The sequence below is a fragment of the Amblyomma americanum genome, chromosome 1, assembly GCF_052857255.1.
Source record: "Amblyomma americanum isolate KBUSLIRL-KWMA chromosome 1, ASM5285725v1, whole genome shotgun sequence".
Classification (NCBI taxonomy): domain Eukaryota; kingdom Metazoa; phylum Arthropoda; class Arachnida; order Ixodida; family Ixodidae; genus Amblyomma; species Amblyomma americanum.
In genome coordinates, this window is record NC_135497.1 from 79,815,212 (window position 1) to 79,887,099 (window position 71,888).

The 71,888-nt window shown below is 49.8% G+C and overlaps 1 protein-coding gene across 1 annotated transcript; it reads left to right on the top strand.

The window, feature by feature from the left end:
* Nucleotides 1-27,393: 27,393 nt before the first annotated feature.
* LOC144113113 (uncharacterized) lies at nt 27,394-36,402 on the top strand. The gene is made up of 4 exons (XM_077646024.1): nt 27,394-27,701; nt 27,787-27,946; nt 29,422-29,487; nt 33,447-36,402. The coding sequence occupies exons 1-4, from the start codon at nt 27,462-27,464 to the stop codon at nt 33,824-33,826; spliced, it is 846 nt and encodes a 281-aa protein (XP_077502150.1). The 5' UTR covers nt 27,394-27,461; the 3' UTR covers nt 33,827-36,402.
* Nucleotides 36,403-71,888: the final 35,486 nt, after the last annotated feature.

A 71,888-nucleotide genomic window follows, 5' to 3' on the forward strand; every position in this document is an offset into this window, starting at 1 on the left:
CTCCGAACTTCCAGTGGCTTCACTTGCGCCCACTTTGGAAAGCGGGAATGTGGAATCCAGCCACCTAGAGGAGATCAGTGGTTTAGCAGCAGGGATCCAATGAAGCTCCTCGTGGCTCTCAATGGCTCCGAAGAAGCTGTCGGTCAACGGCGAAACTCTGGGTGAGCCGTTGTTGCGTGAATCTCCTTTTAACCAGCCTGCGGAGCACATTGCACAGTGCGCGCTCGAGCCAACCATATTCTCATTTGGTTTTCTTTCCTGCCGCCTGTTTCTACAGATGCGCATCTCCTGGGTGAATACGTTTACCTAAAGTTCCGTGCGGCCAACGTGAGTTCATCTCCCGGGTGGTTTAGTTTCTTCCGTAGAAAGTCTCTCGTTATTTCTTTTTCTTTTTTTCAGGCCTTATGCTCATAGCAATGCAACCTGACGTTTCAGAGCATCTGCCACATCTTTTTCCCCTTTTCACATTCTCTTGTGGTGCCCTCGCTGAACTATCTGGAGATCTGCAGCTACCAGTACAAGTAGCTGTTCAACTCGACCTTCGAAGAGCTGGCCATCATGTCCGTGCGAGTGCTGGGCATCCGCCGGAGGCCCGCCCGCGTCCAACTGGACGGCTACTACCACCTCTCACGCAGGCAGTACCGCTGGCACCAAAACAACAGGGTACAGAGTTTACTTCCGTGAACGAGGAGGGAGCCTATAAAAAAAGAGAGACCACCATTGTCCGAACAAACACTGATTAAAAGAACCAACCCCGTGACTTGTGAAGACGATCGCCGAGCTGATACGCTGTGCTTATATTTTTTCCCCACCACCTTTTCCTACTCGCAGGTCATGGACTTGAAGCACATCCTAATGCCTTTCAGAAAAAACACTACAGTACGATGGTTTATGTCCTGACCCGAAGCTTCGTCGCGGCGTCCGAGTTCGTTGCGAGATGGCGAGGCAGGAGCAGTGCTGCGACATGTGCGTGGTGCGCTGACGACTCCTCTGGCAGCACCAGGAAGTAAGGGCACGCCATGATTGTTCTGTCAAACTTGCCAACTTCAAGTGCTGTGAAAAGACTGCCCGTGCAGGTGGTTAATGTTAACCACTGCTACGAGACAGTGCGGCTGTTGTGTACGATGTATAGAACTAAAGCTGGCTGAACTTGCCCTCCTGGATTCATGACCGCTCACAGGAATGCCAATGCGACTCTAACAGCTGAGCTTTCGAGCACGGATACCGCATGTGAGGAGGATATTGTTCCCGGAACGCTGGCGGCCCGGTTATGTCGTAACGAAGGATATATTTTTTGTTACGCAGCGATGCTGCAGGAGCACCTTCTTATATATGTTTAAGCTTACGTGGAGTAGCGTGATGCATCTATAGTTTACTGTACAGAAGAGCGAGGAATGCAGACAGTGAATAGCTGAAAGCTAAGACAAGCCAGGCAAGCTAACATTTTTTGTTCCTTGTTAGTGACCCTGTAGTATACCAGAAGAAAAGGGGCAGCTCTTGCAGTGTTTTTTTTTCTCTTTATGAGGACTTCATTGGCGCATGACAAGTTGCCAGGGTTGCTGCGCAATTTGTCGCGCGAATCAGGCCTTACTGAAGATGCGTCAAGGCGCCGACGAGAGCGTCACCCATCACGCGGTGGCTGCCGACGAGCGGCTTAACGGACCTCTGGTGTGCTGCTCCTTCGCGGGTGACCTGTTATGAAACGTTGTTTCAGAGCACCTGAGTGCGAAGAATCGGAGTGTAGGCAAACAAAAAGAAGCCCGTCACACTAAAGAGTGACATTCATTTTTTTTTTCATTTATTTCCCAGAAAAATTCCGGCAGGTTTAGAGACAAAAAGCAGTTCCAGGCAGCTTGACAAAGCCCATAAAACCAAAAAGAAGAAATTGTCCGACAAGTCAATGTCATCAGCTGTCATTACTCTGTATGATTCGTCTAGCCGGTCCTGTTTAGAAAAGCAACGATACGTGCAGACGCATGGCAAAAATGAAGTCTAGTGCTGAGAAATGGCTACGTCACAGCTATTGCCGTGGTGCACTTGTGCTTGTGCCGTGGTGCTGTGGTGCTTGCACATTTGCTTCCTCGTTTGGCTGATTAGTGTTGAGTTATTGAAGAATGTTTTAAGGGTAGAATTATCTGAAAAAAGCGAAAGGGGATCACTGTACTGCTATGTGATGGATAACATACGTCCTGTCATTCCCTGAAATTCTTAATAAGAGCAGTTTTTCAAAGTCGCATATGAACGAAGTTTTTTCGCATATCGTAAAAATGCACCATAAAAATAAATGTATTAACATATACCTCCTCGGAATGGTTATAGTTTTATGTTATTTATTGTCAAAAACGCACCCCATTGTTTTCAATGGAGTCATAAATATTGGGTGCTAGTGAAGGACAAACTTTAAAAGCAAAGTTTTGTCGGAAGATTAAAATCTAGTCCGGACACTACGTTGATAAATAATATCCGAGAGTTTCCTCATGGTTATTACCCAAAACGCGCCCATTGGTTTTATATCGTATTCTAAACTACTCGGTGCGAACAAAGGACAAAGTTGAAAAGCCAGTCTTTGCTATGCACCGGAAGGTTAGACCGTTCCCATCGATGTGTACATATATTACAATATCCCGCAGCAGCCTCACAGTTAAAACTTTTGACCGCGAGAGTTGGACTCGGTTGCCTCTGATGAATGTACAACGCATTATCAGCTGTAAGGGGAGGCCATAAGTCTCAGCTTCCAAGAAGTGACAGAATAAACATAGAGTAAAAAATTCACCCATGGAAAGTAAGACGCGACAACATTTGCTCCGCAGAATTTCAATGCTCCGCAGAAATCACAAGTGCGCTATATACGAGCACGACGTCTAAAAGAGGATTTCTGCAATGCCTATTGCTGAAGCGTACAATTTTTCGATGTGGAAGCCTCTGAATCGCGGAACGCAGCTTCCGATAATTGGCCCGAAATGGTATTGATGTAAAGATAATTATCGACTCGCCCTTCCGCCGTATTAATCACTCATTTAAGATACATAATTGGGGCTTTTGAACTTTTCAGTGCTATCCTGGAAGCACGTTATGCACATATTATGGGCATTATAGTTCTTTCTGTCTTGCGCAGAATGTCATGTAACAAAACTAAAACAGCGCTAATTTTTACACAAACCACACAGAAAGACCAGACAGGACGGGCGCTGACTCTATGTTTATTGAAAGCCACATGTTGCATATTTATAGCCCTAAGAAGGTGGACGCATGCGCATTTCTTACACGGTGAAAAAGGAAAAAAAAGAGAAGAAAAGACGAAAAGGATAAAGGGAAAAAACAGGAGAAAAACCAACACTGAAAAAGAACACACACACTCAGACCAAAGATACTCATTATCGCGTATTCTTTAGCAATCTATGCCCACTTTCTCGTAGTGAGATAGAAGTGGTGCTGATGCACATGTCACCTCTCTCTTTGATAAAAAAGGTTTCTGCCAGTTGACGAGCTAATCTATCTTTGCTTCTAGCTAGAATTTTAACCTCGCCAAGTCGTGGTTCACAGTTGTTTTTTTAGTTTTTATCAATGCAGGAACGGCAATGAGCGGGTAGGTTTTCGGGGAAATCTGATGGGTTCCGTAACAACCTTTTATGTTCCCCAGCATGCTCGTTTACTCAGCGGCCAGTCTGGCCAACGTACACCTTGCCACATGCAAGGGGGATCTCGTAGACCATTCCCGTGGCACACCTTACGTAGGGCTTCGAGTACTTCTTTCCACACCCAGGTGTAGCTTTGGCACCGCTGCTAACCTTGGGGCACATCTGGGCCTATTTGCAGGGAGCGGAAAAGACAATGGGGACTCCGTACTTGTTGCCAACTCGTTTTAAATTGTGGGACATTTTGTAAATGTACGGTATCACCACCGGTTTGGCTTCGCCAAAAGTTTCTTTCCGGCGTCGCCCAAAATTTCGGCGAAGCCACTTGTTTTACTTGTACTTGTTTGTTGTAGTTGTTTTATATTAGCTCCTTCTTATTTAAAGGTGCGGAATAGTGTTATAGCTCGGAGAAAGCTTGGAACAGTAGGAAATTAGCAGGTGAAACGTTTGTGGTCTTGTCTGTGATCGAACAAGCCAGTCATCATTCCTCCAGCGAAACGCAGCCTACGTGCGACATAGACAGAATACGAAGCGCGAAGTCCCCAGAGAATAGGGCGGCAATAAAGAATTCACGGTACGTTATGTCTTTCTACAATCTAGTTGCTGTTTATCCCTTACTTCCCAACGCATATTTTTAAGGACCTCCAGCAGAAAAAGAAGACAAAAACAAAGTTCCAGGCTAGCTAATTTACTCCTAGTCACGCCTATTAAGATTGAAAAACTACAGAGGCTGGCTAGCAAAAGTGGGAGTTATTCGACAAAAAAAAATGAGATATACGAAAAAAGAAAATGTTACCTTCAGGTTTCAACTCGAGTTTTGCGCGGCTTGCATTCAAAGTTCGTATGAAAGCCACGCGAAACTCGCGTCGAGGGCTCTGCGGAAAACAGGGATGCTGACGAAATAAGCACCGGGAACATACAGAATGTTTAAGCAGGAAATCGAAAAAGAAAATATCGAAGATAATTGCGGGGGAAGCTCTGTGTTGTTGGAGGCCAGGACGGGAGTATTGCGGCCTAAGGCATATCGAGTCCGGTACCACGTCACATGTTATGCGCTGCATGTGAAGAGGAGGAGGGAACGGTTGAGCACTTGATTCTTTTCTGTAAATGGCTTCACTATGCAGTTGAAACAGCGGGGCTGATTTATTCAAAGCTTTGACGTTTAAGCACAGTGAAAAAAAGCAGGTTTTAAGCGGGTAGAAATAACCAAGTGAAGGTTATCTGATTCGTGGCTAAAATCAAGACGAGTGAAATTTCAAGACTCATGGCTAGGTGGCATCAGCCACCACCCGATTTAAAGGATTCAGCTTTATCCATCAATACATATACTACATAAAGTTATTGATATATGCCGGTGACATCGCTCTTCTAGCAGACGGCGCGAGAGGCCTTCAAGGCTTGACAGGCATTTGTGGAAAAGAGGCGGAGTGTCTACGACAGACATTTAGAACTGAAAAATCGGGAGACGTGGCTTACAATGATGAGCCTGGTACATCGACGCTACGAAACTTGTCTGTAGTTAAGGCTTACACGTTCCTTACTCTATGGATAAATGATGGCAGAATGGGAGAAAATTATAAAGCAAGGAAACACAACTGTAATGAAGAATGTGGATTTCTCAGTAGGCAGAGGCCACTACCCACCACGGGTTCGAGCTTCGCGCGAGCCAAGGGCCCCGATCAGCCGTCACCACACGCACCCTAGGGCACCGCTGCGGCGGCGTTCAACCTCTGCAGAGAGGAGAGCGGCTCGCCGCAAGAAACAGGCCTCCAAGTTCACAAAGGAGACGTTTATTGACGCCGTCCTCCAGCGGTAAACACACACACTCAACAGTCACCCCGTGCCGGGGCGCTTTTGTGATCCTTGGGCTGGGACGACCTAATCAACGGCAGATGTGGCCGTGACGGACCCACAGGCGGAGACTGGGGGGCGCCGTCGTTCGCGGACGTCCATATGCCGGACCCTCTCTTTGTTGTCCTGATTGCCTCGTTCGGCCTTCCCGCGGGCCTGTGGTGCGGGATCACTTTGGGGACGCTTCCGGGCCAAACCCGCCTTCCCAGAATGGCTGCTAGCTGGGCGCGCTCCACAGGCTGTTACCGAGCAGCGGACGTGGAGCGGCGGACCTGGGTGTCCCGGCTGCGAAGAGAATACCCGGCTCGCCGACAGAAACTCCGAGCAGAAGGGAGTGGAGTAGTGTGTGTTCTGACTCTCGAGTAGAGTGGCCTCTCCGCCGGTCGGTCTCCGACCAAGTTTTTACGCTACCATGACAATGTACAAAGTGTACATAAAGTTCTCCCTTTTGGTCACCTTAAATCCGTCTCCGGACCGCTTCGTTCCTGTTCTGCCCGACAACACCTGCTGAGCGACGGCATGCTACCCGATCCACGACAACTGGTGGCAGCGGTGGGATGGCCTGCGTGATGTCCTAGCTCCGGTTTGGTGAGTGCATCGCCTTCTTTCCTTGGAGTCCTGCCAGGCTTAACGTTAAGTGCTGTTCTTCTTGGTAGGCAAAATTTGGTTGCAGAAGCCTGTTTGAATTTGAACCTTGCTTTGCACCAACTCTCTTGAGAGAATAGCGATCACACAAAAAAGGGCAGTCATGGACTGGAGAAAGCTGCGGAAGACGGAGATGGTCTTGATATGTGGTGAATTGGAAATTGATTGTGGTAAATCTATGACAAAACGGCAAGTTGTCTACGCGATCCAAGAAGGCGGCTTCGAGGATGAGGAGATCGTAGAGTGTTGGGAGGACATAAAGAATAAGGCTGAGGAGGAGGAAAGAAAAAGGCAATATGAGCTTGAGCTAGAGAGCAAGCGACTGGAAGTGAGGCTAATTGAAGCTGAGGCGGAAAAGGCAAAAGCGGCCACGCCCAATGTTGAGAATAACCTGCCATCTAAGCCGGCAAAAATGAAAGATCTTTTGTCTCCTTTCAAAATGGGCGAGAACATAGGGTTATTCCTTGTAAAATTCGAGCGCACATGCGAAAAAAATGCAATCCTTCGCACCACCTGGCCTCAACACCTCTTGACGGTTCTTGTGAGGCTGTCGACGTGCTGGCTGGGCTTACTAAAGCGGAAGCGGACGACTATGACAAAGTGAAGGTGACATTGCTTAAGAAGTACCGATTGTCGGCCGACGCTTTCCGTAGGCGGCTCAGAAACTCCGCGAAACAGACCAGAGAGTCCTACCCAGATTTTGCGTACAATTTAAAGGCAAACTTAGTCGAATGGCTCAGGGCCGCAGAAGTTTATGAGGACCGCGACAAAGTTGTAGAACATATTTGCCTAGAACAATTCTACAACAGTTTGAATGAGGAAACGCGGCTCTGGGCAGCTCGGAGCGGCGCGCCCTTCAGTGGGCTCGGCAGCACGCCAGCGATGGCCCGTGCTAACGTTCTACGCTTCTTGGTGCAGTTCCTCGGACTCTCGAGCTCGCAGCTGCTGGAGTGTTCGAGCCCCCGGGTCCCGTACCTAGCATCCGTCGTCAACTCCAGTCCAGACGCAACACTCCTGCTTTCCGGACTTCACACGGTTGAGCCTTTCTCGGCTACGAATGGCCAGCCCATCGACAACGCATCCCGGTCCGCGCAATTTCTACACGGCCATGGACCATATCTTCAAGCATCATGGCTTTCCCTGAGCCGCCTGAACGCCGGAACCGCCCCTGTACATCCTGCGCATGCGTGGACTTGTGCTAAAAAGGCAGCTCGGAGCGGCGCGCCCTTCAGGGGGCTCGGCAGCACGCCAGCGATGGCCGGTGCTAACGTTCTACGCTTCTTGGTGCAGGTAATGAAACCTTATTGCCTTTACGCTAAGCAAAGTAGCTACCGTGCACTCTTGGTGCTGCCGAGCCGACGGCGTTTCCGGTCCATCATGTATGACTGTGCGCATATGTTGTTAAAACTTCTTATGGTAGCTGGTGATATAGAATCTAACCCCGGCCCTAACAAAGAGATTCTTGAGGCTTTGAAGGAAATTCAAACTGGGCAGACAGCAATGCTAGCGCAGCTAAAGTCGATTGAAATGAAACTAGTTGATCATGATAAAACGTTTTGCGAGATTAAGGCGCGACTAGATAAAATTGAGACAGCATGTGTTGGTATTCATGACATGCAGACTGAATTGAAAGAACTGCATGGAATCAGCACTGAGAACACGGCGCAGATAAATGCTCTGTCTGCCCGGGTAAATGATGCAGAAAATTGGTCCAGACGAAACAACCTTGTTTTCTACAGCCTTGAAGATAAAGATAAAGAAACATGGTCAGATTCTGAAAATATCATCATTGCACACAATAATCAGTATTTAGACATCCAGTTAGAGCCACGCGACATTGAGCGTGCACATCGCCTTGGGACTTTCCAAACTGGTAGGTGCAGACCTATAATTGTGAGATTTGCTCACTTTAAAGACAAAGAGCAAGTCCTGTCTTCCGCTCGGAAATTCAAAGACACAGGATATGCGGTTGCTCAAGATCTTTCTCCCAGCACGCGCCTTGCCCAGAAACACCTCATCGAATTTGGAAAGGCTCGAAAACTGAAATACAAGTTGCGAAATGAAAAGCTTGTCACAAGTGAAAAAACGTACCATTTCGACAATGTTTCTAACCATGTCGTTGAGGACAGCTTGTAGCCACCATTAAAACCAAATTGTGAACCCCGTTCGCCGAATCGTCACCCTTTATCATTTCTGCTTGCTAACATTCGAAGTGTTGTTCCCAAGCGCGATTCATTGTGCAGTTTAATAGGTTCATCTTCATGCGATATCTTACTACTAACTGAAACATGGCTTAACGCATCAGTTCACGATTCTGAGATTCTTCCATTTCTCCCAGATTTTGAGATATTCCGGAAGGATAGACCCGATAATTCGCGCGGTGGGGGTGTATTGCTCGCCACTAAACGGGATCTGCATTGTTCATTTGTTAACCTCCCTTCACAACTGCAAATGATTTGGCTTCGATGCACTACTACACATCCGCCCATCCTCATTGGTATTTGTTACCGCCCTCCTAATGCTGACAGTTCTTTCACCCCCTTATTTCATGATGCCTTAAATGTGTTAACTAAAACATATCCACTTAGCCCTATCCTTCTCTTCGGTGATTTTAATTTTCCCACAATAGATTGGTCTAATCCCGCCGCTACATTATCGAAAAGCAGCCCGGCTAGCGATTTCTTAAACACGTGTATGACTTTTGGCTTAACTCAACTCGTCACTGATCCCACACGCGTTACTGACCACTCGCCCAACGTTCTAGATCTCGTATTAACAACGCATCCTGATAATTTTACTCCTATCACCTTGTTGCGCGGTCTCAGCGATCATTTGACGGCACATACTTCTTTTTATTGCAACGTACTAAAGAAACAAAAAAAAACAAAAAAACACTTACGCTTTATGATAAAGGAGACTATGCCAGCATGAACCGTGAATTATCAGATTACTTCGACACCTTCGCTGCTAACTTTCCACTACATTCTCTCGAGTCAAACTGGTTACTTTTCAAAACAGAGATGCATCGGCTTATAAGCATTTACATTCCAACCATTACTATATCAGAAAGAATAACATCACCATGGTTTAATGTATCACTCAAACGACTCAATTATAAAAAAAAACGCCTGTTCCGGTCGGCCAAGTTGTCTAACTCTTCTTCCACATGGCAGAAGTATCATGCTGTCGCAAAAGAATACAAGTTAACCGCTCAGACTAAACGGAAGTTTTTTTCTACTACTTTACCATCTATGCTGCAGACTAACCCAAAACGATTTTGGAAAACCATTAGCCCTAATCAATGTAATGAGATTTCACTTAACAGTAGCTCTGGATCTCCTATTCCCGACACTGAGGTTGCAGATGTTCTTAACACAGTATTCAGTTCGGTCTTTACTAATGAACCCCTTGACAATCTTCCAGATCCACCATATTTTACGCACCCGCTCGTGCAAAATATCACACTTCATCCCGTCGGCATAGTCAAGGTAATTGAGTCACTGAAGAACTCGTCATCTACTGGAGTGGACGGTTCAACGCCAAAGTGCTAAAAAATACTAAACATACGTGTAGCCTGTTCTTATCGCTCATATTCCAGGAATCCCTGAACACCGGTTCGATTCCACGTGACTGGCAGGTGGGCAAGGTCATCCCAGTCTTCAAGAAAGGAAGCCGATCATCGCCGAGTAACTACCGCCCGATTTCCATAACAAGCGTTTCTTGTAAAATAATGGAGCATGTTTTATACTCGCATATTGCTACCTTCCTATCGTCCGTTCATTTTTTTCACTCAAGCCAGCATGGTTTTCGCAAGAATCATTCCTGTGACACCCAACTGGCACTCTTCCTGCACGACTTACATTTAAACCTTGATCGTAATATCCTGACTGATGCAGTGTTTTTAGACTTCGAAAAAGCGTTCGATAAGGTTCCCCATGGTCGTCTCTTACTAAAGTTATCGCGCCTTTATGTTCATCCATGTGTTCTGAACTGGATTCGAGGGTTTTTATCTAACCGTCAGCAGTTCGTATATGCCAACTCACACTCTTCATCCTTAACACCTGTGCTCTCAGGGGTACCTCAAGGAACGGTACTCGGGCCCCTCCTTTTCTTGATATATATTAATGACCTACCGTGTAACATTTCTTCTCATATCCGACTTTTTGCCGATGACTGTGTCGTTTACCGAAGCATTACTAACTCCACCGCCCACCTCGCATTACAAACTGACCTTATTCGCATACAGGACTGGTGTAAAACATGGCTCATGTCATTAAATATTTCTAAAACCGTGTTAATGTCCATTCACCGTCATCGTAATTACGTAGCGCCTAATTATAATATTAATAACCTGCAGATTGGAACATCCGAATCATTCAAATATCTTGGTGTGCATATCTCGCGTGACCTAACTTGGACCTGTCATATTAATCACATAATAAATTCTGCTAATTGTGCTCTAGGTTATTTACGCCGTAACCTTTCACTCGCTCCTCCCCCTATTAAACAGCTTGCTTTTCAAACCTTTGTGCGTCCCAAGCTTGAGTATGCTAACGCTATTTTTGATCCGCACCACGTTAATCTTACTAACGCCCTCGAATTGGTTCAAAACCGCGCAACACGATTCATTCTGTCAAATTATTCCTACCACTCAAGCATCTCAGCACTAAAAGCTCGAATCAACTTGCCCCCTCTAGCCTCGCGCCGTAAGATAGCACGTCTTAACCTTTTTCATAATTTTTTCCATTCTTTGCCTCTTGATAACCCCTACATAAAAAGAGCCCATCGCATCGCCCGGTTCAGCCACAGTAACGCAGTGTATCCCCTACAAGCCCATACTGTGACATTTCAGCAGTCATTTTTTCAGCGTACTGCACGAGACTGGAATGACCTGCCCACCGAAGTTGCCATTATCATCAACCCACTAGAATTCAAGCGGAGCGTCGCCAACCTTTCATCTTCACATTTTTTACCATTGTTTGCCAGATACCGTCCACTCCCTCATGTAATGTCTCAACCTAGACCTTTGAGGAAATAAATAAATAAATGAAAAGAAAAGCTTGGAGCGCGCCGCGGTGCTTGCAGAAGAATTTCAGGCCAGGCGCGACGGAGGGAAGGAAAACGTGCGGGCAATCACAAAGCCATACAGGAATTCCGTGAATCGTCCATGGCGGCGAGAGGACGGAGCGACCCCCACGAAGGGAGATAAAGGGACACACGAGGGAGAGCACGGAAAAGGGCCCGTCGAGGGAGACTACGCGGACAAAGAAAAGAAGCAAAAAGAGCGGGCGAAAGCCTTCGAGGTGAGGAAACCGCCAGTCTGTTTCCGCTGTAACGAGCCTGGACATCTGGCGAGCGGTTGCCGAAAGGCAAAAGTTGTTTTTTCGCTCACCACCCTCGACGAGGAAAACATGCGCCTACTGGAACCGTATATGCGCAAAATGACAGTGAATGGGAGAGAGTGCCGCGTCTTACGCGACTCCGCCGCTACTATGGACGTGGTGCACCCCGCGCTCGTTTCGCCGAAGGAGTTCACGGGCGAGTGCGCGTGGATCAGGCAGGTGGCCCAAGAGGACAGTGTCTGTCTGCTTGTCGCGCGCGTCACCATTGAGGGCCCGTTTGGGATATTGCACACTGAAGCGGCGGTGTCGGCGACCTTGCCAGAGCAGTGCCCCTACCTCTTTTCAAACCGCTCGGAGGAGCAGTTGGAGACGAGGGGGTTGAGCTATGGGGATCGCTCCGTGCACGCGCTTAAGGGGCGCTCACATTAGCGGGAAAACGCGCAACGCCGGGCGTTTCCCGCGTGCCGCTTCCCGCCCAAGCCGGTTTTTCTCCCGCGGACAGCCTGCTCTCCCGTCCCGCGGAGCGATGGGTTCGGTACCTATTTTTCCCGTGCCGGTGACAGAACAGCCAATGGGCGCCGACCGTCAACCGTGACGTCGGTCCCAGTTCAGTGACCCCGTCGGCGGAGGCGGAGGCTGCGCGCGTCCGGCCGGCCGGCCCCGGCCGGCCGGGGCACTCGGCGGCTGCTTTGCCAGGGCGACGGGAGGGGAGCTAGCAGGGTGCGCTTTCCAGTCTTCTCTAGTGTCACGTGACTATCCCCTTCTCTTTCTGCTCGTTCGGGTCCTCCCTCAGCGCCTCCTCTCTCCACATTCCAAGACAACCGCAGCGAGAAAACGCGCGTAGTGTGAGCGTCATTCCGAGGAGCTGCGAGGCAGGGTCGACGTTGACCGTGTGCCGGCGCGGGAAGCTTCCCGCTAGTGTGAGCGCGCCTTTACGCGTTCTAAAGCCCACGAAATCGCGGCCCAGTTCAGTCATTCCGGGGAAGCAGAGAGGCATGCAACGGGCGAAAAAACTGTGCAGGTGGGCGCAGAGACCGCTCGTTTCGGAAATGAGACGCCTTCAGCGCCGTGTGGCGAGGCCATTGAGGAGTTGGAAATTTCGGTTCTGCCTCCCCAGTTGGACGGCTTTCCCGAGTTGATTAAGGTAGACCGACAGACCATCGCAGCTGAACAGGACAGGGATGCAACTCTCCGAGATTTGCATGATCATGTCGGTGAGGGACTGGGAAAGAAAAACGTCGCTCTGACGCAGCGCGCAGGAGTACTTTATCGGCAGTACAATGACAAAAAAAGGTGTGCACTACGACCAGCTAGTGGTGCCCCCAAAATATCGGGCAGGCCTTCTAAAGCTGTGTCACGGAAGCGGCTGGTCCGGCCATCTCGGCATAAAAAAACAAAGGCCCGGCTTTTAAGAGAATTTTATTGGCCAGGGTGCTTCAAAGATGTTGAAAGATTTAGACCTGCGACGCATGTCAGAGGGTAGGAAAATCCCACGATAAATGCAAGGCGCCCTTGAAACTTGTGCCACTAATTTGCCAACCGTTCCGGCGCCTTGTGGTGGACGTTGTAGGTTCACTACCTGTGACCGCATTAGGCTGTCGCTACATTTTAACACTCATCTGCCCAGCGACGAAGTTCCCGGAGGCAATTCCCCTGAAAGAGCTGAACTCCGTGGGAATTGTCGATGGGCTGTTAAAGGTCTTTTCTAGAATAGGTTTCCCTGCCGAGTTACAGAGTGACCAAGGCAGCGTTTTTACGAGCGCACTTACGGTCACGTTTCTAGAGAAATGCGGCATTCGCCTTATCCACAGCTCTATCAGACACCCTCAGAGCAATAGTGTCGAGGCGTGGCACTCCGTACTAAAAAGAGTCCTCAGGGCCTTGTGCTACGAGCACCGCCGAGACTGGGAGGCATGCTTGCCAGCTACCATGTTCGCGCTTCGGTCAGTGCCACTTGAAGCCACCGGTTTTAGTCCAGCAGAACTGGTATACGGCCGGTCGCTCAGGTCACCCCTTCGCATGCTTCGCGAATCTTGGGAGGGCAAAGGTGAGGATCGTGCACCGTCCTTGAATATGTACTTCAGCTTCTGGAACGGCTTCAGTCATGCAGAGAGCTCGTTGAGGCAAACATGAAGTCGGCCCAGCAGAAAGCTAAACTCTACTACGACCGAAACGCACGACAGCGATCGTTTTCGGCGGGAGACAGGGTAATGCTGCTGGCCGCGTCGAAGGCAAACAAGCTGGACGTGCAGTGGAAGGGCCCCGCGCAGGTTGTGGAAAAACTGTCAGAAACGAACTACGCGGTAAAGATCCCGGGTAGGCGGAACGAGGTAAAGATCTATCACTGTAACCTCATGAAGCCCTATCGACAACGCGAAGCAATCGTCCAGCTTGCGCTGAATGCACCTGAAGAGGTGCAAACAGATTTTGTATTTCCAGGCAGTGACATCCCCTCTTTAACTGGAGTTCTCGAGAGGATACGTGGTGATGCAGAGCTTACCGAACCACAGAAAGAGTACCTCCAGCAGCTACTTTTAGATTTCGAGGACACTTTCGCTGACAGGCCGGGAAAGACACTCTTAGTGGAGCATGATATTCAGGTGACCACCGACGAGCCTATTCGCTCCACACCGTATGGCGTCTCTCCGATGCAAAGGGAGATCCTTACTGCTGAGATTCACCGCATGCTTGACCTCGGCGTTATTGTGCCAATGCAGAGCGAATACACGTCACCTATCATACTGGTAGAAACACACGGGAAGGAACCACGGCCCTGCATCGACTACCGAAAGCTAAATGCCATCACACGAGACCAACTTTATCCTATCCCTAATTTGGAGGAGCGGGTAGAAACCGTCAGCAAGGCCCAGTACGTCTCAACTCTTGATCTAACCCGCGGCTACTGGCAGGTTTCCCTGACGGATAGAGCCAGTCAGTACGCGGCCTTTATCTCTCCACTCGGCACTTTCCGACCACTCGTGATGAGCTTCGGGCTCAAAAACGCGCCGTTTTGCTTTTCTCGGCTGATGGATCGGGTGCTGACAGGTACAGAAGCATACGCGCTTCCTTACCTGGCCGACATTGCCGTCTTCTCCGACAACTGGGAGGCTCACCTGCGCCACTTGCGCGAGGTTTTGACCCGACTGCGAGAGGCGGGATTGACTGTCCGGGCTGAGAAGTGCAAGCTTGGTAAAGATGAGGTCGAGTATCTTGTTCACATTATCGGACGGGGCTACCGCCGGCCGCTGGACGCTAAGGTCGCAGCCATACGCGATTAACTTAGGCCGTCTACAAAGACTGACATACGCGCCTTTCTAGGGTTGGCTGGCTATTATCAGCATTATATTCCAGGCTACTCGGAAATGGCGAGTCCGCTCACAGATAGCTTAAGGAAGGAGGAGCCGATTAAGGTGAACTGGAATACCAGCAAAGAGCAGGCTTTTCTCGCGTTGAAGAAAGCGCTTACCAGCCGGCCTGTACTAAAGGCTCCTTCCTACGACCGCACCTTCATTGTTCAATGCGACGCGAGTGAGGGGGGGATGGGGGCGGTCCTGAGCCAGCGCGACGAGAACGGAGAGGAACACCCTGTGTTATTCGTAAGCCGAAAACTGACGACCCGTGAAGAGGCGTACAGTGCCACGGAGAAGGAGTGCGCTTGTTTAGTGTGGGCCACCCACCAACTTCGGTGTTACCTGGCCGGTTCGCGATTCGTCATCGAGACTGATCACTGTCCATTGACCTGGCTTCAGAACATGTCTCCGAAAAACGGACGCTTGCTCCGCTGGAGTCTCGCCCTACAGGAGCATAATTTTGAAGTTCGCTACCGGAAGGGTAAACAAAATGGTAATGCCGATGGTCTCAGCAGAGGTTTTGTTCGCTAAGCGAAATTGGCTATTCCAGGCGCTCATCTAAGCGTACCTGGCGTAATGAAAGTTTTTATTTGCTTTTACCTTCGTTTTTATGAGTGCCCTTCCGCATTTGATAGTGTGTTCAGTTGTAGCTTAGGTGAGAATGATAAATGTTATGTTGAACTCCTCCCGTATGTCCAACTTTAGGCTCTCGTAACCCATCCATCGGCTGTTTGTCTCTTGATTGCAGCAGCAGCTGCGGTTTCTTTTCACAATGCCGCGAAATCTCATTCAAAATTGTAAGGTGCTGGGCTCTGAAATCGCCCGCATATGTCTAATATGCAGGCAGCCCACCCTACCTGACGCCCTGGGAGTGGGAAAAACGGCGCGTATTCATGCAGAGCAGCTTAAGGCGTTGTTCCTGGATTGCCTGGCACGGCTCGGAGTGGTCGGTGGTGCTCTTGCCTTGCTGGATTGGGGCATTGTGCAGGCTTGATCACTAATGCCCTACCAGAGAGTCTGGGCCTGCAGTCATTCCCCACCAGGACCACCCGGAGAACAAGGGACCTGTCCAGCTGATCCGGCCTCTTCAGAGGACACCGAGCAGATGTAGCCCCTTTCGAGGCCTCTTCCTGGCGGCGGACGAGCTGTTGTGATCCTTGGGCTAGGACGACCTAATAAACGGCAGATATGGCCGTGACGAACCCACAGGCGGAGACTGGGAGGCGCCGTCGTTCGCGGACGTCCATATGCCGGACCCTCTCTTTGTTGTCCTGATTGCCTCGTTCGGCCTTCCCGCGGGCTTGAGGTGCGGGATCACTTTGGGGACGCTTCCGGGCCAAACCCGCCTTCCCAGAATGGCTGCTAGCTGGGCGCGCTGGCACAGGCTGTTACCGAGCAGCGGACGGGGAGAGGAGGACCTGGGTGTCCCGGCTGCGAAGAGAATACCCGGCTCGCCGACAGAAACTCCGAGCAGAAGGGAGTGGAGTAGTGTGTGTTCTGAGTCTCGAGTAGAGTGGCCGCTCCGCCGGTCGGTCTCCGACCAAGTTTTTACGCTACCATGACAATGTAAATAGTGTACATAAAGTTCTCCCTTTTGGTCACCTTAAATCCGTCTCCGCACCGCTTCGTTCCTGTTCTGCCCGACAATACCTGCTGTGCGACGGCATGCTACCCGATCCATGACAGCGCGCACAGAGGAAGGCTAAGGTGCGCGCTCGGGGCAACAAGAGAAATGCGCGCCGCTAGCACGCCGCTGCAGGAGATTGTCCCCGCGGCAGTGCTGTGATCTCTCTCGTGTCGGCCGTTGGGCCGTTTGCGAGAGAGAGTGGGCAGTCAACGCAAGGTGCGCCTGTCAGAGGTCGTTGGACCGCTGGACAGGCTCGAGCCGCGGCGGATCGAGGACCCACGCTGGCGAGCGCAAGTATCAACTGGTCCGAACGGCAGAGGCCGGCCCGGACGAATAGCAACGTACGCACCTTAGGGCCGTTGTACGATCGTTTCGGAGCGCCTTCCGCCTCGTCCGCTTCGGGAGCGGTCCGCCAGTTTTCGGCCGCCAGGCGGACGTGAGGCGGAAAGGTGTTGTACGATCACTTTGGCGCTTGCGAGAGAGGCGGATGGTCCCAGCATGCCGATTGGCGCGCCGGGCATATCCGTCTGTCCAATAGCCTTCTCCGGCTGGTGGCAACCTAGCCGGCGCGAGCGCACCACCACTTTTTTTTTCTCCGAGCTACTGTCGTGTTCGGACGGAATTTTTGGAAGAGTACCACGTGCAATTGCGTTTTGCTGTTTTTCCCTAGTTTTCAGCCCCACGATGGGGCTCTTAGTATCCCCTAGTCCCCATAGAGGATGAACCGTCTTGATGAGACGATGGAGGGAATGTCCTCGAAACTCCGCTCACGGGCGACCGGGAAGCACCGCCGTGTGGGCAGTGTTGACTGCACCCGCTCGCTGCACCAACTCTACACGGATGCGAACCGGATTTTGGAGCTGCAATCTCAGTCGCAAGGTTTCGTGACCGCCGTACAACGCCCTGATGCTGCCCAGATCTCCTCTGGGGCCACTCCGCCAGCTGCGAACGCCAGCCCCCAGGTAGCGGCTCCTGGAATGGTTGTGACCATCCCAGTGGACGCTGGGGAGAAGAGCTCCATACTCTTCTTGGACACAACTGCTGAAGCCAGTTCGCCGGGCGCGGATGGAGCAGGCTCGGATTCCCTGCTGTGCAAGAATCTGGACAGCTCTTTTCGGTACCCCGCAATATGCGTACCGAGCCCGCGTTTTGAGAGCTGTTCTCCGATCGCGCCTCAGGCGACCACGACGCCGCTCAGACCGGAGAGACCGGAGGTACCCACCCCACATTCGCGGAACGAGCGCCGAGCAGTATCGCCCAAGAATCCTAGGCATGCAGGGGAGAAGAAGCTACAAGCCGACCCCGTATTCCTGCCTCCAGCCGGCGGGCAACAAGACGCGCTGGGAAAAAAAGACCGGCTCGCATTCCAGCCCCAAACAAAAACGTGGGCCTGGCAAGCAATACAAGGCCCCACCACAAAGGGAATCCAACTTGTGCCTGGAAGACTTCCCGCCACTACAGCCCGCTGCACCTGCCGCTGGAAACCCTCTCCACACCTCCTCCGACGGGCAACCTGAGCTGCTATCGGCAGCGCACCAGCAACTCCCGTCCCAACCCAGAGATGGCGCTGGTGGCTCCCGTCTAGCCCCGCCCACAAAATCGCCGCCTGGCTTTTCGCCCCTACGAAGAGGCATTTCCGAAACCTGTGTCGTCTGCTAGCGGAGAGGCGCACCGGCCGGCCGCCTCGGCTTCTGGCCTAGAATCATCGGCACAGGACGTGTCGTCTGCTAGCAAAGAGGCGCCTCCGCAGGCAGTGCTGTCCACCGAGCAGGGGCCACTGACGCAAGCAGAATCACTTGCCGGCGGCACGCCGCATGAAGAAGTGCACAGGGCAAATACACAAGCCTCGAGCGCACACCCAAGTAACCCTGCGCCCATGGCAAGAACTTCCCAGGCCGCGCAGGCTGAAACCCTCGGCACTAAAACCGAGACTGTACTCTTCCGGCCAAGGGAAAGGAAAGGCAATTTCCTGGCATTGTCTAGGGAAGTCATCGGGGCTCAGCTCTCTAAACTGCAGGGAGTCAGCAACGTTCGCGTCAATTTTCGCCGGAACGTGGTTGCCGTAGACGCCGAGCCTTCAGCGCAACTCGAGCCCCTACTCGCGGTTGCGGAAATAGGGGATGTCCGTGTCCGCGCTCGAATGGCCAGCACGAACACCTGTGCTGGCATAATCTATGCCGTCGACGGCAATGTGCCCCTCGACGAGGTCCTCGACAACATGGAGAGCAAAGTCCCCATTCTTGGATGCTCCCGCAGTGGCCGTAACATCGTCGTCCGGTTCGCCGGAGTCACCCCCCCCTGAGGAGATTGCGCTGTTTAAGCTGAGGCGTACAGTGCGCGCGTGTCTCCCACGCCCGGTGCAGTGTGCAAAGTGCAGTGCGCTGGGCCACGCCACAGCGACGTGCAGAGCGCCGACGCGCTGCCTCAGATGTGGTGGACCTCATGCCACCAAGGAATGCGCCGCAAATAAGCCGCGCTGCATCAATTGTGGGGGTCCACATGACGCCAAGGAACCACGCTGCCCCCGCTGGCAACAGGAGCGCAAGGTTGCCACTCTCCTGTCACATCCAAACGACCTATCACACGCCGGGAAGGCACTCGCACAGTGCGCGCTCAAATTAGTGCAACTACAGTGCCATGCCGAGAAGCAGCATCCAAAAAGCCACGGTGGAAGCCCACGTCAAATATCAGAGACGGCATCACCTTCTCCGAAGCCCTGGCTGGGAAGACGGCATCTAGCCAGCCCATCCACTCCAGTGCGCCACCAGATGCCAAGGATGCTGTCATCGCTGCTCTAACGGCGGCTGTTCGCGCACTCGTGGACCACCTCCCTGCAGACTCCATCACCCGCCAGCTGTGCACTGCGGCCCTGGCGGCTCAAGAATCACTAGCCCAACATGGCTAACACAACAACTCGAAGGCCGCGCATCCGGCAGTGGAACTGCCGCTCCCTGCGCCGCCGCCACGCAGAACTGGTTCAGCTCCTTCCGCGCCTCGAATGTGATGTCCTTGCCTTGCAGGAAACATACGTTCGCGCGGAGGAGCTGAAACTACCCGGATTCACCGGATACAGTGGTCCCACCAGTTGTGCTAGTGATCCGTGTGTAGCTGTGCCATGCGCCGATCCAACGCATGAGCCTGGTCGACCCCGCACTGCCATCTATGTGCGCATTGTGAGTGTGTCTGACCTGACGACGGAAGCGGCGGAGTGTTGTGCAGTGATTGTGCGCGTGCGCGACACAGACACGGCTGTCGCCAGTGTTTATGTGCGACCGCAGGTGGTGTGGGACGCCGCACAAATTGAAAAGCTGGCTGACCGCCTGAACTGTGACGCGGTGCTGTGTGGCGACTTCAATGCACACCACACCAGTTGGGGATGCCACAGCACCAACCGCCGAGGAAGGGAGCTCTTCTCGGCTGCCCAGCGAGCGAGGCTTCGCATCATAAATAGCGGAGCGGCCACGCACGTACAGCGGGTGGGGCAGCACAGCGCGATTGACATTACGCTGACCTCGTCCAACTGTGTATACAGGTGGGAGTGTGAGCCGGACACACAGGGGTCCGATCACTACCCAATAGTGCTCACACCAGTGCACCGTGATCAAGCCACCACGCGTGTGTATAGTGTTGTGCGGTGGGGCGAGTTTCGCGAGCGCTGCAGCACCAGGTCTCCTAACGGTGTACATTTTTTCGGACATGTGGCCCAGTGCGCGCGCGTGGCAACTGTGAAGTGCTCTGTGACTGTGGGTGACCCAGTCCCGGATATTAAACTGCTCAACGTGCGCGCTGCACGACGTGTTGCCCAGCGGCGAGCCATCCGCACTGGCAAACCAGAACACTGGACGCTGTACAATCGCTTGGACGCCGTCTGTCGCCGCCACGCCGCCCGCTGCCGCAGACGGAGTTGGGCTCGCATGTGTGGTGCACTGTGTGACTCCCGTCGCCCTGGCCGTCCCTGGAGGATACTGCGCGCGATGCTCTACCCTGCTGTGCCTCGCTGCGCGGTCCTTACTATCGCCATCGCTCGCGGTATCAGCACGGCGCAGCTGACGGAAGCCCTGGCTGACCACTTCGCGCCGCCTCGATCGGCGCCGCTGGGCATCACGCTGTCCAGCCCCCCGGCTCTACCAGCACGGCTGCAGACAGATATAGCCGAGCTCTGCAACGCGGATATCACTCCCCACGAGCTTGGCAACGTACTCGAGCGTCGACGCGGCTGCCGCAGTGCTCCCGGAGCGGACGGTATTACGTATCAGATGCTCCTCAACATCGAGAGCCACCAGCGCCCTGCGCTCCTTGCCGCCTATAACCAAATCTGGGCCAGTGGGGACATCCCCGAAGATTGGAGAAGCGCCCTGGTTGTGCCCGTCCGGAAGCCCGGGAAGCCGCAGAAAGCGCTTACTTCTTACAGGCCGGTTTCATTGACCTCGGCCGCCGGGAAGACGCTCGAGGCTGTCGCGCTGCTCCGCCTCGACTGGATCGCCACAGCGTGCAGGGCTCTGGCGCCCGAACAAAGCGGAATCCGGAGAGGCCGCTGCACGGCGGACTGCATTTCCCAGGTGGTCTCGGCTCTCGAGGATGCCAGGGGACGAAGAGAGGTGTCATACCTCATCTTGTTGGATGTACGCAGCGCGTTCGATCTGCTGCCGCACGCCGTCGTCCTCGCTGCCGTGCGCTCACTGGGCGTTAGTGGCAAGCTGCTGGCATATGTGCAGGCCTTCCTTAGCGGCAGAACTTTCCGGGTGCGGGTGGGCAACTCCATCAGCTCGCCCCGCTCCATCCATTCCGGCGTCCCGCAGGGAAGCGCACTGAGCCCGTTCCTGTTTAACCTGGCGCTTGCACGGCTGCCCCACTGTCTCCCCGCTTCCCGGCACCACGTCCAAATGGCGGTCTACGCGGACGATGTGGCGATCCTTGCCTCCGGCCCAACCTACGAAGGCCCAGCTGTCCGCGCGGCACTACAGAGTGCTCTGGATGCGGTCGTCAACCACCTGGGCAACATCGGCCTAAACATCTCGCCAGAGAAAACTCTGGCAATGATGGTGCACCCCCGGCCGAGCTACCACAAAAACACACCACAGCTCCACCTCTTCGGAAGCCCACTCCCTTGGCAGACCAGCGTCAAGTACCTGGGTGTGACCATTGATCACGCGCTGCGGTGGAAAACGGCGGTGCAAGGACTCCGAGCTGGGAATCGCCGCATCACTGGGTATGTTGCCCGCCTCCTCGCAGGCGGCGAGGGAATCTCAATACCACTCGCGAGGCAACTATACGAAGGTATAGCCGTGGCGCGATCTCTCTATGCGCTCCCGCTGGTTGGTGTCCGCGCCTGGCAGTGGGAACAGCTGGATACCGACCACAGAAAGGCCCTGCGTCGCTTTGCGGGACTCCCCAACACCTCGCAGGTGGGCCCCACCTACGCCGAGCTCGGGGCCTGGCCGGTTTCACTACGGGCAGAGCGGGCGGCTCTGAATCACATCGAGCGACTTCACCGTGCGCAGGGCACAGCAGAACTCATAACCAGGCTCCGCAATTCGCCGCACTCGCGCATGGGGCACGTGGCGCGCCACTTTGACGAGTGGACGCCGCTAAACCGCTCCACCTACCCTGCCGCCGCCACATCGAAATCGGCCGCTGAGCATACAGACGGAACTACCGCGAGTGCGTTCCAAGCGCAACACCCTCCGCTGTGCCATATTTCAGGAGGCGGCCGAGCGTCTATATGGCGACTATGCAGACCGAGTGGCCCTCTACACAGACGGCTCTGTGATGGATAATGGAGAGTCCGCCACAGCGTCCTGCGCCGTCCCGGCTCTTGGGATCGAGCGACAGTGTAGAGTGCCGCACTGCCCTTCTTCGACTGTGGCCGAGCTGGCTGGGCTCCACCTCGCCGCGGACATCATCGCTGGACAGTCTCGGATGACAGCTGTGGTGATTGCGAGTGACTCACGTGCCGCCCTGATGCAACTACGTCATCCCGACCGCGGCACCCCCTGTGTAGCGAATCTGTCTGCCAAACTATGTGCAGTGCGCGATCGCGGTTGTTACATCGTGCTGCAGTGGGTTCCTTCGCACATTGGCCTGCCCGGTAACGAGGCAGCCGATCGGCTAGCGAAGAACGCGCATGGGGACAGTGCGATTCCCGAGAGCGACGCCGTGACGCCCTTTGACGTGGCCCGCAACACCATCCACCGTAGGCTGATGGCACGACACCCGGATCCCCGTGTTGCATCCGGGAACTCTCCGCGCCTTATAAGCTTCGTGGACTTCGGCACCAGGGCTAGACGTCTCCTGCTGCGCATCAGAGTTGGCTGTGTGTGGACTGCCGAACGCCGCCAGCGCATCGGAGGCGTCGGGGACGGACTCTGTGCTGACTGCGGCGCGCTGGAAACAGTGGACCACCTACTGTGTGAGTGCCCCGCTTTCTCGGGACCGCGAACCGCACTGCGCATAGAATATGGGGAGTTGGGGCTTCCCTCAGCTACCTCGAGCGAACTACTGTTCCCGGCCGCATCTGCCTGGAGAACGCGCAGGGCTTTACGCCACCTGATCCACTTTATTGACAGGGCGGCCATCACCGGCCGCTTTTAAACTGATCCCGAGGCCGCGCGCTTTCCTCTGTGTAGTATGAGCGCGCCGCCAACATCTCCTCGGGCGCCCCGACGAGCCCCCGCTGCGCAGGGACAGATCGGTATGCGCCGACTGCCCTCCCCCTTCCCTCCTCTCTTCCTGCCCTTTCCAACTAGACCCGCTTCCCTCTCTGCTCTCTCTTTTCTCCCCCTCCCCGCGCAGCCCAGTTGCGGTGTTCCCCTGCATAAAGGAGGCAGTTACCGGGCTGCGCCTCCCCCCTTCTCTTTTCCCCCCCCCCCGTATGAAAGTTTCCAATAACCACTTTAGCGCACCGCCAGCATCGCTCCCCGCGCCGAAACGGGCTCCCGCATCCCAAGGGGCAGATCGGTATGCGCCCGACTACCTTCTCCCTTGCCTCCTTTCCTGCCCCCCTCTCCAAACCCTGATATCCCTGCACACTGCGCTTCCACCCCCCCCTTTCCTACCTACTTCCCGTACGAGCGCCCCCCCCCCCCCAAATAATAACCTCTTTTCGTGGTCACGTGGTACTTTTTTCCGTTCCTCGGCGACCTGCACCTAGGCCTAGTAGGCTGCGCTTCGGCATCGCCATGGTGTGCGTGTTGAAGTTCCTGCTTTTGTCGGCGGCTCTCGTCAGCGACCCTTGTGTAGAGATTTTGCGTGGGTACATGGCCAACGCAAACAGGGTGAACTGGCAATTAGTTGCACAATTCGTCGCTGCCGACGCAATCGTCCAGCTGCAGCGTAGGCGTAGACGCAAGCCTATACGACGTCTTCTGCGAGATCGACGCCAACTGGGCGAGTACTTCACTTCAAAACGCTCGCCACAACCACAAACAGCTCGAAATAAACACTTCGTGACACCGCCATTGCACAGGTCTTGCGTCGGTTTGCAGAGCCGCAGCAGGAATTACAAACGCATGCAAAAACCAAAAACAGCTCGAAATAAACACTTCGTGACACCGCCACTGCACAGGCCTTGCATCGGTTTGAAGAGGTGCTCTGTCAACTCCGTCAGCGTAGATGATTACAGAATTCAACTAGTGGAACTATCGCTCGCCACTGCTGAACGCGGCGAAGTTTGCAGTCGCTCTGAACACTGGTAATATCAAGATGTGTACAATATAACACGCTTCGCGACATCGCTGCCACTGCCCAGGCCGCACTCCCCAGTTCAGTCGACGGATGGCCATCTTGCCGGGGCAGAGCAGAACCAAGGCGGAGGGAGGAGGGGCTCGGACGTCACTGACGTCACGGGAAAAGCAGCCAATAGCTGCAATCCGGTCCCCGGCCGGATGCGCTCGTCCGCCAGAAAGTTGAAGTTCACCAACTTTCCATCCGTTCGCCGAACGAGGCGGATCCGCCAGCTCCACTCGCGAAGCGGACGAGGCGGAAGGCGCTCCGAAACGATCGTACAACGGCCCTTACGCTGTCTCGGAGGGGGTCTCCCTCCCTGGGCCCCCGCTCGGACGGTCGCGCTCCGCGCGACCACCCAAAACGGGTCTCGAATTCCCGCCAAAAGTCACCAATGGCAAAGACCTTTGGGAAGCCGGGGCCGGAGCTGCGGCCGAATGACAGCGATTAGCCACCAGCCGTCTCTCCGCCGCCCGAGGCGGGAGAAAGGGAAAGAGAGCGACGCGGGATGCCGCGCAGACGCCACGGCGGGAATCTTCCCACATCCTCCTCTCCTTAAATGCCCTCCTACCCATCGGCTGAAGCGTGCGGCAAAATAATAAAAAATAAAAAATTAATCCATATAAAACTACCACACTTCAGTTTCAGCCATAAACTCAAAAGACAAACAAACAAGAACAGAAAACAAACAACACTTGCATACGTTTCAAGGAGACAAAACTAACTACACAGTACACTGTACACAAGGCCAGCTGACAGGTGGCCTGCAGCCTCATAATGTTCGGTGGCGCGGCCCATTGGGCCTGTCGGCGGCCAACTCACGCTTTTGCGACCTTCAGGGTCCCGGTGGACGATTTATTGACGGTGGTCCCATGTCCTCCACAAGGTCACCAAAGTTGAGCATGAGGACGTCGACGACGCTAGACGATCCCGAAGAGGACCCGCAGCCCGACACCTCCTCGCCGGTGGACCACTTGCCTGGCCGCCGCTAGGCGCCGGCACTCCGGGGGCCAACAGCGCGGCGAACGCCGGGCTGGCCTCCGCCCGCCGGCGGGAACCCCAACGGGAAAGGGCGCTGTCCTTCCTGCCCCCCTCTCGGCGTTGCCTTTGATCTTGGGAACACGCACATCATCCCAGGCACGCACCGGCACAGAAGCGGACATCGATCAGTGACAACGACCCGCTCGTCGGAATCGTCCCGAGGCGCCGTGGCAGGGGTCAAAGGACACACAGACGCACTCTTCACGCACCCCATAGCCACACAAAAACCATGCCGCGAGACACTCGCTCCTTAACGAGCAAACCACTCCCCAGCCGGAAGGGGAGACTTTCGCCGACCCCTCCGCGAACCAGCCGGTCCCGTGTTCGCGAGGAAGGCCGCACCCGTGGGGTCAGAACGTAAATGAAAAGAAGGCGCGCTGTACAAAAGAAGGCCATCTCTGCGCTACAAGAAAAGTGCAATCGCGAGTAGGCTGAAGATTACATACGTACAAGTCTGGTTTTAAAAAAACTGAACGCGAACGCAAACGTATATAACATATGTACAGATCTCGGAACGTTAGAAGAAACAACGAATAAACTGGAAACAAAAACATGCTACAGACTGACTAAAACACACAAACGACTAAATAACTGCACAAGGTTGGAACTGAGCATGCGGCAAAAAAAAAGAAACCGCCGTGCTTCACCTGGGGTAGGGCCCGACGAGAAAGCTCGCCAGCTAGCCGAGGCTGCGTGCCTTTGGTTGCAGAAGAGTCCGCCATCCGGGATCAATCACATCGGTGACCGTCACCTCAGATTGTACCGGTGCTCGGTACGGTTGCATTCCGCAGCAGCAGTTGTGCCTTTGCGCTTGCTTGTGATACCAATGGGTACCGAAGTAAACTCGTCAGACCGTGACGCATAGGCCTTCAGGTCTGCGATGTGGGCACGCCTGGTTTTCCCCGTAAGGGGATCCTCCAACAGGTACGCGAGCGGCGACCAGACTCTGACCACTCGGTACGGACCAAGCCACTTAGGAGCGAGCGAGGCTGATAACCCCTTGCTCGCATCACTAAGAACGTGGTTGCGCTTCAGGACAAAATCACCCGCCTGAAAAGTCAGGCTGCGGTGCTTGCGGTCATACTGAGCCTTCTGTTGGGCTCTGGCTACCGCCAAACTCTGCCTTGCTCTGTTGAGAGCCCGACCAAGCCGGTCCCGAAGCGTCGACGCATAAGCAGAGCAGTCTGCCCGCGTCTGCTCACCCCCGAGCTGGCTCTGCACGACGTTTGACATCGGATTCGTCAGATCCCTCCCGAAATTGAGGAAGGCGGGAGAGAAACCAGTTGAGCGATTCTCAGCTGTTCGAATGGCGAACGCAAATTCGCTCAAATGGTCTGCCCAGTCCTTTTGACACTCGGCAAAGGCCGCCAGCATTGGCTTGAGCGTTCGGTTGATTCGCTCGGTCAGGTTGGACTGGGGATGGTAGGGTGAAGTGGTGTAGGGCTCAATTCCGAGGGAACGGCTCGTGTTACCGAACACCCGAGCGGTGAAATAGGACGCATTGTCCGTGATCAGTCTTTCCGGAAAGCCGAACCGACAGAACACTTCCTGGAGCTTATCCAGCACCGCTCGTGCTGACACTTTCCGAAGCGGGTACAACTCGACCCATTTGGAAAAATGGTCAGCTACTACCATCAGGTGAATGAACCCCTGCTTACTCCTGGAGAAAGGCCCCATCAGATCGCAGGCGGCCATCTGCCACGGACGCACACTGTCAATTGGTTTCATCATTCCGGGCGGCTTGCCGCCCCTTGACTTCACCGCTTGACAGACATGGCAGGAACGGCAATAGCGGAAAATGTCACGCTTCATGCCGGGCCACGTCACCGATTGACTCAGTTTTGCAAAAACTTTGGAGCCACTCAGGTGACCGGCCAGTGGTTCGTCATGAGAAAATCGCAACAGTGCGCCTCTCAGACTTTTGGGGATAACCACCTTGAACGGGTCAATGGACTCATCATCAGTGGCTATGTATTTCAGCACGAGACCGTCATAAGCCCTGTCTACATGAACCCGATAGAGTCGAGTAGAGTTAGCTTGTCGGGTAAAAAACCAGTTGCCGGGTTCATGTAGACGCTGTCGGGTCGAGTAAAATAAGCGGCAGAGCGAGTGGAGTTAACTCGCCTGCAGGGGGTAGGTTAACTCGCCTGACCCGCCTTTCCAAAAACCATGTATACGCAGTCGGGTCAGGGAGTCGGGTAACGGGGAACTCTGGGAAAGATTTCGGTCATGTGACCAGTCGACCAAAATGGCAGCCGCCGTCGGTCCCCGCGCTGTTTCCACCCGAGCTTCTTGGACCGACCGGGAAGTAGAATGTTTTTTAGCGCTAATCAGTGAGAAAAAAGTGAGCGAGGCGCTGGACAGCAGACGGCAGCGCAATCAAGATGTTTTCAAAGATCTGCAGGCCGAAATGGCCAATCTCGGCTACCACTGGACGTGGCAGCAGTTGCGGAACTGCTGGAAGAATTTGAAGAAGCGATTCACGGCCGTGAGTATAAACATTCCCTCAGCCGAATTTCGGCACCCATACGGAATGATACGACGTTGCAGCACAATTCTGTCTTGTGTGACAGGAACGGTTGGAGCAAGAGAGAAGTGGAGCTGCACCGTCGGCTTGGAAGTGGTATGACCACATGAGCGCGCTTCTCAGCCACAGGCCGATGGTACAGGCTCGCGAGTACGGCGTGGACTCGCAAGATGTCCCACCAGACTACGGCGACAACTCGCAGCTAGGCAAGTATACACCCAAATGTGTTTTCACGCTCGTTTACTTTATGTGATGTAGCATGTCAGCAGCGCCGAAGTCGGCGACTCGGTGCTGCGTTGTTTTGGTGAGCGCTGATTTGAATGCCGCAACGTAGAGCGGTTAACGCAGTTTCAATCAGCTTTCGCATTTCTAATAGCGTGATCATTTACAACCCCCTGGAAAGCGGCAGCGCTAAGGAACAAGGACGAAAGAGAGACACGAGAACACACGACAAGCGCTGATCTCGTCTCTCTCTTTCGAACTAGTTGCTTCGCGCTGTCGCTGTCCATGATGATTCACCAACTAGCCCGCAACAAAATATTAGTCCTACATTAAATGCAATGTAAACAAAAAAAAATCGATTCCAGAAAACGTATAATCGTAAGGACAAATGCGGCACTGCTGATAACGAGTGCACACAGGTACTCTTGAGCGAGACACACAAAAATTCTTGTTTCCAGTAAAGAGCCTCAATAAGCTGACAACTGAATTTGTTCCTTGACAAATCCACTGGGCATGCAGCGGGGCTGACTTAATTTTTTTTATCATGCAATCATGTAACTGTGCAGATGTATTTGACAAATAACCAAGGTGCCCTGCACATGTCCCTAACATGAAATGCTCTTTGCTCCTAGTGCACGTTTTCATTGACTGCAGTACGCACCAACAGCTTTGAAAATGCAGTGGCTTAAAATTTGTGTGCCTCAGCACAGTTCCCCTTAAAAGCGAACTCTTAAGAGCACATTTTCTTTGGCATAGTTTATTATTGTGCTTTCATGAGACATGGTTAATCTCATCCAAATTTCACTGCACTGACATAGTACACGGGCCTCTAGCATTTCGCCTACATTGAAATGCATTTGCCGCGGCAGGAATCAAACCCACGTCTTTGGGCTCAGCAGCCCAGCACCATGAGCACTGAGCCACCACGGTGGCGTTATATACTGATGAGGTATAGACAGTGTTGAAAGGCTGATATCTCCAAAAGGAAAGTTCAACACTTCTTGCTAGTGTTTGCCTGCGGGGCTGAAACTTGGAAGCTAACAAATAAACTAAAAAATAATGAAGGGCTGTACAATGAGTTAAGGAAAAAACAATAAGTGTAATGTAAAAAGGACACAAGAACATTGTGTATGAGAGAACATGAATTAATGCTATCTCAGTTCATTAGGAGCAGGAAATAGACATGGGTGAAACATGCAATATATAGCATGGTGTCTTTGAGTGACTGTCAAGGCAAGGCACAAGTAGTTAAAGTTAGTAGAGAGTCTGTTGCAGTAACGAAGCAAGGAAGTTTGCTGGTAACAGGGTAGGCATGCTAGTTGCAAAGAAGAGGTGATTGGAGATAGAGGGCCTATGTTGTGCAGTGGGATGGGATGGCATCTTACAATCTTTGGACTGCAAGATGTGCAATTTCAGCGCTTTTGGCTATAGGAGCAGTGATTTTTTTTCTGTTTTGCAGATATCAGCGATGCTGACACCAGGACCGAGGAGGACGACGCTGATATCCTTCAGGAACAAAGTGAACGTAAGCTTGGGCAATTTGTAAGCACTAGATGGCATTTAATAGCTCGGCTGCAGAACAAAATTGGTTCCCTGGGCCCATGTTCACACTTCGATTTCTCGTGGTATTGATCCTTTGAGGTGCTCAACAATTGGCTGAGGCAGCGGAAGCGGATGTGCTGCTCAGCTGCACTGCAATGTGTCGTCGGACCAGCCTTGAAAATAGTGAGGTATACGTGATTATATTTCCAGACATCGTTTGAGTGGGATGGTGTGGATTCCATTGGCGCAGAGTTTTGTTTCCAAGGTTACCGCATTTTGTTTTTTATATAAACAGTTTACTGTGGCACCGTTCAGGCTTTTTACCCGCAGATGCAGACGATGCAAGTGCTGCAACTGCTTCAACCAATCAAAGAATGCTTGCGAGTCTCTCGAGAGGTCAGAATTAGAATATTTGCCCTGCTTTATGCTTCCTGCATACTTCCTGCGTACCATTTTGATTCAGTAGTTTTGCATCTCTATGTGTAGCTGAAGATAGAAAAAGACAGCCTCATTTCTTTTCTTGTTTATCCAATAATTGTTCAAATATAACAAGAAATGACATCTTGAGTTTTTCGAGATGAAGGCAAAAACATATTTGCTTCAATTTTTTAACAGAACCAACATGCACCGAAGCTTGAATCTATAGCTACTAGCCATGTAGCCAATACGAAAGCAAATTTTACTCTGCCTGTCATTTTTCTGCTGAGCTTCCCTTTTGATCTGTTCTGCATCTCTCCTCCGTTAAGTACTTTCTACTACGGTCCACCTCACACAGCTACGCCATGATGTTGTGTCCCGGTGATGCACGAAATACCTTGGGGTGTCACCGGGTGTATCAAAGGGTATCAATTTGGGCTATGCTCCCATGACTGAATGTTAGTGCTGCGTCTAAGATGGTAGTTCGGATGTGTGGCTGGTAAGGAAGGCATTCTTTGGTGCACATTCCCAAACTGCATGGTTAAATAACTCGTAAGTATTTTTGCATCTCCTGTAGAAACACTATTCTAGAAGCTTTGGTTGTGCATTGCGCTACTTGCTGGGGAGCAGGCTTTGTGGTGTGAAGAACTGATTTGAGCGAGTACCTATGCAGGAAAGGCTTGTTCATCATCTGGCTCTTGTCAGCGCAGCAGGTGCCTCAGTCTTTTGAACACAGCATTTGACAGACATTGCTGTTGATAGCCAACATGTGGAAATACCTGCGCAAAACAGCCTTACGCATAATTTCTATTTGCCCACTAAAAAGCAAAAGAAATGTTTAAATACATCCATACAAAAGCGAGGTCTTACGCTTCACGTGAGGCAAGAATAGCGCAGAATAAAAGTGTCAGCACTGAATAAAACATGCATAGTGCCTTGCTTGCATTGCCTGGAGGCTGTCAATGGATCAACTGTGTTTATGAAATTTCCAGTGTTTTTTTTTTGGCATTTTTTCCATTGCAGAAATGTGAGCAAATGGAAGCTTCAAGGAAAATGGCTTTGAAAAAAAAAGGGCTGTCCTGGCTCTATTAAAGGGCAGAAAAGCATGCGAGACGCTTAATAATATTCATGAAAGTTTTGGAATTTGATATTAGTAAAAAACCAAAAATCAGTTTTTTTTTCTTGCACTTTAGTCTTTCCTGCATCCTGGAAGAACATGAGGTGGTTCATATTAATCCAGGGCTCTCCAGTATGGCACATCTCATGGCCCATTTGTTGCTTTCGAATGTTAAACCCAAATACCGTACCATTCCACACATACTATGTTCTCTCCCTGTAAGGGGCAATGCTAAGCTGCTCTAAATGATGCAAGTGCCTGCCAAATGCCCTCCATTCCATTTGTATTCTCCTGGCTATTTCACTGTCATGGTCCAACTCTACGGTCATTACTTGCCTAAGATAGATGTATTCTCTTACAGTATACAATACTTTGCTGCCTATCTTTAACTGTTTGTCCCTTGCCAAATTACTGGACGTGACTTCAGTTTCCTTCTTATTAACATTTAGCTCTACCATTCTGCTTGAATATTGAGGCCCTGAGTCATGCACTGGGACTCCTTCTGAGTTACGTCGCTGGACAACATGAGCAAATCGGAGGTTCCTAGGATTTCCTCCGTTAATTTCTATCCCAAGCTCATCCCAGTCCAACCCTTTGACTCTTGTAAACATGCAGTGTATAGCATCAAAGAGCTTATGTCGCCTTACTCTACACCCTTTCCAATGAGCATTTTGGTACATTACTCTACCCCCCAGACCTTGTTGTTCAATTTCCTCACACCCATTCTTTCTTTTTCTGGTGGAGAATTGTGGCGGTACAAGGATTTGAACCATGGGTCTCCTGCACGCGAGGCGGATGCTCTACCTCTGCGCCAGCGCAGCATCCACTGAACTGGCCACTATAGTGGCCACTGTACTGCACCCTGAATGCCTAGTGGCATTGCTGGTGCTCATCTGTATGCAGCAGTAATGAGAGAACAAGAGTAGCACACGAATTGTTTAAAAGACAAAGTCATTCAAACACAGCACAAAGCTCTTATACCTATGCTATTAGGAAGTGTTGTCAAAGTAAAGTGATGCAACTTGCTATCTTTAAGTGTGGTTGTTTGCAGAATCCTGATGTGTTGTATTGCCAGGAATATTTAGGTAGTGCAAACTTAAATACATATGTGACCAGTGTTTCGACAAAAAAAACTTTCTTTTTATAGTGAAAGGAGCAGTGTGCATGTGATAAGCATTGCTGAGGTGGTCAGAATTTATGCATACTATGGCATTTTCCCATTCTGGTAATTTTAATGTTTTCATCTAAAGTGTGTGTAAACTTTGTACCACAAGGTCTCGTGGACTAAGTTTCACTTGCACAAGGTTAAGGGTGAGTATGTGCCTGCAGTGTTTCACTTTTTTTGACCTCTAATTGAAAATTGTCTCTCGGTTTATTGAACATGCCTAAAGCTGTTACCTCACTTTGTAAACATGGACATTGCTATGTATCACACAGAAATGTTACTAGTGAAAGGGGGACATCACGACACAGGACGTAGTCTCAAATTCCAGGTCTAGTACCTTGCCACAGCATCTTTCCTCTCTTTCGGAGTCATAGCATTCTAGAATGTGTTTTCCAAAAAAAAAAAAAAACAAACTGCCTGGGCAAGCACTGGCAGCAGGAGTCTGAAGTTATTGCTGCATCCAAAGAGTGTTATATACTAGAATGATAGTCATGACGCATAAAATCAGAACTGTCTTCAGTTTCCAACCTGCATGGACTCAGAACACTGGTTCCTCTAGCAAAGAAAAAGTAAACAATGTGCAAAGAAGTGAGCACCCTGGTATAAGTAGTATGTGTGCTGTTCAAGAACATGAGGCAGTGTTTATCTGTTCAATAAAGGGGTCAGCTGGCAGGATGCTATAAATGTAATGGGTGCTTGTCACATTTGAGTATGGCTATGTTTTAGGATATGCATAAACACAGAGGTAAAGCTGTGAGCAGTTTTCAGAAACTTTTTAGGATTCGCGCTGCACGCAAAAAGAATGTCGGGGATGCATGGAAAACCCGCGGAAAGGACGCGTTCACAAGCAGAAGTACACAGGGCAAAGTTGCCCTGTGTACTTCTGCTTGTGAACGCATCCTTTCCTCTGGTTTTCCACGTATCGTGCAGCAACCGGCCCAACAAGCTACGCTTCTTCAATAGAATGTCCGTGACAACTGCTAGTACCCATTCTTTTTTTTTTACACCAGCAACAGTGTCCTGTGTGGAAGCTTACCTGTAGCACTATTTCATTTAAGCTCCGTGTAGTTTTCATGCAAGAATTGATTGCTTCAGCCACAGCACGTATAAAAAGTTAAAAGTTCAAACCTGTTTTTAGCAGACCTGCCTTTTTTGCTCTGCAATTCTTTATTTTTCAGCAAAGTGTGAATAGTCCACGAAGGAAAGTTGTGACCATTTGCATGTGTTTTCCTTCTTTTTTTAGCAAGCACCTCAAGCAGATCACCGCCACAGAAACGACGCCGCATGGGAGAGGCGAAATTGGAAAAGGTGCTCTTAAATGTGCAGCGTAAAAATGAAGAATTTTGGACGAAGCAATCAGAGATACAATTTCAGCAACAAAAACAACTGCTTGCAGATGAGAACAAGCACATGCAGGAGCTCCTGCAAGGTGTTTCCACCACCTTTCTGCAGGGCACACAAACTTTAATGGGGCAGTTTTTTTCTCAACAGGCAGCATTGGTGGCATCCCTACAACACATGCCCAGCTTCCCACAATTTATGGGACCACCAAACATGAACTTACAACACCAATTTCCACCACCGCCGCCAGCCACCAACACACCACCAACACCTAAACACTGAGGTGAACTACACCCGTGACATTGCCACCATTTTTAAGTTTCATTTAATCACTTCCAGAGTAAAAAATAGCGACTGATGCCTCCTTAACGTGCAGCAGCCTCGGAAACATTAAAGGGACACTGAGGACAAATCCATCCAATCATTGTTTTTGATACAAATTATGGTTTATGGGGGTTTAACGTCCCAAAGCGACTCAGGCTATGAGGGATGCTCTAGTGAAGGTCTCAGGAAATTTCGACCACCTGGGGTTCTTTAACGTGTACTGACATCGCACAGTACACGGGCCTCTAGAATTTTGCCTCTATCGAAATTTGACCGCCGCGGCCGGCATCGAACCCGCGTCTTTTGGGTCAGCGGCTGAGCGCCATAACCACGGAGCCATCGCGGCGGCTGATTCCTTGCCTCTTTCTGGCTGTATTGGCATTCTCTAACACCAAAAGATGCATTTGTAGCAGAGAAAATTGGATTTTAAAAATTTGCCAGTAGTCAATTCAAATTCGTGACATCTGTACTTTCTGCCACCGGGCTGCCATCGTGTGCAAGTGAATGGTGGTGTAGCTTAGCTTCTGGGATCCGCGCCCAAAAATCTGTGTTGATACATGCATTCCACTTCCGAAATAGGCCGCTGACGGCAATGCCTGTTTTTCTTTTCCAGCTTACAGAAAGCTCCAATTTTGGTGTTAATGGTCTCTTTGTAGTTTGAGCACGGTACAGTTACAATACAGGCCAGCTTCTATTTGTCCTCAGTGTCCCGTTAATCTACCCTAATACCTTATAGGTAACTGGAATCGCCTGCCCCATGAAATTGTTGAGTGCCGTTCCGAGTCTATGTTCCGCGCGTTGCTGTCGGATGTATGAGTGCGCAGTTGGCTTTCTTTTGGCTTTTTTAATCACGCGGTCTTCGTTCTTGTTGGTCCAGCATCATTTGGTCAGTTGGCTTTTTTTTGTCATGTCTTTTTGTTGTTTCATATTTCATTCATTTTGTACTTGCTGTGTCATGCCTTGTTGTATTGCTTTTTTTTTCTTCCTCTTTTTTTTCTGGCCTATTCTTCTGTTATGTATCCTCATCCCCCCTGCAATAATGCCTTCGGGCGCTGCAGGCATTTCCAATAAATAAGGATGTGCAATATTATCGCAAACAGTATAAGTGCAATATTAGATTCCTGACAAGTCAAAAGTGTGCAGTAAGTAAATGTACTCTTTTTGTTTTTAATAATATGCTCCTATCTTCATTATTATTATTATCTACCGAGGCAGTGGTATATCTTGCGTCCTTGTTCAGTTTCATTTTGTGTGATGTGTTTGTCAGTTCCTAATTTGTTTACAAGATAATGGCAATGTTTTTTTCAGATATATATATTAAGAGTATTAATGAAGCTTGCTTTTTGTTGGTTTCGTTTAATGAACTATATTAATGCGTGCTTTCTTTTAGTACTTGCCAAAGGTCATTTATTTTCCTTCACCAGACAGGTACAAACTGTGTGATCTGTTTCTCAGTTCCTAATTTGATTTTAAGATATTTTTGGTAATCTTGTTTCAAATGTGATAACCTTCAGTTTTAATGATGCCAGCTTTTTGTTGGAGTCTTTTAATGAACTATATTTCTGCATGTTTTCTTGTATTGCTTGCCGAAGTCATTTATTTTGCTTGACTGGAGAGGTACAAACTATGTGATATGTTTCCCAGTTCCTAATTTAATTTTAAGATTCTTGATAATCTTGTTTCAGATGTGTTAATCTCGAATTTTAATGACATCTGATTTTTGCTGGTGTCTTGTAATGAACTATATTAATGCGTGCTTTCTTTTAGTACTTGCCAAAGGTCATTTGTTTTCCTTCGCCAGAAAGGTACAAACTGTGTGATCTGTTTCTCAGTTCCTAATTTGATTTTAAGATATTTTTGGTAATCTTGTTTCAAATGTGATAACCTTCAGTTTTAATGATGCCAGCTTTTTGTTGGAGTCTTTTAATGAACTATATTTCTGCATGTTTTCTTGTATTACTTGCCGAAGTCATTTATTTTGCTTGACTGGAGAGGTACAAACTATGTGATATGTTTCCCAGTTCCTAATTTAATGTAAGATTTTTGATAATCTTGTTTCAGATGTGTGTTAATCTCGAATTTTAATGACATCTGCTTTTTGCTGGTGTCTTTTAATGAACTATATTAATGCGTGCTTTCTTTTAGTACTTGCCAAAGGTCATTTGTTTTCCTTCACCAAAAAGGTACAATCTGTGTTTCTCAGTTCCTAATTTGATTTTAAGATTTTTGATAACCTTGTTTCAGATATGTGATAATCTCGAATATCAGTGACATCTGATTTTTGTTGCTGTATTTTAATAAACTGTATTTATGCATGCTTTCTTTTTATTACTTGCCAAAGAGTGACATTTATTTTGCTTCACCGGAGAGGTACAAACAGTGGTGTGTTTATCTGATGTGAAAACAATAGCGATCACATTAATAATCAGGGGTCCTCCTGACACTTTGACTTCTGCACCCTTTTGTGTTTTTCGAAAACACATTTATATTTCTTGTATGTGGTTTCTGAGACAAATAAAAAAGATCTACATTCCAAACACGGCTGTATAATGTATTTATTTATCACATTACCCAAAGTGCCTGTTTGGCAGTACAGTGGAGGGAGAGAGTTACAACATAATCATACAATATAGTGGCAGGGAAAAAATTCTCACGGAAAATACATTGCAACATAATTTGATACAAACACAAGCATAAAATTACAGCAATGCGGCAAACAATTCATTAGATTTTGTTGAAATGACTTCCTGGGACAACTTATTCTATTCATTTATTGTTTTTGGAACGAATGACATTTTTAGTTAATCAGTAGTGCATTTAACTTCTTTTACTTTGAAAGTGTGGTCCCTTTTTGCAGACATATAGTCTGGTGGAAATAATGGTCACGGTCAGTACCTGTTTTAGAATGGTATATAGTTCGGAAGAATTTCTGCCTAAGTACATATCTGCGTCCCTGCAGTGAAACCCATCCAAAAGACTTCTGCGTTGCTGACACACTGAAATTTTTGCTGTAAGTATTTAAAACAATGTGGACAGCCAGGATTTGGGCCTTCTGTAATTTATCAATATTTTTAGTTTCAGGGCCCCACACTGTGCACGCATACGCATACTGTGCACGTATAGGCCTTACGTTAGTTGTGTATAGCAGTTCTTTACTTTGTAAAGGAAAACGCTTGGAATTCCTGCATAAGAAAGTCAAAATTCGACCTGCTTTTGCAGTTATTTAATTGATGTGCCTATGCCAACACAGATCACTACTTAAATACCCACTGAGATATTTGTATTCGGTGACGGACAACAAATTCAGGTGACCTTTTCTTAGTAAAACACCTATAGAGACTTTTCCGGAGATTAATAGTGACGCCCCATTTATCATACCATTTAGAAATTCTGTCAAGGTCGCATTGCAAAGCATCACGTTCAGCAGGAACAGAAACAGTTCGGTGCAAAACAGTCATCTGCGAACAGCCCTAATGTAGACGATATACCAGCGAAAATGTCATTTATAAAAATTACAAATAAAAGTGGTCCCAGAACTGACCCTTGTGGTACAGTCGCAAGTAAAAAATATTAGCACAAATCACTGCCGATCAGAATTTGTATATCTCGCCATGCGGCGCTGTGGTTTGCAGACCTGCCTATCGGGCCGTTTTCATATTTTCAGCATGGGGGGGGGGGGGGGTGGGGGGGACGGACGGCAGGAAGTAAGCTTTATGAAGCGTGCCATTGCCCGAGCGTCGAAGTGCCGACCCTACGTGACTGTGCATGCGGCATTTATTTTGGCTCAGTTATCATGGGCAAAGATGGATTCTTTTTTATTACTGTTTTTTTATGTCCGTGATGGTTTGTCAAAAGGAACTCGCTCGGGATGATAGAGCTACTTTTAGCCAGTATTACACAAGCAAGAAAAACAGAGAGTTTATTTTTCTGATGCAACTAATTCACACAGGTCACTTTGTTGGGAAAGTGTAGTAACATTATTAACAGGAGCACTATCCCATCAATTCAGGGAAAGAAGGGAGGAGGACAGCCAGTTCGCTGTCGTGATGCGTGAGCAAACACGTCGTTGCACTAATGGCGTGCGTAGGCCCCACCGACCGTCACAACGCTTAGAAGGCGCTCAGGGAAGGAGTCAAACAGGCTGCTTGCAAGGTCAGGAAGAGCCTGAAGCCTGCTCCATTCCTCTTGAACCGCCGCCCAAATGATATCTGGTGATGATTTGTGCATCTGCCTTACAGCTAGTCGCTTTTTCATTAATCCCCATATATTTTCAATTATATTCAAATCTGCTCCTTTTGGAGGCCATGGCAACTCCTGGAAGCAGAGCTGTTCAAGCAGTTACCAAACGCAGCACGGCTGAGGCTGCTTGCAAAAATAACTGCCAAACAAGCAAAAAAAAACAACTATCCTATTCTTCACCCGTTGCCTGTGGGAGCAAGGCTGCGCTAAACAAAAGAGAGGGCGAGACAGAAAAATAAATTTGGCTGGGCCGTGACAGTCCGCTGAACCCCCCTAATACTACAGAATGGGAACGGCCCGGCACTCTCGTTATCAGCCTGTTTGTCATCCGCAGCGCCACGCATTGTCATTCCGGCGCTCAGGTGTTCCGTCATGTGTGCTAATCTCTTTTACTCGTGACTGTACTCCTGAGGTTACAGCAACATCGTCCGATATTTCACCACTAACCACCGCCCTAAGTTTTCTTAAATGAGGGTACACTTTGCTCCATGCTACTACTTTACTGCTAATGTTATACAATGATAATTTTTCTAGTAATGAAGTATGTGGTACAACATCAAACGCTTTCATAAAATCGAGAAACATGCACTCAACAGAAACTGCTTTATCTAAAGAACTAGCTATATCATGGGCAAGTTCAGTTAAGTGTGTGACACATGAAAACACTACAAAACCCATGCTGGTTATTATTTATGAGGGAAAACTTAAGATGGTGTACAATGTAAAAAATACATGCTCCAAAACCTTGAAAACTGCACTTGTGAGGGATACTGGGAGATAATTTGAAGCGAGATTACATGGCCCTGATTTATGAATCGGCACAACATACGCCATTTTCCAATTATTGGGCAAATCACTGTTTCAAGTGATTTTGAACATCACTCGGTTAATGCATGCATAGTAGGGCTGTTCAAGATACGAGTGAAAAAAAAAAGGCTGGCAGTTATAGTATGTCTACACTAACTGCAAAATGCAATAATACTTTGGTTTCAAGTAGGTGATGCATGGTACAAAAGCAAAACTGTTTTCAGTACTAAAGATGACAGAGTAGCTGCCGCAGTGGCCCAGTGGTTATGGCGCTCGGCTGGTGACCCGAAAGACGCGGGTTTGATCCCGGCCGTGGCGGTCGAATTTCGGTGGAGGTGAAATTCGAGAGGCCCGTGCACTGTGTGATGTCAGTGCACGTTACAGAACACCAGGTGGTCGAAATTTCCGCAGCCCGTCACCACGGCGTCCCTTATAGCCTGAGTCGCTTTGGGATGTTAAACTCCAAAAACCAATCCAAACCAAAAGATGACAGAGAACACATTAACTCAGGACAGACGTGAACTGCGAAGTGAAGAGTATTGCCGAGCCAAGCTCTCTGTGACAACCACACATTGCCAGATACAATCCACAACATAAGGAACTAGGCAGTACACAGGATTCCACATGATATATCAGAAGCAACATGTGGCACACACAGTCGCATATATTATGAGGACTATCATAATAGTCTGTCTGAAGCAGAGAACATTTCAAGCCCATTCAGTCAAAAGACACTGTAGTTCAGTTGTCACCAAAACCAGGAAAGCAGTCATTATTGTACAGCCAAATAAAATAATCCCAAGACTGCTGAGATATTGAAAGCATTAATAATTTTTCAGGCTACTAAAAACAAATGCCTTTTGCCTGAGTATTGCTTGTTGTGGTGCTCTTCACATAAGTGGCTGTGCAAAATGGACGTGCTTGATATAATGTGTGGGATCTTCTTTGCTGCCTACTTCCACAAGATGCAAGTTGTGTGAGGTAAATGCCGTAAAAAGTTGTTTGACAACAAAATTCTAGTGACACCTCATGCCTATCCTGTGCTACTGTGCTCATCGTTCCGGTCTTCTGTGCTAACAATTTTCTGCTCAATGCACTTTAGTGTTCGAACCCGACCGCGGCAGCTGCATTTCGATGAAGGCGAAACGTTAAGGCGCGCATGTGCTGTGCAATGTCAGTGCAGGTTAAAGATCCCCAGGTGGTGAAATTATTCCGGAGCCCTCTACTCTCTTGCTTCCTTTCTTCTTTTACTCCCTCCTTTATCCCTTCCCTTATGCACAGTTCAGGTGGTCCACCGATATGTGAGACAGATACTGTGCCATTTCGTTTCCCCCAAAACCAATTTTCATTTTCACTTTAGCGGAAGCTACTTGTGCGAATCGGGAACTTATGGGCTAAATAATTGCTCAGGCAGTCCCTTACATCCGACTGTTGGGTGCCTGCATAAGGCCTGCTGACGGGCTGCGGAAAGTCTTCCGATTCAGTAGATGAAACAATGGCACCCCAGGAGTCCTCATAGGTTTCTGAATGCTGCTCACAAAAGTTGTGTAGCACGCATGCTGTCAGGGCAACAGTGGGCACAAACTTATAATTTATGTCTGTGCGCTTAAGTAAAACGCGCCAACGCCCCTTCAACCTGCCAAATGCCTGTTCTACAACATTCCTCCCAGTGCTGTGGTACACGTTGAAGGACTCAGCTTCTTTCGATAGCCTCCCTGTGTAGCCTTTCAAGATCCAGGGCAGTGGGGGATACGCAGGGTCAGCGAGAAGCATGAAGGGAAGAAGCTTCCCCTCAAAGAGCTGGCTGCCCTTTGGCAACAGTTGGTCGCTGTTCTTGTAGAGTTTCGACATCTTAAATGCTGTTGAGTCATGCGCACTGCCTGGTGCAAGGCATGAAATGCTGCGAAACCTGAATGCAGAAAAAATGGGATGCACGTCAAGACAAAGAAGCTTTTGAAGGCTATCATTTACACCATCTATTAGGTGCTAAAGCACTGGTGCAAAATAAAAGCAATAAGTTTGTATTTGAATTGCACTAAAGGGAAGCAAAACTAGTCAGCAAAACAATGTCAAAAAGGAAATAGAAGTAATTACAAAATATCTTGAAAAAGCAAAAACAAATTGCAGACCACCCTGAATTGCATTCTAAAAACTTTGTGGCATCACTGCCACGAAATGTGCCACTGGACACATCCACAGGAGCTGTGTTGAGCTCGTTTCTGCCATCTTTATATATTTTTTTGCTATAGCTATGATGCTAATTTCAAATTATCCATGTGTTGCATTCATATAGCTTGTTTTTATTTAGGTGCCAAAAAGTTAGTACAGGTTTAAAAGAAATAGTTCACAAGCAAACTGTACAACACCACTAGATTGCTCAGTGGGAAGTGTGCTGAAAGTCTGCAGTGAGATTTTAAAGGCAAATAGATTACTTATGGATGTCCCACAGTTTAAATAGAACAAGATACATGCACTACAGTACCAACAAATGGATGCCATGTTAGTCAATCATGATAAGCATATCTTGGGAGAGGTCCTAGCACACAAGAATGTCAAGTTTGAAAATTCGTCATGCCTGTCCTTGCACACAAGCACAACAAAATAATTATCTGGCTTCGAATTTCAGAGTACTTAGTGTGAAACACTTCATCAGCATGCTTCATTACTGTTTTCCTTAAGTTTCAGTTGTTGCTGTTGCATACAAACAGCAAAGCTTAGTTCCAATAACGAATAAACAAATATACTCACAGTCCACGGTCGTCCACGACTGCCTGCATGTTGTAGGATGCCCACATTTTGCGATTAATAAAGTCTCTGTACCCTTTTCTTGGTGCAGTGATAGGAATATGAGTGCCATCAATGGCACCACATATCTGTGGGATGTGGCACTTCTCAGAGAACCTCCTGCCAATCAATGTGGCCTCTTCAGTTGATGGCAGGTAGATAAATTTGTTTGAAAGGTGCCTTTTTACGGTAATGCAGAAAAGGTACAAAAATTTCTGCACAGTGCTTTTGTGAATTCCGAACTGATTTGCAACTACTCGGTACTCACAATAGCTAGCCAGTTTGTACAGTGCAATTGCAATTCTTTTGTCAACTGGCACTGGCTCTCGAACGTAATTACATTCTGGTGACATAAATGGAGCAAGGGCAGCAACCAATTCACAGAAATTTGCCCGTGACATTCTGAAGTTTTCTTTCCATTCACAATCGTCAAAGTTGGAGCAAACAATATTGTCCCACCAATCACTACTTCTGTTCTTCATCCACATGCGCCGCTTTGGTGGTGGTGCCAGGGATTCCAGTCCTGCAAGATACCTGGTGTTATCAATTTGACACGCACTTTTTTTCACTACCTTTTTATGAATATGCACAAACTGCAGGCTAGTGCGTGGATATCACAGTCCTAAAAACGAGTGTCACAAAAGATGCCATGGTGCTACATAAGGTATTGGATAGCATGAACTCTGGTGCTTGATTTTTAGTATTTCCAATTCGCTTGCTGCTGGCTTTTAGTGCAGTTATTAAAAGTAATCTTTGAAAATACAGGATTGCATATTTCTTTAGGTTACTCCATCGTTATGAGGTTAATGAACTTATGCAGCACTTACCAAAATCCTGCTACGTTATATAATTAGTTTTACCACATGTGCTTGCATCCTGCTACCCTATGAAAACCAAGAAGCAATTTATGAAAACCTCGCGATTGATGAAGCGTTATAAAGTAACGATGTTTAATATTACGTAATGCGATCATTTGCAGCCGCGTCACCATGCTGTTCAGCACTACACCAAACACAGGAGAACGTATTCCCGTAACAGCGCAGTGCATGTTTGGTAACGAGCTGTACCCCCTTTGTAAAAGCAACGGAGCAACGGGGCTAGCTTTTCAGCCCCCTTACGGCACTCCTACTGAGTGAAAAGTCCCGAAAGGTGAGTACAGGGGTTCTCCTGACCTTACACAGAATTAGAGCTTAAGGTCTGCCTTAAGTGTCATGCTACTCGGCTAATATGCAAAACGCGTTGATCGGTTAGTTTTGGAAAAGGCGGCACTTCCACACTCCATTTTTCGTCTCACACTCCACCGTTAAAACTCATGCAGCCTACTGTATTCGAGATATGCAGCTTGCGACTTTAGGAATGCCAAATCATCCGCTATATTAGTTTCTGCACTCCAGGATTAGCGAGGACAGGCGTAGAAGAATAGATACTAACCATACATGACGGCGACTTCGTGGACGGACCAACCGGCGGTGAGCGGTGCTCGGCTGTTTGATATACTCCGTATACGTTGACAACGAGCCCGGTAATGAATCACCGCGGCAGAGAGAAGCATATTATGAAAGCTTATCCATGACATCAAAAGGGTCATGAAATAAAGCTGATGGAAATTGAGCATCATAATCAAAACAGCAGACGACATGGCCATTGCGAACGCGCGGGAACCCGCGGGCCAAAAACAGGAACCGGAAACTTGCACGATAACTGCGAACCTCGACGCTAGGCGCCGCTGCGATACTTACGCGCTTGAACAGAGTTCATGTAGACACCAATCGAGGCAAGTCAGAGGCGGGTCACCTAACCCGACGCTGACTCTACCCGGTCCTGTCGGGTTCATGTAGACAGGGCTATGGTCCAGCAAATATGAATCCCCCGGGGCTCGCCGCGACACACGCTGGCTTTCACCCCCTGCGCCCGCTACAATACAAGTAGCGTCCCGGCGCTCCCTCTCCCTGAGACCGTCGCTCATCTCTCGACACATGGGGTCATTTTGCTGGGCTTTCAGCAGCTCTTTCCGGCTGAAAACGATTCCAGTTACCCCAGAGGGGGGCCTGGTCTCGTCTCCCTTCAGGTTTGCAGCCAAAATTTCCGCTCGCAACGGCGTCTCCGAGGCGCTCACGCGGAGCTCTGCCTTCGCCCGCTTTGCGAAGCGCTGCTTGCCTGGTTAGCGGAATGGGTTAGCCCGTTTGCGGGCTCCCCCTCCTTGCCGCCCGGCGGCTCGTCCGCTTTTTCGCCCGCTCCGCCTGCTGGCGTCAAGGCGCCGCTGGCGAGTGGGGCACGGGATAGCGCGTCAGCTACCACGTTCGTGCTCCCCTTTCGATACTGCACCGAAAAGTCGTAATGCTGTATCAGGAGAGCCCAGCGCGCCAGCCGACCCGCAGGTTCGCGGAGCCGCATCAGCCAACTGAGAGCACTGTGGTCTGTCTGCACCACGAATTGCGTTCCGTCAAGGTAGACGTCGAATTTCCGCAGTGCAAACACGATGGCGAGGCACTCCTTCTCGGTCACGGAATAATTCCTCCCCGAGGGCAGCAAGGAGCGGCTGGAAAAGGCCAGCGGCTGCAGCACGCCATCGAAATCCTGTAGGAGAACTGCTCCTAAATCCAGATCGCTCGCGTCAGTCTGGACTACGAACTGTCTGGTCAGGTCGGGTAGTCTGAGCTGCGCTGTCTCGGCAATGGCACTAGACAGGAGGCGAAAGGATCGCTCTTGCTCGGGCCTCCATCGCCACGCGGCAGTCTTTCCCAAGAGCTTGGTCAAGGGTGCCTGCACGCGGGCACAGGACGGGATGAACGACCGATAGAAATTGGCCATTCCCAGAAAACGGCGGAGGCCGCGTACGTCCTTGGGCACGGGGAACTCGAGTATGGCTCGGAGTTTGTCCGCATCGGGCTCAATGGAGCCCTCGCCCAGCGTGAACCCTAGCAACTGAACTTGGGTCCGCGCTATTTGGGCTTTCGCAGGATTCAAAGTCATCCCAGCAGCCCGTACCCTCGCGAGCACGTCGGCAATGTGGCCTAAGTGCTCATCGAAGGTTCGTTAATAAATCACGATATCGTCCAGGTAGCACATGGCGTGAGACCATTTCGCTTCCCCTAGGACGCGGTCTATGAGCCTCTGAAAAGTCGCAGGACCATTGCAGAGACCGAAGGGCATGCGAGTGAACTCAAACAGCCCTCTGTGGCACGTGACCGCGGTCTTCGACCGGTCAGCGTCCGCCATCTGGACCTGTAGGTAACCTTTGGAGGCATCTAGCGTGGAAAAATACCGCGCACTGCCCAGGTTTCCTACGATTGAGCTGATCGTCGGGAGCGGATAGGCATCCTTTCGAGTCAGCGCATTCAGACGGCGATAATCCACACACAACCGGTGGCTGCCATCTTTCTTAGGCACCAACACAACCGGAGACGCCCAAGCGCTGGACGAGCGACGGATAATGTCCGCCGACAGCATCTCATCCAGCAACCCATCGATCACCTGCCTTTTCGCAAGGCTGACGGGCCTGGGGTTGCACTTCAAAGGAAGCGCATCTCCGGTGTGGATCTTGTGGCTCACTAGATTAGTACAGCCAGGTTGATCCGTGAAGAGCTCATCGTACTGACGCAACAGTGCTGTCAAACGAGCCTTCTGTCATCCAACGTTACCGCAAAGGCGGCCAGCGGATGTGGTGCCTGGTCGTGCCGCGCCGCTCGGTCCCAAAGGGGAGCATGAACGACGGAACGCTCGACACAAGGGCTTGGCCCTGGTCGCTGAGCGTGGCACTCTCCGAACGCCTTCACTGCGCAGGCAGTTATTGACGCCGGTGGGCAGATGAACGGCTTCAGCTGGGAAAATGGTCCGTCGAGATAGCCGCCATTCGCAATGTCCACCACGATCCCGGTTTTCAGGAGAAAGTCCCTTCCTAGAATCACGGGCACACTGAGGCCGGGGAGGTGGATGAAACGCGTGCGTCTCGTCCGCTCTCCCCACCTGACAGTCAGCCTCGCGGCGCCAGCCGAATGGGCTACGCCTTTCGCAAGGTTGAATGTCGTACGGCAGTCCCGCAAGCGCACCGAGTGCTTTTGTAAGTGGGACAACACCTCTTCACTGAACAAGGAGGCAGTGGCTCCCGTATCCAGTAACGCCTAAAACTCGCGGCCAGCAATGGTGACCGGAATAAACGGCGCGTGCGCATTAGCAAGGCAGCTTGCTCTGTACGCTGAGGGGATTAGCAAGGATTGAGCCGGTCGTCCCTTTACGACCGACCCGCGCCGCCATTTCCCTGCCTCAAAGGAGGCCTGGTTACGGGGCATTCTCTCGCTAAGTGCCCCGTCTCTTGACAGCGGAAACAGCGCACACCGCCGCGAGCTCGGTCGCGGAACAATGGCGCCTCTCCCTGCCTGGTCCCGCCCGTTGCGCGGCCAAAGGGCCGGCTGATTCGGGTTTCCCCCTCCGGTGTGCGTTGGGGCGCTTGGCGTCCCTCGGCAGGCGGTCCAGAAAACGGTGCAGTGCAGTCTGTCCGTCTCCTGTACGAGTAGGGATCGAGAGCTCGTTCGCTCAACTCCCATACTTCGTTTTGCCCGCTAACGGCTGCACAGGCAGCATGTGCGGGTGGTCGCCGGTTGGGTCGGGGCATGGCCCCTCTCCATGCACAGCGTGGCTCGAGGGCCTCGCTTGCCGGCGGTGGCGGACGATAGGCGCGCGCGGCGAGAATGTCGCCTTGAATGCGCTTTGCCTCGGTGGCCAGCTCCTTAAAATCTCGGAACCGGCCTCCGCGCAGGTATGCCGAAAAAGTCGGATGTGCCTGCCTGATCGTCCTTTCCACACGTTCCTCGTTTGAGGCTCTGGGCTCGGCGATTGAGAAAAGGTCCTCCATCGCATGTACGTACTCCAGGAGTGACTCATCCGGAGCCTGTGTACGGAGCTCCAACTCTCGCCGCATCCTACGCTCATAGTCAGCGGGCAGGAATTCACGTAAGAATGCTGCACGGAACTCCTCGACAGTCGCTGCCCGGTGGCCGACAAGCCGATGCCACCTAGCTGCTGTGTCAGTCAGTGCTGCGGGGATGATGTGTGCAAGCACAACCTGATCAGTGAGGCCCAAAGCTCTCTGGTAATGGGTGAGGGACTCAAGGAAATCCCGGGCACTGAGGAGGTCATCATACCCGCGGTATGTTGGCATGGGCAACTTGACCGCGGGGTGAGACACCTTCGGCGCGGCCAAAAGCGTCTCAACCGTCCCTGACAGCGACTGTATCATCTGGGCAGCACTTCTTAGCAGCGACTGCGCCCCGGCCTCAGAGGAGGCTTGGGCGGGCTGCACGAACGCAGGAGGCAAGGCGCCCAGTTCGATGAGCGGCGCGGTTTCCACAGGGAGCCGGGCCAGCACCTCACCGTCCCCAGAGCACAATTGACTGCTCGCGGGGCACGGCTGCACGTTGGGGGTTGTACTGCCGTATGCCCCAATGGGGGCCGCGGCCAACCACGGTGTTTGGCTATTCGAAGAAACAGCAGCCAACGGATCAAAGGACGCTACGTCTCCTAAGGGAGCCGACACGTAGCTGCCGAGTGCCCCGATGGGGGTGGCAGACATGGTGCGCAAGCGTGATCGTCAAGGCGACCTGCTCGGCAAATGTGCTATCAAAGGCTAGGAGCCAGTGACTTAGAACGTTGGGCGCCAGTTGTGGGTTTCTCAGTAGGCACAGACCACTCCCCACCGCGAGTTCGAGCTTCGCGCGAGCCAAGGGCCCCGATCAGCCGTCACCACACGCACCCTGGGGCACCGCTGCGGCGGCGTTCAGCCTCTGCAGAGAGGAGAGCGGCTCGCCGCAAGAAACAGGCCTCCAAGTTCACAAAGGAGACGTTTATTGACGCCGTCCTCCAGCGGTACACACACACACTCCACTGTCACCCCGTCCCGGGGCGCGCTCAGAGCAAGGCTCCGGTGCGCGCTCGGGGCAACAAGAGAAATGCGCGCCGCTAGCACGCCGCTGCAGGAGATTGTCGCCGCGGCAGTGCTGTGATCACTCTCGTGTCGGCCGTTGGGCCGTTTGCGAGAGAGAGTGGGCAGTCAACGCAAGGTGCGCCTGTCAGAGGTCGTTGGACCCCTGGACAGGCTCGAGCCGCGGCGGATCGAGGACCCACGCTGGCGAGCTCGGGTATCAACTGGTCCGAACGACAGAGGCCGGCCCGGACAAACAGCAACTTACCCACCTTACGCTGTCTCGGAGGGAGTCTCCCTCCCTGGGCCCCCGCTCGGACGGTCGCGCGCCGCGCGACCACCCAAAACGGGTCCCCAATTCGCGCCAAAAGTCACCAATGGCAAAGGCCCTTGGGAAGCCGGGGGCGGAGCTGCGGCCGAATGACAGCGATTAGCCACCAGCCGTCTCTCCGCCGCCCGAGGCGGGAGAAAGGGAAAGAGAGCGACGCGGGATGCCGCGCAGACGCCACGGCGGGAATCTAGCAGGCTTCCCACAAGAATTGCGCGCTCAGGGGATACAACAAATATGAAGTCGTTCGGGAAATCTGGAAAGGCGCAATGGTACCTGGCTTGACGTTCGCAAACGCTATGGAGTGCTTGGTATCTGCAACAAATTCGGCACTTGAAATAAAGCAGAGGTTCGACAGTAGGCGAGACGGGGTGGCCAACATTCTAAGCGCGTGAGGCAAAAAGTAAGGTGCAGTATGAAGAAAGGTTGAGGCATATGAACGAGAGGCGATGGGCGGAATTTTTCCAGTACCTATATATACCGATGCAGTATCGATACTACACGGAGCCGAAGACCTATGCGGCTTGCTGATGGCTGCAAGTGTCAAAGGGAAGTGACCGGTAGTATAAGAGAATTTCGCAACAAAGTGCGATCCTCAGAAAGTGCTCGCCGGCAAAAGATAATGCTGGGTAAGCCGACGTTGGAGCTCTAGAGCCGGTAGGTGACTCAACTGCACGTCTTCCAGAGTAAATCTGGCACTGAGAGCGGCCTTCGAAGATCGCGGCGACAGAAGACTCCCCAAAAACTGATAGCTGTAGCCAGTTTCTTATGCTTCTCTTTGGTCGGTATGACCAGCTGTTTCCTGGAACTCCTCATCAGGGCAGGGAAAAAAAGAAGTCAAGAGTTGTGTATGATCTGCCGCGTAACAGAAGCCCACTCGTGAGCTAAATCATTCTTCGCACTTAAAAAGCAGTATACAACACGGGTAACAAATGAAAAAGTGTCCCCTTCGCTGCATTTAATAACACTGCTGAAATAACTAGACACGGCATACTCCCAGCCGCGCAGCGATTACGCGACATCGCAATCAGTGATTTCCACTCGCCGCTGCCGGATATAGTCTGTAATTTGGGTATTTGGTAACGGAGAGCACGAATTGGAAGCGCTGAGATGTGTCATGCCACCTCTGCATGTCCCCCGCCGCTCTACGCGCTGTTTCTAATCAAATTTATCATTCGGCTGGCAGCCAAAACGTCCAGACGCGGCTGGTGAGGACGTGGCTTTATGCTGCCAATAAATGCAGTCCTCAAATCTATACAGTCCATAAAAGAGTGTACAGCGTCAATCACTAATCATTTGCACCACCGATGCTTATTTCGGTGTTTTCTTTACATTCTTAACGCAGCGAGCCATTTTTTTTATACGAACTCTACATCCAGCTGCGCGTTGCCCATTGGCTGCCTACGAAGTGGGCCGAGATATGGCGGACACGCGAGCGGCCGAGGGATGGAACACGCGAGCGGTCCGGAACCACCGCTGAGGGTTCGCACTGTACGTGGCAATACCTATGGATCTTTGGAGCCAAATAATATGTTCAATACCTCAATACTTTGAAATATAATGAGGAGCGATGCTGACAGCATTACCATACCGGAGTCTATGCAACCAATAAGCAAAATAAGCAAAGCTTGCATGTGCTCACTGTATAGTTTCCCAGGCATATGAAAGCAGCTGACGATGCTTTAATGATGATATATTTTATTCAGCTACATTGTAAGATATGGCTTGGATTAAGCAAATCGGGCTTAAACAATTAAAATACGAGAGAAACGTAAAACAGTAAAATATCTAATACAGGCAAAACAAATAAAGGACCCCACCGCAAACTTTGGCGGGCAAAAACAATGACGCGTAAGGGCGTCTCACTCGCCCCTGTGCGTCTTCTTGTGCTTCAGCAAGTGATCATTGCGGTTGAAGGCGAGCCCGTATCGCTCGTACAGGTACCGTCTATCCCCAGTGTGCTTGCGGTAGTGCCTCTTCAGCGCATCGGAGCGGGCGAACTTCCAGCCGCAGTTCGTCCAGCCGCACTCGTACGGCTTCTCGCCGGTGTGCGAGCGCACATGCGCGTCCAAGTGACTGCGCTTGGTGTGGCGTCTGTCGCAATCAGGGTACCAGCAGATGTGGACCGCCCCCCTTTTCACACCCGTCACCCCCTGCTCTCCATCGGGCTCTCTTCCCTCAGGCACAGCCAGAGCTGTAGAACTGCACCGGGGGCCCTGTTTTTGGGTTGGGGGAGCCTATTGCGGTGCTGGCAGACTGGCCATTTGGCGGCGAGCAAGAACGTGTCGCCGTGCCTACGTGAGGAGGCGTCTCCTGTTTGATGTGACGCTGTTCCTGGAGGATCTTACGCTCCTGGTTCTCACACTGGATGAGGTCATGCTCGGCCTTCATAGGCAGCAATTGTGTGGCCGGGACGTTGGCCTCGTACTGGCTGCCTTCCACAATGGAGTCCAGGCCCTCAGCCGGCTGACACTGGCCCTGCAACTGCCGGCAGTTTTTTTATTAGGACACTTTACTGCTACACCAGCGCGCCTACTGAATTATGTAAGAATGTGAAAATTCCAGTGCTCGTTACCTGACTGCTCCTAAAAGGTGTACACTGTGTGATTATTTCTGACCAAGGAAACCCGTGCGTGGATATATTTTACAAAATATGATACGGCGTGCTCCAAGCAGGATAGGCGAATCGTAGTGATTCCTGACAAGGCCGCTCCGAAGGTGTTTATAACAGGCTAATTAGTTGAAAAGGTCGACTCCACAAATAACCTTGAACAGGCGGATTCAGGTCCAGTTACTGCATTTAGGACGCACCCATATCCTCAGCGCCCCTTGCAGCATTGTTTCACAGATTAGGGCCGCTTTGTAGGCAAGTTTTACCACAACCGGGAGTCTATGGGCACTGTTCAGACCGGTGTGATGATACTGGAGGGTTATTAGTACTGTGCACTCAATGACTGATGTGCCTTAACTGTGGAATGCTCACGCGAGAACAAACCTGGCAGCGCCACTGATACTCCTGCAACCATTTAGGCCGCTGTGGCTTGTTACGTGGGCACACTGAGAAATGAACAGGGCGTAGCTTTCACGCGGGTGGGTGCCAGTAGCGACGACGTCCACCAAATGAACAAGGGACAGGTGAAGTTTGGTGTCAGGAAGCAGCACTCAAAACAGTTAATGCTATCCCTGTGATCAATGCACTAGGCGAGTTGGGTCAACAAGGGATATTTAGACTTAGAAGCCTCCATATTTGGAGCAACTTAACAAGCAGGCAACAGCACAAGTTGCTGTGCACCAGTTTACAGAAACAACCAACCATGTTGAACAGCCCGTTCACCGAGTGTTATTTGCCGAACAGTCTTAATTACTGTGCATACCTGCACCTGGCCTATGCAGGAACTGGGCGACTGCGAATGTATAATGTGCGGGGGGAAGCATGCTTGCCTTTTTTTTTAGAACATACTGCAGGCCTACAGTAGGCCCAAGCAGGAGGGGCGAGTACATAATATATGCAAAAAAAGAACAGGTTTAGCAAAATTGAAAAAAATGGTAAATACAAGTTGTAACACAAAATACAGCAATAAATACAAGGCTCAGATGCAAAATACAAAAAGTGAACGAAAAAAACGGCTCTCAAATTAAATGCTGTGAAGAAAACATTGAGTCAAAAGAATCAGCTCTGGTTAAGAGATCTGGCGAGCACCTGTTCCACTCCTCAATGGTGCGTGGAAAAAATGAGTATTTAAAGGCGTTAATCCTAGCACTGTAAGGGGTTAATGATTGTGTATGATGATTTCGTGTTTGGCGCGTAGTGTTAGGTTTAAGGAAGGGGTCTGCATTCATAGACAGTTTATGGTTTTTTAGTAAGAAAAGTAGTTTCAGTCTTTGAATTTTCCGGCGCAGCTGTAATGTTTCAATACCGTGAGTTTGCATGAGGGTCGTTGGTGAGTCAGTTACACGATACTTTGAAAAAATAAAACGGACGGCTTTGCGTTGAATCATTTCAAGGGACTCGATGTTACGTTTAGTGTAGGGATCTCAGACGGTGCACGCATATTCTAGTGATGACCTTATTATTGAAAAGTAGGTTAATTTTTTAAGTTCAGGTGGGGCAAGTTTTAGTTTATGTCTAAGAAAGCAGAGTTTACGAAAGGCTGAGGAGCATACGTTTGATACATGTTTATTCCAGCTAAGGTTTTTCGTTATTGTAACTCCTAGATACTTGTACTCGCTGACTTCGGTCAGAAGGTGAGATGAAATATTGTAAGGAAATGAGAAGGAAGCCTTTTTGTTAGTTATCGTCATGTATACTGTTTTCTCTAAATTTAGCTTCATGTCCCATTTATTACACCATGTATGTATGTTCTGAAGATTGGAGTTTAGTAAAACTTGATCATCTTGGCAAGTAATTTGGTGAATTTACAGAAACACTGCTGTAAAATCAGTATCACTCGTCTATTTCAAAGCAGTAGATGCCAATTAAACACGCGGTAAAAAATTGGCGTCGACGTTGTCCGACGTCCTCATCGTCGAAGCACAGTGCAGGGCTGTAGGAGAGAATCCCAGCACAGGCTAGAGAGGAGACTGCTGGGCGATGTGAATGCACGTTAAAGATCCCCAGATGGTTCTGTACAGCGGCCTCTATCACTCTCTTCTTCAACTCCTGCCTTCTTCCCTTCCCACATTGCGTGGTTGAGGTGTACGCCGAGTTATAGAACCATTTATTTCCCCCCAAAACCCCTAATAAAAAATCATGCGGGCATCTAAGCAGTTCTTAGGATGTGTAAACGCGACAGCATCACTTGCAGCTGTTTTCTTTGTATTTTTTTTATTGACAGCACTTTTCAGCAAGTGCGACGAGGCCACTTTGCCGAGCAATGACAGTATTTTTCCGAGCGACATTATTCTTTCATTCTGTCTTTATTTTTGTCTTGGACAGAGAAGGAGACAGGACTAAAACCTCGTAAGCTTGACAGAGGTCCTGCGCACTACATTTCTTCATCGGGTTCGTAGGAAAACTAGACTTCGTGATCTTGTCGGCGTCCTACGGGTACCTGAAGGGCGTTGCATCTTGTGTGGCGCGTTCTCGAACGCGAAGTCGATTGCGGTGCCTCGCGAAGTTGTGATTACGCGGACATATGCCACAGCGAAGAGCCCAAGGCAGATTCCTACATGTACACGAACGCTGGTCAAGTACCTCGCGAGCAGTGAGCTGCTATGTCCGGCCATTCTGCTGTCTCACCTGTCCAAATAGACGCGAGGGATTCAACTTTGGACGATGTTGACTCCATACACCAACTTTAATCTGGGAATGCTGAAGTGGTAGTGAGTCCTTTTGTGCATTCTCTAGCTGCCTGTACATGAATACCACAGTGGAGCATTGTATTTCCTATACTGTATCTCGCAGAGGCAACATGCCACTGTTTATATGTACCCCATCAAGTCAGGTGGGACGTTGCCTCTCGCACAGTGCCTGGGGCGGAGGGGGTCAGCCGCTCCCATACTGAGTGTGGTCTGCTTTGTTATCCCACTGAGGGGGTATTGTATAGCCGCTCCAAGGAGGAGAAATTGTTTCCCTTCATCCTGGAGGTTAACTTACCCTTCTCGGAGGGGAGGATTGCATTTTGCAGTGCAAGGAGTGTTTCCTTCTCTTGCCTGGGCGGCGGCAGTGACGCGTCGAGGAAAGGTGATGACGTCATTCGCGTACCGCGTTTCTGCCATGGGTTTCTGACGACGGGGGGATTTCGCACACTGAGCCAAGTAATGCGAGGTAAAAATGTTTTTCAGGAAAGTGCGTTCCCTCTTTCACTTCTCTCGAACCATGCCTCGAGGGGAGGGACGGAGGAAGGAGTGAAAGAAGAAAGGGAGGAGAAAGGTTCCGAAGCGGAGGGCTCCGGATTGCATGTTAAACCACCTTGAGATATTTAATCTCCACTGAGACTGCACAGCACATGGGCGCCTTGCGTTTCACCTCCATCGAGACGCGACCGCCGCGAGAGAACAGGGGAAGCGCCATGGAAGAAAACAGAAGCGAAAAGCAGATGCAGAAATCTTGCTACTGAGATACCGGACGCGTTTTGAAAGGCAACCACGCCATGTCGGTCAATGCATTCACTGACACTAGTTAACAGTTCGTCATGGGGAATCGAATAGTACAAGTCTTTCACGTCAATAGAAAAAGCTAAAAGTTCATCAGCATTGTGCGTCGTCAGGAAGTCAGTTACTTGGTTCGAATTTTTTACCTGGTAAGGATCGTCAACAGAGATTACGGCGAGTTGCCGCTTAATGAATTCAGCGAGGCACTTCTGCCAAGTACCCCTATCTGAGACTATCACACGGAGCGGGTATTCAGGCTTGTGCGTTTTGGCGGAAAAGAACATATTAAGACTTAGTTTATCGCTATTCGCAATGTCCTGGGCAAGCTTAGTGAGGTTGTAATCGTTGCAAAGTTTTTTTGCACGGCCCCTTGCCTTCTGTAAAGATGCCGTACTGCATTCCCTGAACACGGCACACACAGCTTCGCCTGCTTTTGACAGGAAACGTTCGTTGGGCAAAACAACAAACCACCCTTCCTTATCCGACTGTAACAGAGTTAGAGACTTGCCCCTCAGAAAATCAACAGTCTCTCTTACGGGCAAACACCTGGGATCCTTCCTTGGTCTTTACAGGACGTCCACGCAATCCAGAGTGCATCTGTCCCGATCAGCTGGGCTGGCTCTGGAGGAAACCGCTCGGACCATGGAAAGCAGCTCAGGGATGTTCTTCCGTGGTTCTACGGCGAACTTGGGTCCGCACACGAGTACACAGCGGACGTTGTCAGGAAGTTCAACATCGCCAAGAACATGGACGGTGCTCTCCGGCTGGGGCCGCCTATTGTTCTCCATTTGCAGAAGCCGGGGAAGCAGCAGATGCCATAGCCATTCGGTGGTCGTGTCAGCAATCCGGAGGTACTGCCGCCCCACACTAAACAATTTCTCACCCTTAAGGGTGTAAATCAGCTGTCCCCAGACGAACACCCTTTTCCAATTGTTTGGTGCTAAAAAAGGTTGCACTTAATGATACTTTAGAGGATGTAATGGTTGCACCATCATTAAAGGGTATTATTTTTCCATAACACCTCTACGAATGCATGTTGGAAGGGTGCTCCACTTTGATCCACCCATGAAGCAAAAGCCTTGGACTGACGAGCGCCCTCGAAACTTTCATGTTGTGTACCCTTCCTGAAGAGTGCTGATCTCTGCACCCTTTTTAGCCCAAAAAAAGGGTGTTGGTCTGGGGACAGCTGATCTGCACCCTTAAGGGTGAGAATTTGTTTAGTGTGCACTGGTGTTGGAGCGTAGGCCGGGCGAGCAAACTGCGTAGCAGTTCTCGATACAGGCGAGCTTGGCGCTGCCATTCGGAGCGCAAAATCCTGCAAATTCTTCTTCCATGACCAACTGACGGTCTGATGAAGCCAAACAAGGTCACCACCTCTGGAGGAATGACCCTACGCCGGTTGCAAAAACCGAAATAACGTGCATTGCATGTTGCTGAAGCCACAAGGGGGATAACACGAAGCGGGTCAAGAAGATACCCCGTAGGAACACCCGAAGAACAAGAAATAAGTTGCGTTAACACGTTTTGGCGGGCTAGTTGGTTAAGCATCTTGAATAAACAGCGCGAACAAAGACGAGCACAAAAGACAAGAAAGCGAACGACAGCGAAAAGCGAAAAGCAGAAAGGGTGGAGGAGAAGGAGATCGGTTTACACTTTACTCGTACGATGGGCTGCTCATGTTTAAGTACCATTAGCTGCAATGCCATTTGGGCAGCTTCAATGTTGACAGCGCAGAAGCCTTCCTTTCGGATATTGTGAAACAATATTGACTACACATGTCTGCTGAACCATATTGCACATCTTTGGTCGCTGTGTACGAAATCATGAGGTAGAAAATAGTACATGGAATGACGCCATTAGGCGACAGCTAAATGTGGTGTACCTGCATTGTTCTCCACGTATAAAACATGAGTGTCAGCCGGGAATGCAAGCAGCATACTCAAGAGGAGAGTGCTCATGTTACCATCCGCATGAACAAATCTGGGTGTGGGCAGAAGTTGAAGTTTTCTCTTTTTAGAGTCCCGAAAGCAAAAGAACTTCGTTGCACACTGTACCACCTAACAGAAAGCAGACCCAATACATTCAAGGTTAACACGTACCGGAAACTAAACTCACCACAATCATTTGCTGCCCAAATATTGAGAGTTACAAAAAGAAAGGCCACTTTTAAGGTAGGAAGCTCTCAAAAAAGTCGCCTAAAGTGGTTAGAAAGTTTCAGCGCTCACATCATGGGCACCTACTCGTCCAGGCTTCCACGGCACCATAGGAGCAGGCACGGAGGAGAACTGCCGCGATGAGCCCGCAGACTCTTCCGCGTGCGACGACAGGTCCGGCTCCAAGAAGGCGGTCCCTGTTTCTTCATAATCGGGAGTGTCATGACTTCCGCCAGGAACACTTTGTTTCACCCGCTGCGTCAAAAATCATTAGCACTAGTCACTGACACTTATCTTGGCCTGCAGATATGGAGTTTGCAATGTTCTTTATCCTGACACTCTGAGTCTCATCTGCCGAAATCTGCACACTTCTTTCTGGTGTCTAGTGGACAAGGCAAGATCAAGCACTCGATTACTCTCCTGTGTCTAAGTCCCTGTACTGAATACATGCAAGGATTCATCACTGGAGCTGTGAAGACATTCTGTAAACGCGAAATGCAAAAGTGGTCATTAGGCAAAAGTGCACGGTTTAACTCAATCAACATTTTCCTAATTTAAGAACGCATATTCCTAATCCAGCAAATGTACAGTTTCCTGTCAGCTTTCCAAAGCAGATAAGTGGAGAAAAAGGCGCATCAGTGCCCGTTGCATTTTTCGCAGTAAGTGCTTCGTTTAGAGGACGCAGTCGTCCCTACTCGTAATACTCAAGTTCCCAACGAAATTTTTTTGTAGCAGGAAGCAGACTTCCAGCACCTAAACAGAAAATGATTATGAGAGCGACTTGCCCGCCTTCTTACGCTGGAGAGCTGTCCAGTTGTTATCACGCACGTTGCCAGAACATAAAGTGTTCCTTTAAACGCTCTCTATATTGGCCCTTGCTACCGCCTAGACTCCGTATAATTGCTGCTCCTAAAAGCAAATTAAGAAGAACTTCCAGTTTTTGCTATACCCATCTAAAGCTTTCGCATTATTAAAAGCATCTTTCGCGACCGGACAAGCGGTAACAAACCACGGAATGCCGAACGATTGAATTTTGCTAACATTAAAATTTGTAGTTGTCTGCAGTGCCCCTTTAGGTTGGCTTAGAATGCGCCGCGTGTAAATGCAGTGGCTTTTTGCCTCGTCGTCCTAACTTCCCATGCGTGCGGCCGTCGAGGAAGCGGAACTTAAAGTCTAGGAATCGAAATGAGCCGTCACCTGGGACCCCGGGCGTTATCTCAAGCAGCCTAAAAATGCCGCCTGAAGGACTTCACGCATGCGGTTTCTGAGACAAAGGTTGCTTCCCTCGTCCTATACTGCATGCGCCCTAAAGGAAACAGGTAGTCATCAACTTACCGTAAAACTGGCACAGTCAAGACTTGCGAGAAAGAAGTCGACAAGGGCCATTTCCGCTCATGCTAGGCAAGTCTTGGGTCTCTGCAGGAGGTGATACAAACCACCTTTCCTCTGGACTGCACTCGATATGTGGTACACTGAGAGCTTCCTCAGGCTCCGGCTTCACCGTGTACGGAAACAGCCCAGGCCTATAGATCTGCTCTCCGGCGTATGACGCGAGGTTTGACTCCGGGGTCCGGGCGATGTTCTCCCCTTCTTTATATGGAAGCTCTGTGCGCTTACCCTCTGGACTGCACTTAATATGAGGTACACTGAGATCTTCCTCAGGCTCCCGCTTCACCGTGTGCGGAAACATCACAGACATTGAGGTCTGCTCTCCGGCGTATGACGAAAGGTTCGGCTCCGGGGTCCGGGTAGTGTTCGCCGCTTTATTATCAGGAACCTCAGGGCATACGCGGATCCTGCATCAAAGGTAGAAACAAATTCAGGGTAAAAATTAGCCTATGCTTCACAGTAATGCAGTTATGGGCGCTGCTGCTGCGGTACCTGCCGCACCATACGGAACTGCGCAGTTTCGAACGGAGGCGGCTCTGGATCTCGGCTGGAAGCTAGCGGCGTCGTTGAGATAGGGAGCAGGCACAGCAACTCGCGTCAAGCTGCTTCTCCCTTTTTATAGCTGACTTCTCGAGGCGGCTTGAATGATTTCGAACCTTTTTCCGCGCGCCGCTTCGCCAGAGTAGCGGGGAGAGGAGGACGAGCGCCGTGGTGCTTGCGTGCGTGTATGTGTGTGTGCGCGCGCGCACTTGGCAACCAGCCCTTCGGGTTGTGTGCAACCTGCCCAGCAGGTTAGTCGTAGTTAAATTAATGGTTGATCACGACGAGAGCTTGCTCGGGAACAGCGACCTGGGTCTAACAAGCCCTTCCGATGGCAGAACATGCAGCACATCGCTATAAGAAGTTTCATCCGTGAACAAGGGATCCCAACGCCGGAACCAAAGTGAAAATCGAAGTGCTAGCAGACATTTTTTTTTACATACATACATACAAGTTTTATTCTCCACAAAGAAGTGGAAGGAGGCGGAGGGAAAAGCCGTACATTTGCGGCTTGAAAAATCCTCCGCCCCCTTACAGTGCATACAGCAGCACATCGACCGTAGATTTTCTCCTTTTTTTTCGCGCGGTGTTCCATGTGACGTGTACCTTCGAGCTATCCGTCGAACCCTCCTCCTCTGGTTTCCTTTTCTCGCCCTCTTTCACCCTCTGCTCCACTTCGCGGTTACGCCGAGCCACGCGCCGCTCAGCCCGGCAACGGATGCCCAAGAGCTGCGCTTTAAATATTCCAGGATGGCTCTTAACTCTTGTTAAGAGCGCAATCGCGAAAGCCTTTCCCTGACCTCTTTCGCCCTGCATTTTTGTCTTTTATTTTCGGTATTTCTTCATTGTTCCTTTTTATTTATATTCTCTTTTTTATTTTTTTTGTTTGTATTTTTAATTTCTGTTTTTTATTTCACAATTATGTTGCTTAATCAATTTTTATATTTTTGTTTTATGTACGACACAACTTATGATTGACAGTTCGTGCGGACAACTTCCGTCCACGCGACTCATATGAGCCAAGAAAGGCTTTCGCCTTAAAATCACGATGCCGAAGCGGCAGACGTAGAATTTTGGAACTTGCCTTGTATGTCATCTGCCGTTCCGTCTTCGGTTATGCGCTGTGCTTCCATGCATGCCCAACTTGCCCAAACTCACTGCCTCCTATAGGACCGAATAACTAGTTGTGGTTCCTCGCGGTGAGCCTGTCCTAAAGCTAGTTTGCAACGCTATCATCTGGACGGGCTAAAGACAACCTGCCGATGTTTGCGCCCACTGCTGTGTAGTCCGTGGCACAGCAGACAATATCAAGTACACGGTCACTTTCCTCTTCCTAATGCCTTTTTTCACTAACCAGGAGGCGCCATGTGTCATTCCCACCGCCTGAACCCAGTTTATACGAAAACAAAAACCAAAAGCCGCCGCGGTGGCTGAGCGGTTATGGGGCTCGGGCTGCTGGCCCGAAAGAGGCGGGTTCGATGCCGGCCGCGGCGGTCGAATTTCGATGGAGGCGAAATTCTAGAGGCCCGTGTACATTGCGATGCCAGTGCACGTTAAAGAACCCCAGGTGGTCGAAATTTCCGGAGTCCTTCAATACGGCGTCTCTCATAGACTGAGTCGCTTTGGGACGTTATAAACCCCTATAAACCATAAACCAGAAAACAAAATGTAAAAATGCTGATGCCTTGATTTTATTCTGTTTTCCAGGATACTCTGAGTGCAGCTCTATATAGCGCTTTAGCCGTGGCGTAGCTTTGAGAGACGCAAGTCTGATGCACAACAAGACCCTCAAGGGCTTTGTTTACGCTCCGCTCCGTAAAAATATGTTTTAACACGATAGCGTTACAGGCCCCGTTCTCCAGAAAATCCAGTGTCGTCATTAAAAGCGAAGTATCAGGGGCATGGCTCTGGCAGGTGGTCCCCAGAGAGCAACCTAGGAAGCAGGTGGGCCACCTAGGTCACGTGAGCTTGAGGTGTCATCGCAATCTGTTCACCGTACAGTAAGTGTGGAGTTCGCTGAGCATTCCGCGAACTCGTTGGTCTTGTGTTCGCAAGGAAGGCCGCTCCAGTGGGGTCGGGAGTCGCCAACAAAGGGGCCCGTCCCGTCCCTGCCTCCCCTTCGTGCGGCGGACGTCCTCGTTTACACCGCGCCGTCACGGGGATGACCCGCCGGGAAAAACGCTAACCATGTACAGCTGTCGACATGTGTGCGTCGTCAAGGGGTGACGAGGCTTCGGCGATGCGGGAGAGATACAGCTGGGTGGGGACCGAGCGCTGGGTGACCAGGAAACGGATTATTCCCTTAACGACTGTGTTCTCTTTGTTGCTGTCAACAACCTGAGTCATCGCGTCGTCGGCACATGTTTCTAGCATCTGTGGTGCCGTGGGTGGCGTGGGGAACGGAAGTCGCATTTGTGTTGTTTGTGTGGTTATTTGAAACCTCCTTCCCCAATGTTTTAATTAGAACTTTTTCCCCAATCTCTGATCAGTGGGCGGACCTTATTTTCCTTTCCCTAACCACTGATTGGCGAGATGAGTCGTTTGTCATATTATTGGTGGCTGTCCCCGCTAAGGGCGGAGACAGAGGGTTTAAAACCAAGCGCTCTGGGTTGAGCGGGGGCTGAATTCGTCTGATCCACGATTTAGTCATGTAAATAGTTTGTGCAGCTGCATGTGAAGTAGGAGATCTGAGAACTAACTTTAGTGCGAGATTCAGAGAACGGGAGAGTGCAGACGCGATGACAGCAGCAATCTTTGTGGAGTTCAGGGAGCTGGTGAGCTCTGTCGATTTTGAGCAAGCTGACAATGCAAATCCGAAAGCGGCGGCAGCCTTTGCAACCGGCGATGTGGCGGATAATTCTAAATGTAGAGCCAATCTGGTTGATGAAGCTAAAAAGAAACATAAGCTTCTGTTTCGAGATGTAGGCGGCTAGAAATCATTTCTGCCAATTTGGTGCACCGATCTGACATGGTGGATTTTGGAATGTGCAGATTGGTGTCCTAACCTTGCCTGTGCAGATTGAATTAACCGCAATGTGCACGCGTGTGTGCGTGCTTGTGGACTGATTGAACAGCCGAGCACAAATGTGCACGCGTGTGTGTAATTCTGTTCCGGGAAACTGTGGCTGGACTTTTATGTCACACTGACAGCAAGTGTCCGCGTGACATTCTTGGTTGGGAGGTGTGGAGTTCGCTGACCATTCCGCGAACTCGTTGGTCTTGTGTTCGCAAGGAAGGCCGCTCCAGTGGGGTCGGAAGTCGCCAGCAAAGGGGCCCGTCCCGTCCCGGCCTGCCCTTCGTGCGGCGGACGTCCTCGTTTACACCGCGCCGTCACGGGGATGACCCGCCGGGAAAAACGCTAACCATGTACATCTGTCGACATGTGTGCGTCGTCAAGGGGTGACGAGACTTCGGCGATGCGGGAGAGATACAGCTGGGTGGGGACCGAGTGCTGGGTGACCAGGAAACGGATTATTCCCTTAACGACTGTGTTCTCTTTGTTGGTGTCAACAACCTGAGTCATCGCCTCGTCGGCACATGTTTCTAGCATCTGTGGTGCCGTGGGTGGCGTGGCGAACGGAAGTCGCATTTGTGTTGTTTGTGTGGTTATTTGAAACCTCCTTGCCAAGTGCTTTAATCAGAACTTTTTCCCCAATCTCTGATCAGTGGGCGGACCTTATTTTCCTTTCCCTAACCACTGATTGGCGAGATGGGTCGTTTGTTATCTTATTGGTTGCTGTCCCCGCTAAGGGCGGAGACAGAGGGTTTAAAACCAAACGCTCTGGGTTGAGCGGGGGCTGAATTCGTCTGATCCACGATTTAGTCATGTAAATAGTTTTCTCCTTGCTTTGTTTCTTCTTGTTTTTTACCTATGTTGTAAATAAATAGTTAACCTTCTCCTTTCCTTGTGTAATGTGAATGTTTGCGAGTAGAACCACCGGGTCTTCAAGAAACCCCGATTTCATCATCAAGTACTTTCCTCTCATCGCCACCGGAAGGGGAAACTCAACTGTAAGCAAACTGCCCACCGTGACAGGTGGCATCTAAATTAGTGACTGGTAACTCGAGAAGCAACATGGGCCACACACATCCCTTCGCTGGGAGCACCTGCCATCGCGGGGAAGTGGCGCGTCGCTTAGCCGTTGCTCCACTGCGCCAGGAGGTGTATGAGGACTGCCAAACACCTATGAATATGACGCAAGAAACGACCTTGTGCATAAAGGGGAATTAATCCATTACGCTACCGCGTCAGGAGGAGCTTAAGTGTCCCCGGCATTTTTTTTTCTCCCGCAGTAATCTCTTGGATGTGTGACCGATACCACATCAACTCGGGCTCACTTAAATTCTGATGTCCGTGGTCAGCAAAGAGCGCGTCTAATCAAGCTTATGGAAAGTGTAGCATGTAAATGTTACAGGATTGCGCTTGTCTGCTTAGGAGCGGAAAGCTTTTCCCTGTCCTTTGTTCCTTCCTTGTTCTTTTGCAATTTCTTTATTCTCATTCGTTTATTTTTGGTTCGATATTTTTAACTTTATTTTTCTAATTTTTATTCTTTTTGTGTTTATTTTTATTTCTTTTAGATTCCGTAATCATTCTCGTTTTTCATTTTCTTTGTTTCTGAACTGCTGCTTAATCAATTTTTACAATTTTATTCTATGTACCATACAACTTATGATTCACAGTTGGTGCGGACGGCTTCCGTCGACAAAATTCCGTACACAACTTCCGTGTAAGAAAGCCTTACGCCATAATAAGACAGCAGACAAAGCATTTATTACTTTTCGCTCGGAACAAGGAATCCATTACAGTTTGATCGCGCATGTTGGCAGAGCAAACAAGAAAATTAGTTTTAAGGAAAGAAAAAAGAGTTAGGTAGGAGTGAAAGTAGGAAGAGGAACGCGCTAGTTTTGACAGCGGAGCTCGCTATGCAAGAAACGACTCAACTCACACAACTCACCAGCAGTGGCACGTCGCCTGAGACCTGCTCGGGCTCGTCGGCAGTGACAGCGCTTCGCAGGAAAGCCATGCGCTCAAGGTGGACCCAGCGGCAGATGAAGCGCCTTTTCGAACGTCTCTGGCTTTCCTGTTTCAGTTCCTTCGCGTACTGGTCGCGCAGCTCTTGGATCTTTTTCACCAAATCCGGCACTGTGGGAAGGGACTTGAAAGGTCTTGACCCGCGTGCCTCGGCGGCAACTATCATTATACAAATGCGTAGTCTATCACTATTTAGAGCAGTCCTTATTTCATGTCCTTAAGCTTCATTGCGGTGGGTTACATATTGCGAGCCAATGCGTCAAGGCTGACGAATGTGCCCCAATCTACCAATACTAAAAACAGCGTACAACGCGAAGAAAAGCAGCTTCCGTGGCGGCTGCTCTGCGTTTAAGGCATCGTTATATTGCCGCGTGCTTATGGGACACCAGACGACTCGGACAAAGTGGGCCTGTGGCCGATAATCGACACAGAATCGCGAAGTGTTGTCTCTTTTTCTCACCAGTACCACAGGCGAAGCCCAGGGGATGCAAGTGGACGGTTGGACTACGTCGTCGGTAAGCATTTCATGCACTTGGCATGGCAGAAATTGTAAAGAAGGTTGGCGAGAGTTGCTTTGGCATAAGATGAGAAGCACAGCGGAGAAGAGTGCACAAGATGGCTGCGGACGAGTCGCATATAGACGAGCTCATATAGACGGGATCATATACGTGTCCTCCTCGTCTGTGATCCCATGGGCACGCGGCAAGCAATATATCCACCCACGAAGGTCTGCGAGGATTGTACGATGTCGACAACTTGAGGAAAACACCTTCCATTTTACTGCTGTTAGAATTAATTATAGTGTTAATTGCATGAATGCATCTGCATGAGATTAATTCGAACGGTAAAGTGTCATTTTTGCCTGTGTACTGAGTGCGAGGTGACTGATGACGCAAGGCTATAAACACTGCAGTGTTAGTCTACCCAACTTGCGCACACTGATGCACATGCCAAAAACAAGTACGCCATTTGAAAGTGTCCTCTATCCGTTCTTACTGTTCCCTCACCTCTTTCATTTCACTTCTCAAAACTGCCTGTCATACTTTACTTCCGCTGTCCCAGCTCATGTGCTGCCGCCGTAGTGATGGCTGATGCTGGGGTTAGCAAAAGCTTTCACCTTCCTTATTGCTATTATTTTGCATTTGTAATGGGACCGACAGGCGCAGCGCAGCGAAGAAGCGGACGAGTTCAAGCGGGACAACGAAGAAGCAGACGAAGTGCAGTTGGGGTTTTCGCTCCCTCCGGCCTCAGAAGCCCTTGCATCTTGGCTGTTGACCCGCTGTTGACGTGGCTCAGCTACCCAGGCTGCGGGGCAGTGGCTAAGTGCCTGGCGGTGTTGCTCTAGCTTGCTAAATTTCTCCTTTTTGTCTGTGCCTGTTTGCTCCTGTTCTTGGGTGATTGGGTGCGGGACGAAAGCTTAATGTCTACTTCTTCTCCTGGCCAGGGGTTTTCCCCTTGGTCGGCATCTCTTCCTAAAGACCAGCTCCCCATCGATCTCTTTTCCCGCAGCGGTGTTTCAAGCATTCCAGTCGCATTCGTGCCTTCCGATGGAGGCGCTATCCGACTGAACAACCCGGAGGCCGTGCAGGCGGCCCTTAGGTCAACATCGCAGTATTTCATGCACATTACCGACGTCCGGCAGTTCGGCAGGGGTGGCATTTTGTGCAGGTCGCCGGATAAAGCCTGTATTGAAGACCTGCTGAAGTGTACGTCATTCGCCAACCACCCGGTGAGCGCATTCATTCTGCCTCATCTAGCATGTTCCAAGGGCTTGGTCCGAGGGGTCGACTCTCGATTGAGCCCTGCGGAAACACTTGAGAACCTCTCGCCTGCGGGAGTGATTGCTGTCCATCGATGCAGCAGGATGGTTGACGGAGAAAAAATTCCTACGGAGTCCGTAATTGCCACATTTGCAGGAATATTTTGCCCGTCAGAGATTAAGGTGTGGCCATTGGGTTTTCGAGTAGATGCCTTTAACTCTCGGCCCCTTCAGTGTCAAAACTGCTGGCGATTTGGCCGCAGCGGCAAAGCCTGCAAATCGGCCTTACGCTGCTGTGCCTGTGGGGAACGTCATTGCAGAGAGGAATGTCCTGAACAGCAAGAGAAATGTTGTTTGTGTAGCGGTGCTCACTCTGCTGATTCGCCTGACTGTCCTGCACGAGCACAAGAAGTTCAGGTGCTCGAGCTTATAGACAAGCGCAGATGCACGCGGAGAGAGGCTTTTGCCGCAGTCAAGGAGAGAACCTCAGCCTACTCTAGTGTGGCCGCCAAATGTCCACCCATAATGGATTCTAGTTGGTCCCAGGCTATTACAGCGGCAGTTGAGAAAGCTGTGGCAAATGCAATGGATCGCATTATGGAAACCGTGTCCACGTGCATTTCGCAGGTCATAGCTGCTCAGATGACCAATCTTCTGCAGGCGTCCACCGCTCCGCTCTTGTCTTTTTTGGCTTCGGAAGCTACCCCTCCTTCTGTAATTATCGACTCCGCTCCACAGGGCCAAAAACAATGTGAGCAACAAAAGACCTCTCAGGCCTCTCCTTCGCATAGCGTTTTGGACGCATCCTCTATGGATTGTATGGATATGGAGTCTGATCTCCGCGCCCAGAAACGAAGTGGGTCTCCTCTGAATATTGCAGGTCCATCTTGCCCTCAGTCAAAGACAAAGAAAAGTAACGCAAGTCATAAGGCTAAGACCAGTATTCTAGAAAAGGCAGTCGCGGCTGCGGCACTTCCGCCAAGATAGGGTTCTTAAGTGTACTCCAGTGGAATTGTCGATCTATATTCTCAGCTTCAACAGATTTAAATTGCCTATGCACTCAGCTTCTACCGGATTTAGTTGCTTTACAGGAAACATGGCTAACTTCAAATTTCAATTATCATCTCAAGGATTACCCTCCGTTCCGGCTTGACCGGTCATCACGAGGGGGAGGGTTGTTAGTGCTCATATCTACAAAGTTTTGCCACAGGGCATGCATTTCTTTTCAATATGCGGACAATGAATGTGAAATCCTTGCGGTTGACCTTAGTGTCCCAGGTCAACAGCCCTTTACGGTAGCTAATGCATATTTCCCTTCTGGTGTGCGTGACACTCAGCCCCTTGACTCACTCATGTCTAGTAGCCGATCTCAGGTTCTTTTACTTGGCGACTTCAATTCGCACCATGTTACTTGGGGGTTTAAAACAGACAGCTTTGGTTCTAGACTATTTGATTGGGCTTCTGGCAATAACTTGATCTGCAACAATTCCGGATTGCCTACGTTTGTCCGCAGTCAATGCCGCTCTGCCTTGGATTAAACTTTTTCCTCCCCAGGAGTCTCTGTTATGTCTTGGGAGCCTGTTGACTGTGCAACAAATAGTGATCATCTACCGATTAGTTTCAAGTTTGCGTGTAAATTAACTCTTCCTGAGCGACATTAGCGCACGTTAATAAATTACAATTGCTTTAAAGACACGCTAAAATCAGCGCTCGAAATCACTTCAGACACTCGCGCTCAGAGAAGTGCCGAAAGCAAGGCTGCACATCTATGCTCGGTACTGGACCATGCAAGGCAAAAGTCTGAATTTTTGCTTAAGAGCACAAAGGGTGCAATCGCGAACAATTGGTGGAATGCTGAGTGCACGCGTGAATATAGACGACGAAAGGCAGCTTGGAAGAAACTTCTCATCAATCAATGCCCAAAAAATTGGCTGGATTATAAGTATGTTGCAGCAACATTTAAACGCACTGTCGCCCGTGCAAAGGAGGAGTACAATACAAATCATTATGATTTCCTTTCCCAATCAGGAAATAAACGAGCTTTATTTAATTTCCTGAGGCGCAACAAGGTGATTCCTCTGGCTGCCAACATTGAATCCTTTGTTCAGTTCCCTGCTGACATCGCAAAGGCCTTAGAGGATATTGCGTGTGGCCTAGAGCTTCGCTTTACATCTGCTTTACCTTCTCCTTCAATATTCACATGCACTTCAAGTGATTTCACTGAGGTCTCTATGCCTGAGCTGTCGCAAATTGTTCTGCGCTTATCCCCAGCGGCTCCTGGCCCCGATAAGGTCACTTCATCTATGATCAAAATATTGTTCAATGAATCTCCTGCAGACCTGTTGGCTCTAATTAACCATTCTATTAAAGGTCCTTGGATACCGCATGAGTGGCGTCTTGCTGAAATAGTTCCATTGCTTAAAAAGGAAGGGGGGCTTACCTTTAGACAATATACGCCCTATTTCGTTAACATCGAACCTTGTGAAATTGGTGGAAAGGGTCCTTCTCAGCCGTGTCATGTCATTCATTTCAGAAAATGTTGTATTGAATCCATGCCAAATTGGTTTCAGGCCGGGTTGTTCAATTTGGTGTGCTCATACTGACCTTGAGAGTCGTATTAAATTAGCTCGCAATAGAAAAAAGTTTGCTGCGCTTGTCACCTTGGATGTCAGTAAAGCATACGACAGCGTGGAGCACTCGACTCTATTACTAAGATTACAGGAACTCAACTTCCCAAGCTATTTTGTAGCCTGGATATCTGTTTTTTTGGAAAATAGAGAATTTTACTGCTGCCAAAATGGTGTTTCCTCAAGGAGATGGTGTTTCCTCAAATTATCGCCCAATATCTCTTACATGCATTGCCTGTAAGCTTCTAGAGCACGTCATATATTCACATGTTGCATCACACCTCGATCAGAACAATTTCTTTTTTACTAAGCAGCATGGTTTCCGTTCCGGTTTTTCGTGTGAAACTCAGCTATTTGAATTTACCACTGACCTCCACTTAAATATGGACTCTTCATTCCAAACTGACATTATCTTTTTAGATTTTTCTAAAGCCTTCGATCGCGTGCCCCATCTTCTCCTCATGTCTAAACTCTCCGGACTGTCCATTGATCCTCTCGTTTTATCATGGATACATTGCTTTTTAACAGGTCGCTCCCAATACACAGTAATCGACAATCATCCTTCAGGCACTACTAACGTTATCTCTGGCGTTCCCCAAGGTTCCGTTCTTGGCCCACTTCTTTTTCTAATCTTCATTAATGACCTTCCTTCCGGTGTTTCATCCACTATTCGGCTTTTTGCGGATGATTGCATCCTTTATCGTCGCATTGTCACTAACAGGGATCAACTATCGCTTCAGAACGACTTACACATAATAGAACGGTGGTGTTCCGACTGGCTTATGCAGCTGAATGTCTCAAAGTGCCAATTCATGCAAGTATCGCGAAAACGTTCCAACATCAGATCTGCATATTCACTCCTGTCAAACACGGTAACCCAAGTCCAATCATATCGGTACCTTGGAATCACCATCTCCAGCAAATTAACCTGGTCGGAACACATCTTATATCTAGCATCTAGAGCATCAAAATCACTTGGCCTCATCCGAAGATCCCTGTACCTAGCCCCTCCTTCTGTTCGAAAATTAGCATACGAAACATTCACCCGTACCATACTTGATTATGCAGCGGCTATATGGAATCCTCACCAAGCATACTTAATTAACACCTTAGAAGCCGTTCAAAACAGAGCAGCCCGTTTTATATCCTCAAATTACAATAGACACAGCAGTATCACCAGTATTAAATCTTCACTTAACATCCCGCCACTAGAGCTCCGACGGAAAATCGCACGATTCTGCCTCTTTCATAAGTTATATTACAATTTTCCTGATCTTCGTGACACATTATTACTAGCTCCCATCAGAACATCGCGCCGCCTGTTTAACCTCCTCAGCATTCAACGTATACATGGATCGACCTTGGCATTTAATAAATCTTTTCTTCCAACTGCAATAGAAAATTGGAACCTGCTACCCGACTACATTGTTAACGAGCGCGACGCTACTAAATTTCGACAGGCATTAATTAATCACTGTACTGAATAAAAGACACTTCTCAAACTTCACCCAGTTAACTTATTATTTTTCTTGTTGTTGTTGTAGTTGTTACCGCCTATTCAGCCTTGTGCCCTTCATTATTGACCAACGTTGTATTGTGATATATCGTTTTTCATTTTATTGTATTGCATTATGTTTTGTTGTATTAACGTATTATTCTTAGTTGCATTTGCTTTGTCCCCCCCCCCCCTTATGTAATGCCTCAACAGAGGCCTTTAAGGGTATAATAAATGATGATGATGATGATGAGATTTCCACAGACCAGAGGTGTTCCGCAAGGATCAGTTCTCTCACCTGTTCTTTTTAACATTTTTCTAAGCTCACTTCCATGCATTCAAAATGTGAAAACTTATGTGTACGCCGACGATATTGCATTTTTTGCATCAGCAAGTGACATTCACACTCTTTATCAAACCCTACAAAATTACCTCAATGTTCTTGACAACTGGCTAGGAAAAATTCATCTGTCCCTTAATGTGAAGAAATGCGCATTGTTAGTATTTCCAGTTTCTGTTCCAGTAAATATCTGCCTGGTCTATAGAAATAACATAATACCTCAAGTTCAGACGGTGAAGTATCTCGGTGTAATATACGACTCTACTCTCTCCTGGCGGCCCCACATTGAGCAAGTTTCTGCAAAAGGAGTTCGGGCCATTGGCATCCTGCGCAGGCTTTGTAGTGCTAGGTCAGGCATGAGAAGGCATACGCTTCTGATGATTTATAAAATGTACGTCCGCCCAATTTTGGAGTTCGGGTGTGTTTTATTCTCAGGAGCTCCTGCCTATAAACTTCGCCCTCTTGTGCTTTTGGAGCGTGAGGCGTTGCGCCTTTGTCTGGGGCTTCCAAATTATGTCGCCAATGCTGTTCTGCACCTTGAGGCGCGAATGCCTTCGTTATCAGCTAGGTTTCGCCTTTTAACAGTTCAAACATTTTTAAAATTGTGCGACTCACCTCTTCACGCATCCAGTATAATCTTTCTTAGTCAACCTTCCGTCTTTTTTAGTGCTGTCTGGTCTCGATTTCATACCCCGCAGATATGTTACATGCAGTCCCTCCTTGATCGCATAAATATTCATTTCACAGATGTCCGCCAAATATTTAACAACTCCTCATCTGTCCAGATTGAATTCGATGATATTTTCCCATCGAATGCAAAGCTGCAGCCCTTCCCACTTCTTCAGGGTCTATTGCAGGACCGCCTAAGGTCCTTTCCCTCTCATGTTCTTATTGCTACTGATACCTCGCAGGATCGCGAAAAGGCAGGTGTGGGAATTTTTTCACCTTCACTGGATTGGTCTTTTTCTCTCCGTCCTCCTGACTTCACTTCAATTTTTCTGGCTGAATTATTAGCAGTAATCTTAGCCTTACGAAAATTAGAATCTACAGTTTCACAGGTCGTGGTTATGACAGACTCTCTGTCCATTTGCTCTTCCTTATCCTCACCCACTGACTCTCGGCCGTTACGCCTCTTTAAGTTCCTGATTCCGCGCCATCTAAATTCGGTAAGGTTGCTTTGGGTGCCCGGTCACATGGGCTTTCACTTAAATGAGGTTGCAGATTCCTTAGCAAGAGCCTCTCTCAGCGGCCCAATTGTTGCTGTCCTGCCATCATGTGCATATACAGCTGCGGTGAGGTTTCGCAGCTACACAATATTTCAGGAATTTGCTACCTCGGCTCTTACATCATCTCCCGAATATCAGCATCTTCTGCATCCTTGGAGTAGCAAAGACTGGCGCTCACGCAGACTAGAGGTCTCTTTCACGCGCTTGCGTTGCCGGGTTCCCCTTCTAAATTTCTACCTTCACAGATCTGGCCTGGCAGCTTCCCCACTGTGCCCTTTTTGTGCCGAACCTGAGACAATAGATCACTTCTTGCCGTTCTGCCGCCGCTTTTCTCATTTGAGGAAGAGTATTTTGCAGATTCCATTTCATCAACTGGGCTTGCCTGTGTCTTCCGCGGTTGTTCTTTCCATTGGCGCTTCTTTGCTTGGACGAAGCGACAGGAGTGTGCGCTCTGCTGTGCAAAATTTTCTTCAAGAAACGCAGCGACTCCCATTCTAATTTCTTTTTCCCGCCCTCAATCAGTACGACATTGCAACATTACAGGCATTGTGTACTATTATGCACATTAAGCAATTGTCCCGTCTTTGATCTCCAAGTTAACTGGACCCCTTTCCTTCCCTTTTCCAATCTCTCAGATTACATACTATTACCACTCCTTTTCCCGTCAAAACTTTCCTGTATCCAGTAAATAACCGCCTGTGTCTTGGCCACTCCCCCGTAGTGGGTATGTGCCAGCAACGTCTGAGTCCTTCCTTCCTTCCTTCCTTCCTTCCTTCCTTCCTTCCTTCCTTCCTTCCTTCCTTCCTTCCTTCCTTCCTTCCTTCCTTCCTTCCTTCCTTCCTTCCTTCCTTCCTTCCTTCCTTCCTTCCTTCCTTCCTTCCTTCCTTCCTTCCTTTCTTCCTTCCTTCCTTCCTTCCTTCCTGTGAGTGTGCCCGTCGTGTCGCCGGTCAACCAAGACCAACCGACCTGTGCTTCAAATAAACGCCTTGACACTTGGTGGAGGTGCCTCGGTTCCCGTCCCGGTCCTCATCCTGCAACTTCGAAGTGGAACGCTCCTCGTCTCCGCCACCATGCCGGAATGTCCGAGTGAACCATCGCAGCCCATCCCTGCCACCGTACTCTGTCACGGGGTGCAGCGCCAGCATGACCCTTCTCCATTCAGTGGCACCGATGACCAAGACGTCGACGATTGGCTGGCCTCCTATGAGCGCATCAGCACTTACAATCGGTGGGACGATTCCGTGAAACTTAGCAACGTCCTCTTCTACCTTACAGACGTTGCCAACCTATG

What these genes read in the sequence shown, in the direction of transcription:
- LOC144113113 (XM_077646024.1), top strand. Translation starts at nt 27,462, where the DNA reads ATGGCAGCCGCCGTCGGTCCCCGCGCTGTTTCCACCCGAGCTTCTTGG. An exon ending in TGAAGAAGCGATTCACGGCC is followed by an intron (nt 27,702 to 27,786) that starts GTGAGTATAAAC and finishes CTTGTGTGACAG; the next exon opens with GAACGGTTGGAGCAAGAGAG. An exon ending in CGGCGACAACTCGCAGCTAG is followed by an intron (nt 27,947 to 29,421) that starts GCAAGTATACAC and finishes TCTGTTTTGCAG; the next exon opens with ATATCAGCGATGCTGACACC.